Raw genomic sequence first — 70,559 nt, forward strand, 5'->3', positions numbered from 1 at the left:
TTGTACCAACCTCTGTGAAGTTTATCTGGTTTGGCTTTTGGAGGGGTCCCCTGAACAACAAATAAAAAAAATTTTCCCCTGTCTATGCACAGTGGTCTATAATCAACTGCATGATTTCATAAAGGTTAAATTAAATGCCATGCTTTTTTTTGAAAGGATGAAATAGACTTCCAACTATTTTTCTTTTTTTCATATTTTCCACATGATCATCTCACAGGCTCTCCAACAAAATTGTTGGTTTGTTTATATAGTTGGGCTGGGCATCATCCAGGTCTGAGACTCTTATGGGGCAGCATAAAACAGTAGACAAAAAGACACAAACATGTCATCCACGGTGAACAGGAATGTGTGTGTGCTCAGTCATTTCCATCACGTCTGACTCTGTGTGATACCATGGACTGTAGCCCACCAGGCTCCTCGGTCCATGGGATCCTCCAAGTCAAGAATACTGGAGTGGGTTGCCATGTCCTCCTCCAGGGGATCTTCCCGACCCAGGGGTCAGATCCATGGCATCTCCTGTGTCTTCTGCATCTCAGGTAGATTCTTGACCACTGAGCCACCCGGGAAGCTCGAATAGGAATGCAGAATGCACTAAAATGGGAGCACAAGGTCAGAACTGCAGTGAATTTGAAGATAAAATACATACTCTGTCTCGTTGGTTGCCTCCTTCTAATGGATCTTCCTCTTCCTCAATCCAACACCTCCTTAATTTGCATTTGGGAATGCATATGGCTCTAAGAAAGATGAAACTACTCCCAGTTCAAGGACCTGATCCAATTAGTGCATCTCATCTCCAGCCTCACTAATAGGGACCCATGACCTAAGTAAGCCCACCCCATCAGAATGATGGGAAGGACTTCCATGGGGAACACAGAAGCCCTCTCTTGTGCTGGATGGTGTTAAATCCAGAGCTGAGTTTGAAATTGCTGGAGCCATCTGTCACCATGGGCAAGGCCAGTGTGAGGGCAAAAGTCAACATAAAGTGGAGATATGAGAAAATTACAGAAAATTTACAGAAAATTATAGAAAATCCTAACCAGACTGTGCCCAAAGCCTTCATTTCCCCCTGGGTTGTTTTAGTTAATGAGCCAATAAATTTCTTTTATTAAGTCCTTTAGAGATAGGCTTCCTGTTCCCCTCAACCAAAAATATCCTTAATGATACCACTGGAGAAATAATTTCCTGAAGGAAGTGGACCTTGGAGTGGAATTAGATAAAAACAATGTGATGTGGTAAAGTGGGATCACACCTTTCACCAAGAATTTTTATATTTATACGATTTTGTGTTTACGGGGAAAATATACTATGCTTATGTCAGCTCACTAGTTACTTGCAAGTTCTTATAACTTGACCTCTCAAAGGGCATTCAGTGAGATTTCATTCCATTTAATCCCCATCCCTGACTCTTGTCATGGAAGCTCCTAAGAGGGCCTGTCATGTTAGACGTGAGGTCAGGACTGGCTCCAAGGGTATTTCCTAAGGAGCAAAACCACTGTCTTCCTGTTGACACCCAGACACAGGTACATGAGATCCAAGGACATCTTCCCTGACCACTTAGCTCCTGCCTGATCCAACTTCATCACTCTCTGGGGAGCTGGTCTGAGTGTTTGCCAGGGAGATGTGTTCTTGGATGGGAATTGTGTAGGCTCCATTTTAAGCTGGTCTGGTGGGAAAGAACCTCAAGTATTAAGGATATTTTGTGCCCAGTCCCTTAAATCTAAACTGTTCAGGCTCACAGCAATTAATCACTTTCTGTGCAAAGCCTATGTAGTTGAACCAGGAGGGAAGGGATCAGCACCATAGCCTGTGTTCAAGTCAGTGAGTGGGGAAGAGATATGCATGTTTCACCAACCTTGGTGGAGATGGGAGAACAGCAAACTGGAGTCCCAACATTCTAGACACTTTTGCTTTCATTGTCCTATGTCCAATTTCCCCCAAGATTAGCAAATCAGGTCAGATGAATGTCTTCCTGTGAAATGGAAATTATTTAAAACTGATGTAGAATGAATCTGGTTTACTGTCTCCAGGAATGGCTTTCTCTTGGATTTGTGGCTTATGGTCTCAGTGAAGTGAAAGAGTCCTGTCTGACTGTGACTCCATGGACTGTAACCCTCTAGGCTCCTCTGTCCATGGAATTCTCCAGGCAAGAATACTGGAGTGGGTAGCCATGCCCTTCTCGAGGGGATCTTCCCAACCCAGAGATTGAACCTGGGCCTCCAGCACTGCATGCAGATTCTTTATAGTCTGAGCCAGGGAAGCCCTGAATGGTTTGTACTAAATCAAATCGAGGTTACCAGAGCTTTCCTGGTTGATTGGAACACATTGATTCTTTTTTTTTCCCTACTGTGTCTTGTGTGATGTGTGATCTAGTTCCCCAATCAGGGGTTGAACCTGTGCCCCCTGCATTGGAAGTGCAGGATCTTAACCACTGCATCACCAGGGAAGTCCAGAACACATCTGTTCTAAATGAAAGTATAATCAGCTTTGCTGCATTATGACTTACCTGGTGTGACATAATTATCACAAGATTTAAGTATTTAAAAAAAATAATATAGAGGGGAAACATTTGTAAATGGTCACCTGACTTCATATAATGGCAGGTGGCTCTGATTCTCAGAAATGATTCTGATTGTCTGGACCTCAACCAGAGCGGAAATGTCAACTCACCCTTCAATTAAAGTTAGAGTTCTTCTCTTGGCGAAATTGAAACCAATTTTAGCTCACTCATGAAAAAAAAGGTAGGGGGCGGATCTGTGAGAAGGCAGCTGAACGAGCTCACAAAATCAGTAGGGCAGCAGCTTACCCAGGCCTTGGGAAGAAGAGAGGTCAGTCCACCCCAGGCCCTCATTCAGTGGCCCCAGCTGAAGGGCCTTCTCTCCAAGGCCCTCCCAGAAGATGGCGAGCTCCCATGCTGTCTCTTTGTGCCTCTGCTCATGTTTCAAATGTTAGAGGAGAGCTTTGCATGGGGTCAGGTATGCCCCTTGGACCAAGGGGGACCCAGGGGGTGCAGAGCTCTGATTGGCTGAGGTGGGGTCATGTGCTCACTCACAGGACCTGCAGGGGCACTACGTCTATGAAGAAAATGCCAATAAACGAGCCATTGCTCAAATATCACCCTCTGATATTTCTTGACCCCAAAGGCGGACTTGTTTGCTCCTCAAGGGCTGCCATAGCGCTTGGTAAACACTTGGATGGGGCAAAGAGAAAACTTTATGCAACGGAATTTCTCCAAGGAGGGAACTGTGTTTGTTTACCAAGTATTTGGTACAGGAAGTGAGACCTCAGAGCCTCCTGAGTATGGGTGGGACTATTCTACAGGAGACAAAGAGAAGAATTTGCTTCTCAAGAGAGTTGGGAGGAGGAAAAGACAGCGGAGAGATTTAGGGATCTCCCTGGATGGCAGGACAGACTGAGAAAATGTCTCCAGCGATCAGCCCACCATCATGCCCACCAGTCTGATCTACAATGATAGGAAACTTATGAGACAAATGCTTGAAGTGAGTGGTCTGGGAGACGGTGAAGGGATTTGGTGATGGGTTGAGTCTGAGGCAAGCAGAATTGAGGCAGCAGGCAGACATGGATGCTGGGGACAGAAGCACTTTAATTCCAGTTTAGCTCTAGCTGAAACATTAAGAAGTAGCAAATGGACTTGTGGACGCAGAGGAGTAAGGGGACGGTGGTGCAAATTGAGAGAGTAGCATAGACATATATATTATATATACGCTACCATGCGAGAAGTAGATCGTTAGCCTGAAGCAGCTCTATGGCACAGGGAGCCTGCTCAGTGCTCTGTGATGCCGTAGAGGGGTGGGATAGGGGATGGGGGAGGGAGGCGTATGAGGGAGAGGCTATGTGCATGTGTATATAGCTGATTCATATTGTTGTACAGCAGAAATTAACACATCGTAAAGCAATTATCCTCCAATTAAAAATAGTAAGATTTTTTTTTTCACTAAAAAAAAAGAAGAAACAAAAGTCATGGGGAAGCTGGTATCAAATTTAACCAAATCCCTGTAGAGTGGGTGCAGGGAAGCAAGAGGGTGGAGTGAGTGCCCTCGGGGGTTGGGGGGGGGGACTTGAAAACAGTCCATTTGTAGAACGTGTATCATGTAAGACTTCAAATATCGGTCCCCAGTCTGTGTCCCTTAGTGTGGCCCATGAAAACATGACTTTAAGAACAAGGACAGCATCTTATGAATTTTGACATCACCCACTCCTTGCAGAACAGACAAGAAATATTTGCTGAATGAGTGAATGCTTCACACATGAGTGTGTCAGATTAGTTATTTACAATGAGTGCTCTTCCCTTTGGGACAGTAGATGCAATTTTTTCTAGGCACTTTATTTTGGTGGAAATGTCCAGTCCTCAAAATATAATGAGCATGGAATTTCTACAAGGAGGCTAGTTGTCCCTTAAGGCCTGTGTTCAATAAGCAAAAGGAGTTGGGCTATTATTGTTTATAATATCCACGTTGATAAAGTACACTTATCTTTCTAATCTCATTTTAGTCCTTAGAACAACCATGGGAGGTGGGTTATCCTCCTGGTCTTTGCCCTGATGGCACCCTTTCCACCCATACTCCAAACTCATTGGTCTGTCTTCAAACCAGCTCAGACATCCTTTCCTTCAGAAAGCCTTCTCCCTTTGCCCAGTATCATACTGATCTGCTACCAAAAAAAATAGCAACACTTATTTAAAAACAGCAGCTAAGATAAAAGACCTGGTATACACCAGGCACTCATGTTCTACATGTATTATTTCGTTTTCCTTGTTACCATCCTCTGCATCCCAGGTCCTATACCACCTCTATGTTAACACCCAAAAATGAAGCTGGAGATAAACCACACAGTCATTTGAACAGAGGCAGTTTCTATAAAGAATGATTAAATGATGATAAGGAAGAAACTATAAAAACGCAGAGAGAAGACTAAAGTATATCTTAGAGGTGAGGGAGAGTGCCCAGGGAAGAGCAAACTTGGAAGGGGGGTCACTTCCCCAAGGCTGGGGTGCAGATCTTGTTATAGAAGATGTAGCTGCAGCCACTGGGTGGTGGAGAGGTTCACAGGGTTGACTGGTCCACAGTCTCTGAGTAGCAGGTAACAGTTTCTCTGGCCCAGGAGAGTCAAGGCTGAAGGACGGATGGGTATGGAGAATCGGAGTGTAGGGAGCCCACTCTCGGGCAGGTTCACACGCAGTCTGGTGTGCACTGCGCCCAAGACGGGAAGACTACAGAAAGCAGCTGTCCAGGACAGAGGCCAGCAGAGGCTAGTGGGCGGCTGGGAGGAAGTGGGTCATTGGTACTGTGCATGGACTGAAAGCTTGTGCCACCTCCACCAAATTCCTGTGTTGAAGTCCTAATCCCCAATATGGTGATATTAGAATGCAGGGCTCTGGGGATAATGGTTTTTGGATGTAGGGCTTTGGGGTGATATGCCTTCCCAGGTGACACAGTGGTGAAGGACCCACCTGTCAATGCATGAGGATACTGGTTCAATCCCTGGGTTGGGAAGATCCCCTGAGGAAGGACATGGCAACCCAGTCTAGTGTTCTTGCCTGGATAATCCCAAGGACAAAGGATCCTGGCAGGCTACAGTCCTTGGGATAGCAAAGAGTTGGACACAACGGAGCATGCACACACACAAGGTTTAGATGACTCATGAGGGTGGGACCCTCATGGGATTAGTGTCCTCATAGGAAGAAAGTCACAGGCTACGCACTCTTTGTAAGAGAAGCACATATAAAGTGTCAGTGATTCGGGACAATGTGTTACAACAGAACTGAAAAGTGGCTCAGTGAACCTCAGGTCAGAGCAGAAAAGGGAATTTATGTCATCCACCATCAGCATTAGCAGTGTAATTCGACACACTGGCAAATTTAATGAAATGAAACCAACCAGCAGGCTGATGTTGATGAGCCTCCAATAAAAGCCGTAAATGTCAAATTAAGCCACATCATTTCCATGACATGGATTTTCTGCTCTTATGTGTGCACAAATCCTGAAGTTCTTCAGAGAGTATTGTAATTATTATTTGCCAGGGACGTGCTGAGCTATCTGCCCCCAAGTTGTGTTCCTCCTGGGTTGTTTGAAACCCTGACTGCCAGAGTCCACACAAGCGCTTTCATGCATACGTGTCTTCATTAGCAGGAAGTACAGAGGGGAGTCCCTCTAGGCCAGGGAGGGTCCTTTATCCACACCCCCTGCCTTGCAAACCCACTTAGCATGAGTTGTATTAGAAATTTTAATTAGCAAAAAACTAGTAAGTGCGGGGCGGGGGCCAGGGGCAGGGGGGCGGCTCCCGGCTGGATCCCAGGCTGTGTCCCCTGATGGGTTGGATGTGTCTGAGCAAGTGTCAGCGAGGATCTTTGCACAAAAGACAGAGAACAGATCTCCTCCTGGGGAAAGAGAGATGCAGGGAAGTAAGTGTAGGACTCTCTTGGGTCCTGAGGGCCCAGAAGCCCTAGCAAGAACCCTGAGATTTACTGGGGGCTACTAACATCACACCTGGAGAATAAAATGACAACCCACTCCAGTATTCTTGCCTGGAGAATCCCATGGATAGAGGAGCCTGGTGGGCTACAGTCCATGGGGTCCCAAGAGTAGTTCACGACTTGGCGACTAAACTACCACCACCACCACTAACATCACAAGCGTTTCCTGAACCACACGGTGGCTGGGGGCGTGGGGTGTGCAGATTGGCTTCCGTCTGGAGCGGGAGTTGACACAGCCTCTTCCGAAAGAGCCTGCGCTTCATGGGAGACAGGTGAACAGTTCAGCCGAACTCCGGGCACTCAGCGGAGGGGGTTTGGAAAGATGGAAAGCGGGAGGCGACCACGTGTCCGTTAAAGGTGCCATAGGAAGAGAAGAAAACGAGCATTGAATGAACACCAGCAAACACTGGGCACTTTGATGTACACTAGCCCAGGTGGTCTTTTCACAAGCATCCTGAGGTGGGTGCTATTAGGGAGCTGAGGCGCAAAGAGGCTAAGAAACCTCGTATGTTGTCAAACAGCAGGCAAGAGACTCAAAGCTAAGTTCATGTGATGTTTTCCCAAATTATTTATCCAAAACATGCCTTAATTTTCATCCAAGGTGAGGAATGGGAAGACTACTGCTTCAGGCCAGGTTCATTTCTCTCTCGGGTCCTGAGCACACAGTGGGTTGGCTCCGTGTCCAACTGGCCTCACTCTTGAGACGTGGGTTTCAGAAGCAGTCGCTGTCTCTCTTGATGACTAAATGCTCCAGCCCAGGAGAGACACACGTCACATGAGCCCACCAGTCACAAGCTGAAGAAGCCCTTGGTCCTCCCAACCCCAAGGGGGCGGGCAAGTGCCCTCTGGGAGTTGGTGCTGGACAGGGAGGCCTGGCGTGCTGCAGTCCACAGGGTCGCAAAGACTTGAACACGACTTAGCAACTGAACAACAACAATTCCCAGTGCTGAGTGCTCAGAAACATTACCATCATCCCCAGTGGCCCCCAGAGCAGGGGCTTCGTGGCCTCATATGGGAGATGTGTCTCATTGGGGGTGACACCTCAACAGTGGGTTGGGGGTGACCCCCCAACAGTGGGCTGGGGGAGGGTGAAAAGTGAGACACGTGCATGTGTACGCATGCACACGCGCACACACACACACACACACACACACACACACACACACACACATACACACAGTGGTGCATCAGTTGCTGGGCAGTGAAGTTAGGTTTCTTCCTAATAGTGTTTCCTTCCTGCCATTTGTAGGGGATGCCAGACTCATGGCCCTGGAGGAGTATAAAGATGCCAGGCCATAAACCTGAGGGCAGGCCCTCTTCCTGTGAAGTCCAGGCTGAGCTGCTTTCCTGCAGAGGGAGGCAGAGGACAGGGCCGACTAAAGGAGAGCATGCGGGCAGAGGCATTCCCATGCCCGGGCCCAGAAAGACCCTCTTTCATTGGGGGAACAGAGGGCCCTTGGCCGATTCACTCTTGGACCCCTCGAGGTGGCTGGGGCCTCCTGGGGCGGTGGCCTTGGGGCACACACCTCTGTGGGCTGGATCCTGGCCTTGAGGTTGCTAGCCCCAGCAGGACTCCCAGCAGGATTCCAGTGCCCGGGAGCTGGAGCCACAGGGTCAGATGTGGGCACACCCATAGGTCCGCACAGTTAGCATAGGAGAGCGGTGGCCTCAGCGTCGCCAACACTCTGGCCTTGGAGGTGGGGTAAGGAGCCCCCAACAATGCCAGAGTCCAGTGTGATTGATTTAAAGCAATAAGCCTAATGTTTCCTGCACAACCAACTTTGTGGAATAAGACTCAAGATAGCACATGTAAGGACACATCTATTTATATATATATGTGACAACTGTTTTAGTTTAGGGGATCTTTCTGGAGGGGGGGTGTTGTGGTTGGTAAAACCAGTTACCAAAGGTTTCCCCTTTTTCTGGTGACAAGCATGATTTGCTTCAGGTGTGAACCACACTAATACTTACAAACTGAATTCAGATTTCTGCTACTATCCATCTTTGAACTGACTAGCTTGATCTCCCAATTATACAAAATTAGTTTCATTGAGTTAAGCGTGACAGCCAAAAATAAAAGTACATAAGTATTTTCTAGAAAAGCAGAGGGTCGTAACTCTTAGGGCCCAGGGAGCAGGCTGAGACTGGGAAGTGGGTGTAGGACTGTGAGGCTTCTGAGAAAGCAAGGTTCTACCTCCAGTTCTGGGAAGTACAAACAGGATGAGGCCTAGTAAGTCATCACGGAGACATACATATACTGCCCCCTGGTGGTCCTTCTGCCACCCCGCAAAAATCCTCAAAGGGTCAGCAACTCTAGCAAAGCCTTGTTCTTTCTCCCAAGCCCTTAGTGTCCCCCAGTGGAACTTGAAGTAAAGAAGAGGACATCCACAAGGCTTCCACCAGAAGGAGCAAAGGGAAGAGTTCTCTGAGTTTCTCCACCCATCCATGATGCAATACTTTGCCTCAGTCCAAGCTTGGACTGCAAGGAGGTCCAACCAGTCCATGCTAAAGGAAATCAGTCCTGAATATTCATTGGAAGGACTGATGCTGAATCTGAAGCTCCAATACTTTCGCCACCTGATGCGAAGAACTGACTCATTGGAAAAGACCCTGATGCTGGGAAAGATTGAAAGTGGGAGGAGAAGGGGACAACAGGATGAGATGGTTGGATGGTGTCACTGACTCAATGGACATGAGTTTGGGTAAACTCCCAGAGTTGGTGATGGACAGGGAGGCCTGGCGTGCTGCAGCCCATGGGGTCGCAAAGAGTCGGACACAACTGAGTGACTGAACTGAACTGAACTGAAGCTCCACATTGCTGCCTGGCAGGCTAACTCTTGGTCCTGCCTGGATGCAGGCTTGGCCCCTCCCTGGGCCAGTGAGGGTGGATCCTCGTGGTCCTTGTTGGCTTCCTGTTGTCAGGCTGAACAAGCTGTCCCAAGCTCCTCTTGTAATTTCCTTTCCCAGACCTAGAATCAAAGGGTCCCTGATTCTTCCAGTAGGAAATACTATGTGAAAGTCACTCAGGCATGTCCGACTCTGCGACCCCACAGACTATACAGTCCATGGGATTCTCCAGGCCAGAATACTGGAGTGGGTAGCCTTTCCCTTCTCCAGGGGATCTTCCCAACCCAGGGATTGAACCAGGGTCTCCCACACTGCAGGCAGATCCTTTACCAGCTGAGTTAACAGGGAAGCCCAGGAAATCCTATAAATAGACTGTAATCTGGAGGGTAGAAGTATACATTGCTACTGGATTTGTTTCTTTTCTTTACTGACATGATAAACAATTAGGTTCATTAGTTTCATTTTTCCAGCATATTGTAGAGATCACTGTGTTTTAGTTTGCTTTTTTTTTACTTTTTTAAAAATGTAAAATGTTTACATTTTCTAGTCAAAGCTATAAAACAAGGTACATTCAGAAAAGATTTCTTACTTTTTTCCTCCCTCCTGTTATATCCCTTCCCCTATAGGTAAGCATTTTTATTTAGTGTTAGGTTTATTCTTCTGTTGTTTATATTTGAAGATACAAGCAAATATGCATATTATTTATCATTTACACACATGTATTTACACAAAGGTCACATTATACAGTCTCTTCTATATTTCTGAGCATGTTTCTCATATCCATACATAAATGAAGATTGGATGAGAGAAGAAAATAATTATTGTCTTAGAATTGACTTCATTGTATTAAATCATGTTTTCACATTGCTCCAGGCCACAGGGTCCTGTGGGGTAGGGGGGAGAAAGGGGTGGTTGAACAGTGGGGAGGCTCTAGGATTACCATTACCACTTCACCCGAGCAAACAGATTTCTCTTCTCCATATTAAGCAACCATATCAATTTTGATCTGAAAATGGTTCCCATTACTAAAAGAAAAATTCTAAGAGAAAATGGCCACAATTGTCAACCCAAATCCACTGATTCTATCCTCTGAGAAAGGTGCTTGGAGAGCACAGGATTAAATCCTATTGTCTGGTGTTGCCTAAACTTGAGTCTCAAGAAAACCTTCTTGGGTTTTCTTCTTGGGAAGAAAATCCCCATCCATTCAACAGTCAAGTAAAGGACCTGCTAAATCATTTTGTCCATATCTTCATTTGACAGAATCCATTATGCACATTTATGAAACATCTTTAGCTCTAAGGAGATAAGAAAATACAAAGGAAATTCAAGAGGCTGCTGGAGTTTGAAGTGAACTGTCATTTTGCCTCGAGTGTACAAAATTCAAGTCTTTGCAGGCAGGGTATTGAATTAGCTCAAGAACTGGCAGCCCCAGTGAAAGACAGGCACACAGGCTGACTTTCTTTTGCTGTTCACCACCTGGAAAAAACACTCTTGATTGTTAAAGTGGGCAGGCAGTGGGCACAAAGTCCATATGTTCAGTTCAGTACAGTTCAGTCGCTCAGTCGTGTCTGACTCTTTGCGACCCCATGGAGTGCAGCACGCCAGGCCTCCCTGTCCATCACCAACTCCCAGAGTTTGCTCAAACTCATGTCCATTGAATCAGTGATGCCATCCAACCATCTCATCCTGTCGTCCCCTTCTCCTCCCGCCTTCAATCTTTCCCAGCATCAGGGTCTTTTCCAATGAGTCAGTTCTTCTCCTCAGTTCTTCCAATGAATATTCAGGACTGATTTCCTTTAGGATTGACTGGTTTGATCCCCTTGCAGTCCAGGGACTTCAAAGAGTCTTCTTCAATGCCACAATTCAAAAGCATAAATTCTTCATTGCTCAGCCTTCTTCATGATCCAACTCTCATACCCATATATGATTACTGGGAAAACCATACATTTGACTATACAGACCTTTGTCAGCAAAGTGATGTCTTCACTTTTTAATACGCTGTCTAGGTTTGTCATGGCTTTCCTCCCAAGGAGCACGTGTCTTTTAATTTCATGGCTGCAGTCGCTGTCCACAGTGATTTTGGAGCCCAAGAAAATAAAACCTGTCACTGCATTTTTGCCCCTATTTGCCATGAAATGATGGGATCAGATGCCATGACCTTCATTTTTTGAATGTTGAGTTTTAAGCCAGCTTTTTCACTCTCCTCTTTCACCCTTATCAAGAAGCTCTTTAGTTCCTCTTAGCTTTCTGCCATTAGAGTGGTATCATCTGCGTATCTGAGGTGGCTGATATTTCTTCTGGCAATCTTGATTCCAGCTTGTGGTTCACACAGCCCAGCATTTTGCATGATGTACTCTGCATAGAAATTAAATAAGCAGGGTGACAATATATAGCCTTGTTGTACTCCTTTCCCAATTTTGAACCAGTCAGTTGTTCCATGCAAGGTTCTAACTGTTGCTTACTGACCCATATACAGGTTTCTCAGGAGACAGGAAAGGTGGTCTGGTATTCCCATCTCTTGAAGAATTTTCCAGTTTGTAGTGATCCACACAGTCAAAGGCTTTAGTGTAGTCAATGAAGCAGAAGTAAATGTTTTTCTGAAATTCCCTTGCTTTCTCTGTGATCCAACAAATGTCAGCAATTTGATCTCTGGTTCCTCTGTCTTTTCTAAACCCAGCTTGTACATCTGGAAGCTTTCAGTTCATGTACTGCTGAAGCCCAACTTGAAGGATTTTGAGCATAACCTTATAAACATGCAAAAATGAGTGCAACTGTATGGTAGTTTGTGCAATTAATCACTTGTTGGAGTTATTGATACTATTCCAATCCATATACATGAAGTCAATAGATTTGTAGTTTGACTTTAAATAATTGGTTGGACGTGAATGCACAGAGATGTCAGTGGATGGAGTGACTGGTGAAGCCCACACTCAGGACTCCTTCTGATTGCATCTATCCAGCCACTCTCTGGACCATAATGGAGAATGAATCTATAAGAAGAACACCATTCCTGGGCAGTTGGAAGATGTTTCAAAGAGTGTGAACTGAAATCTGTGTCCCCCACACACAGGAGAGCCTTAGGATCTTGTGTAATCTTATTAGACGAGTTCCTAACACATTTGGGAGGAGGGATTGGGTTTCAAGCTTAGGTCATACTAGAAGCAGAAATGAAGAAAGGCTGTTAGCAGCAGACATACCTCAGAGCAAGAGAGACAGCCTGTGAGCAGCAGGCCAGGTTTGGGACCTCGTCTGTATGATCACCGATCCCAAATCAGGAATACCACTTGTTTTTAACCTGCTCAGGATGAATCTAGTGGTTAAGAAAAGGTGAAAGTTTGCTTAACAAGGCAGAGACGTCCATAATGTATTTCAGCAGCTAAATATTTCAAACAAAAAGTCTGGAGTGCTTGTTAAAAGGTCACCTCTCGACAGTCTGTCTCCGAAATTCTCATCCCAAGAGAGCGCACCTGCTTGAGGATGTCTTCCCAACCACCTCAGGGGCCCGGGGTGCGCGGAGATCGTGTGGGTCTCCTCCGTCCCGGAGGGAAGTCAGGGGTGATGGGGCGTCTGCAGGGAAGAGAGGGTCGAGGTTCTCGCACACAAGAGGTGGTTTAAAATGCAGGTTCCTGGGTTGGGCTCCATATCCAATGCATCAGAACCCTTGCAGGGAGACTGGTAATCTGTGTACAAATTTGAAACGCCCCTCAGGGGATTCCGAGGAGATGGTCCTTGAACTTCCTTTGGGACTTTAAACATGGGCAGTGGGAGGTGAAGCGGAAGCCAGGCTGGGAAGGAGCATCCGGAGAGGTAGAATGAGGAGGGGGAGAGAGAAGGGAGCCGCGAATGCTCGTTCAGCCCTTCACTCGAACACCCGCTTGACATCGATGACCCCCAACAGTTGTCATCTTCCCCATGTCACAAGTAAGGAAGCAAAGGCCCAGAAAGGCTGCCCTCTCTGTCAAAGGCAGACAGGATGCAGACCTCTAGAGCAGCTCTGGGGCTGCACTTTATCACCCCCGAGCAAGGACCGGGCAGGCAGTTCTTGGTCTTCGAAGTCGTGGGTCGTCAAGTCTTCAAGAGGACACGCTGAGAACAGAGGCCAGGCTACGAAGAGTGGGGAGGGTGTGAGGAAATAGAAATCACCCATCTGGGGGACTTCCCTGGTGGTCCAGTAGTTAAGAACCCACTTTCCAAGGCAGGGGACGTGGGTCCCATCTCCAAGCAGGGAGCCTAGATCCCACATGTTGTGGGACAACTAAGCCCGGGGCAGAAGACAAGATCCTGACACAGACAAAAATAAAATGAACAATTAAAAAAAAAAGAAACAGTGCCATTTGCATTCTTATTTCAAGTGTGTGTGTGTGTGTATGTGAAGGGTGGTGTGTGTCTGTGTGGGTATGTGAAGGTGTGCGTGTGTGTATGTGAAGGTGTGTGTGAGTGTGAAGGTGTGTGTGTGTGAAGGTGTGTGTTTGTGAAGGTGTGTGTGAGTGTGAAGGTATGTGTGTGTGTGAAGGTGTCTGTGTGTGAAGGTGTGTGTGTGTGAAGGGGTGTGTGTGTGAAGGGGTGTGTGTGTGTGAAGGTGTGTGTATGTGAAGGTGTGTGTGTGTGTGAAGGGGTGTGTGTGTGTGAAGGTGTATGTGTATGTGAGGGTGTGTGTGAGTGTGAAGGGGTGTGTGTGTGAAGGGGTGTGTGTGTGAAAGTGTGTATGTGTATGTGAAGGTGTGTGTGAGTGTGAAGGTATGTGTGTGTGTGAAGGGGTGTGTGTGTGTGAAGGTGTGTGTGTCAGTGTGAAGGGGTGTGTGTGTGTGAAGGTGTGTGTGTGTGAAGGTGTGTGTGAGTGTGAAGGGGGTGTGTGTGTGTGTGAAGGTGTGTGTGAGTGTGAAGGGGTGTGTGTGTGTGGTCTGCAAAGTCAGGAAACCAATTATGCCTGAGCAATAGGTTCATTGTTGTTTAGTGGCTAAGTCGTGCCCAACTCTTTAGTGGCTCCATGGATTGTAGCCAGCCAGGCTCCTCTGTCCACTGAGCAATGTTAGTTACAAATAACTAGTTAGTTTTCAAATAATTGGCCCAATATTTTCCTTGGCCCTGCTAGCTCAGTTGGTTAAGAATCTGCCTGCAGTGCAGGAGACCTGGGTTCGATCCCTGGGTTAGGAAGATCCCCTGGAGAAAGGAAAGGCTACCCCACTCCAGTATTCTGGTCTGGAGAATTCCATGGACTGTACAGTCCATGGGGTCCCAAAGAGTTGGACACGACTGAGCTACTTTCACTAGTCACTTTCCTTGGCTCAATCCTTTTCAGATATGTTGAACACTAATATATTGATTTTTTTTTTGTACTGTACATTTTTTTTCCAGATTCTCAGTTAGGCCCACTGAATTAAATTTGGAGGGACTTCACCTGAAAACACAGCAAGCTGGTTATTTGAAAATTGTAAAGAAGGTCTCCCAGCTTTGTCGCCTGCTGCAGACCTCGCGGGAGGGGACAGAGCCAATGGGAGCTGGAGGGGAAGGCAGGGGCAGGGGGAGGCTTCTCCAGAAGTAAGCTGGCGTTGGGTCACAGATGAGGGAGACGCAAAAGGAAGGGCGGCGGAGGGAAGCTGGCTGGGCGGGGGTGGGTGGCATCCAGGTGCCTGGGCACTACAGGCCTTGGTAACTGTGGGCCAAGGGGGTGTCCAGGGGAGCTATGCTGGCGGCCTCAGTTTCCCTTTTGGCTTGAGGCAACACCTTTGGCTCCAAGCACAGGTGGGGTGCCAGCCCCAGTGGGCAGAGGCTGGGGGCCTGAGGTCTGCAGTGCCCCCCCGCAGCCCAGGGGGGCCCTGAGTCCTCAAGGACTGTGCCCTGCAGAGACTGCAGGGCGCTGGCTGCCTCCCAGTCTGCTGGGGGAGGCAGCCTTTTTCCCCACGAGCCCTGCCGGGCGACACCGCTGTAGCTGGCGCCGTTGGGCCTGGAAAACCACACAAGGGTGTTTAACCAGGAGCTGGACTCCTCACTGGGAAAAGTTATGTGTCCCCACCCTAACCTGAAAACCGTAACCCACCGCCCTGCTCAGCACCCTCCCGCTGTCTTTGCTTTCCTTCCAGAATAGCCCAGGCTCCTTCTCACACAACGCGTGGCTTCCTTCTTCCACACTGTCCTTTCCATATTTACATTCCTTTCATTCCACTCACACTGCTCCCCACTTTCCATATGCCCCCTCACACACACACACACAGGTTCATGCTCACAGAACCCACGACTAAGGAAGCTGCTAGCCTGGGCACACTTGACTTTCTGCCTGGGCGGGCGGTCCCTCCCCTCTCCCTCTGTGATAAGCTGCACCTCTTCCTCTGGGCTCGGCTCCAGCTTCATTTCTTCCTGCCACTCTGCCCACAACTCCCCGCACCAGCCCTGGACTCTGACCCCTCACTTCCCTCACCTCCAGTGTCTCACTGACCGAGACGTGCTCCTTACCACCAGCCTGACTGCCTCCAGGGCCCGAGCTTGCTTTCTTTGGACCCCTGTCCAGGGCACAGACTATAGGCACATAGAGGGTGCTCGCATTTTTGCTGAGTGGGCAAGTGGTCACACCCAAAGGAAGGAAGGATGTTCAGCTGGCCGCCTCACCACCCAAAGTAAAGACTACCTTTCCCAGCTTCCCTTGAGCCTAAGTCTGGTCGGTGAGACTTCCTGGAAAGTCCCTTAAAAGAAAAGGGATGGGTCCTTCTTTCCACTTTTGCTCTTTCTCTTCTGCTGGGAACGCTAATGCAATGACTTGGTCAGCAGCCATTCTGGACTAGGAGTTCAAGGATGGAGCCAAGTCTAGGACAGTGGAAGAAAAAGATAAGACGCTGAGCTCTTTATGACGATGGATCCATCCTATTAACCATGAACTGTCACCTTAGCACCTTAGGACTTCTTGTGTTGGTTGCAGGGTTAGGGGGTTAACTCCTACTTTATTTAAACCTCTGTGGTTAGGGCTCCACCACTCGTAGCCTGGCCTGATCCTGGCTGACCCATAGAGCCAGCTAGAGAGGGATGTGAACGCTTCCTAATAGGAAGACGTGGATTCTAGCTTTGACCCTCCTGTCCCTACAGGTGAGTGTGCATGCCCCTAGGTGAGTCAGTTACCGCCTGACCTCGTCTTCATTTGTAAAATGAGCTTCAAGATCACTGCCCTGCCTATATACAGGGTGGTTGTCTGAACTGAATGAGGTCAAGTATGTAAAAATGTTCTGTAAAACAGTCACAGATGGAAGGAGTTTATACTGCCTGGGGTGGGGGTGCCGCTTGGTCCCCTGATTGGCCAGGTGTGGGCTCCATCAACCCAGCTGAGCCTGGACCTTCCTTGAGCGGTCAAGGGCAGAGCCAGGACGCATCTGGCTCCGTGTTCCTCTTTACTTCTGTGCTCATCCCAGGGCAGGGCCATTTTCCAACATCCCGCCTCCTAGAGTTGGAGGGCGTGTGGGCGGAAGCACTCTGGCCTGTGGAAAGGAAGTGGCGACGTGGTTGTCAGTGCTGGTGAGGACCAAAGAGGACAAGAGGGTCCATCAGCCAAGCTCTCGGAAGGAGTCAGTGCCACCGACATCAGAGAGTCTCCTCCAGGGGACGTGTCCACGCACCCAGGGCCGCTGTGTCTTGACACCCACTGTTTATTTCATGCAGGCGCTGTCCTCCCCAAAAGATTCCAGGCTATCCTCACCATCCCTTCTGGTCCACTCCACCAGAAGAAACTTTATTATCCTTATTTCCCTAACCTAACACAGATGGTCTGAAAAGAAATGCCAGTGAACATCATTTCCTTTGATCAAAGCATCTTAAGATGGCTGTGTCTGCCTTTATTACAACCGAATGATAAAGAGCAGCAAGAGCTTCCTAAAAGAGTGAAAAGGAGATGAGGTCAGCGACAGGAGGTCTCACTGTGGATGTGTTTCTGGAACCCCAGCCTGACTGTGATAACGGGAATTCTCGAGGTAGTGGCATGCCTTGTGCTAAGCATTCAAAGCCCTTAACTCTAGTTTACAAACGAGTTAGCTGAGCCTCAGGGAAGTAAAGTAACTTGTCCAAAGTCTCCTAGTTAACAAGCTGGAAACTTAAGCTTCTCCCGAGGCCCATCTGATTCCTGAAACCCAGTGCACTTTCCACTCTCTTCTGCTGGAAGTCTCCACGCTTGGTATAAAGCAGCATTTCTTAATGACGAGCATGATGTTATGTACCCCAACAGCACATTGACAGTGGCCCTCTGATCTCTGGTTATACCAGCGTTCTCTTTCCCCTTCTTGTTTTCCTAATGATTGAACAAATCCTCAAAGGAATACAATCCTAATCTCACTTTATTTGATCACTTTGGCTTTCAAAGAAAAATAACTCCTGTTAGTCTATCTCGTTCATTTGATAACCTGAAAACCTCTTTTTTTTTTTTTTCTCCTCACTGAAAAATCATGTGTCTTGAAAAGGCATCTGCCTCTGGCTCGACTGCGTGCTGAAATACATTTTACTGTGGTGTCCAGTTGGAGGCAGTTCTTTTGTTGGCTGATGCCTGTCTGATGTCAGAGACGAGCCTTACACCTTGTGAACTGTGCAGTTAGAAAGAAAAGGTGGGCTTCATTAACCAAGCCAAGCATGTAGCTGGACACGCGGGCTTTAGAATCTGACTGGTCCAAGTGTCTGCTCAAGGTCTCAGTTTCCCCATCTGTAAAATGGAGGGATTGTTATGAGAATGAATGAATGCTCATTGGTGGATGGGCTGTGTGAATAACAACTCTTAACCAGGAACTCTGGATTTGAAACTCAGCTCCTCCACTCTGGAGCGAGTTATATTTCTGTGCTTTGGTTTACCCTTCTGAGAAATGGAGACAATGGCAATTCCTACGTCACCCCCTGTTGTGAGGATGAAATGAGGCAAGTGTGTGAGCTCTTAGTGCTTGTCACTGCAGAACTCTGGACAGGTGTGAGAGAAATGCAATGTGGGGGCGTTCAACATCCCCACACTCAGGCCCCTGACGCTGAAGTCACCAAGCAGGTCTGAGTCCTATTACTTGTCCTCAAGAAAAAGGAAAAAAAAAGAGGGAAACAAAGGGAGACTTGACACAGAAGAGGAGAAATTCATGTGACCACCGAAGCTGAGTTTGGAGTGACGTGGCCACAAGCCAAGGAATGCTGGCAGCCATCAGCAGCTGAAAGAGGCCAGAAATGCATTCTGCCCTAGAGCTCAGGGAGGGATGGTGGCCTGGCTGGCAATGCGATGCTGACTCAGTGGAACTGATTTCAGACGTCAGGCCTCCAGAACGGGAGAGCATAAGCTTTTGTTTGTTTAATCTAACAAGTGTGTAGTCATTTGTTGCAGCTGCCATAAGAAACTCACACAGCACAGCAGGCTGTAAAGTTGGAGGCGCAGCTGAGACTGTCTGGTTCCAAGTGACTGGCAGTGTTGGGTGAAATTCATCCCCGGATAAAACGCATGAAAACAAAATGCTGTGGGGAGTCCACTCCTTAGTTGCTGAAAATCACTGAACATCTCTTTTCTGACAGAATGTTTCTGCATAATCCAAGGACCTTTAGGAAGTGAGTAGGGCAGGGCAACAAGCAAATATTCAAGTTTGGGGCTGCTGTTGATGGTAGTTGTAAGGATTAGTGGTGGCATTTTTCACTTTTATACTGGTTAGCAGAAACCTAGTCTCATCATCTGACGTATAGGCAAGTCTGTTGGGAATTGGGTAGCAATTTTCAGATGTTGTTTTCAACACATCCCAGCATAATTGCCTCAACTGTAAAATTAATGCTTGAGCATACATAAACAAGAGTGAGTTTTGTGATATGTTTAATAAGAGGCAGGTGTTTTTCTATAAAAGTGAAAAATGCCACCACTAATCCTTACAACTACCATCAACAGCAGCTCCAAACTAGAATAGGATGCTATTGTATCAACCACAGGTGGCTCAGCAACCAGGGTCCCAAGATGCAAATGCACGATGTTCTAATGACCTCCTGTTGGGCTTCTGCAGATGGTGAGTGCAGCCATGAAATTAAAAGATGCTTACTCCTTGGAAGGAAAGTTATGACCAGCCTAGACAGCATATTAAAAAGCAGAGAAATTACTTTGCCAACAAAGGTCCGTCTTGTCAAAGCTATGGTTTGCCCAGTAGTCATGCACGGATGTGAGAGTTGGACTATAAAGAAAGCTGAGCACCAAACAATTGATGCTTTTGAACTGTGGTGTTGGAGAAGACTCTTGAGAGACCCTTGGACAGCAAGGAGATCCAACCAGTCCATCCTAGAGGAAATCAGTGCTGAATATTCATTGGAAGGACTGATGCAGAAGCTGAAACTCCAATACTTTGGCCATCTGATGCAAAGAACTGACTCATTGGAAAAGACCCTGATGCAGGGAAAGAATGAAGACAGGAGGAGAAGGGGAGGACAGAGGATGAAATGGTTGGATAGCATCATTGACTCAATGGACATGAGTTTGAGTAAATTCATGCAGTCCATGGGGTGGCAAAGAGTTGGACATGACTGAGCAACTGAAATGAACTGAACTGAACTGTTGGGATTCTTGGAGTTGGAATGGGAGATGAATTGGGTAAGTAGATGCTTTAGACATCTTGTTTACGTCACCTGGTCGCCCACCAAATCCTACTTGAACCAACTACTGTCACAGCTTCCCAGATTCCTTATGGGGACCACCAACTTGCCTTTGCCCACCAAGTCCTACTTAAACCAACTAGTGTCACAGCTTCCCAGGTTCCTTATGGGGACCACCAACCTGCCTTTGCCCACCAAGTCCTACTTGAACCAACTAGTGTCACAGCTTCCCAGGTTCCTTATGGGGACCACCGAGTTGCCTTGGAGGATCTGCATGGGATTTCACTTCCTTGGATGTCTCTTGCTGATCCCTCTGCCTCCTTGCTTTCAAGCAATGGAAGGAAAGAGCCAGTTCAGCCACCACCCAGACCACATCTGCCTCCCCGTGGGTTACTCCGGTGGACCGAAACCGGTAGGAACACTAGTCAATTTCAACTTTTTGTGACCACACACTTGGTTCTCTTTTTATCCCAGACCTAAATTTTGACCATACAACCTTTAGCTCTCTTCACCTCTGCTCACCGCCAGGCTCCTTTGGACTGGGTTAACCTGAATCCTCCCATGGACATAATAGCCCTCAAAGTGGCCTTGATGAGAATGAGAGTCAAGATTACTAATTTACCAACAAGATTTAATGAAACCCCTCAGCAAACCATAAGCACTTTACCAAAGCCCTTAGGAACCTCAGTTCTCACAGGATCCCTGCGAGGTCATTATTAGAGTGTCTTTGGCCACAGTGGTCCAGAATCAAGGTCAACAGAATCAGTAAAGATCATGCCCACAGCACCGTCCTACCACTGGTTGGAGGGATCACCACCCTTAAGAAAATTTACCGAGATAGTAGTTTTCCCATCTTCGTACTTTGTTAGTTATTGTCCTCCATTTGCTGAGGTTTATTCTTTCAATTCCTTTGCTGATTAAATTACTGAAGAGTATATACTGGTAAGAATAGACACCATCCACGGACTGCAGACAAAACTCCTTCCTGTTATTGATGATGAACCATTTCAGAGAAGACCAGGCTGAGTCTAAAGGGTTCAGGTAATTGTAAGGAGAAGGCAGAGTGAGTAATTTATGGCCGTAGGACTTGGCTACCTCAGGACAACACGTGACGCTTGTTAAGTTAACCACTGAGGGGACATGGACCTGGGCCTCAGTCTCTTTGCCTTCCTTCGGCCTCATCTCATCCTGCCGCCTTCTCTCTTTGACCACGACGGCGCACTTGCCATAGGTCTTCTTCACCACATCACAGAACTCAAAGAAGAGGTTGTCTTCCTGTTTGACGCATAACTCATCCCTTAGAAACATTCGATATTTCCACGGCACCCATCCTTGACTACCACCAGCGTGCACAACACACCAGGTTGGAGTTGGCATGTAATAACCATCACTAAAATCTTCCCCGGTTACAAGACTCTCAGGGATGTCGGTTTCCCCAAAATATACTGTTGTAAACCCATCGTATTGCAGTGTTCTCAGTGTTTGCAAATACTGGAGACATTGCTTCCTCTTGATGCTATCGAATAGATTTCTGGTAATGATGTTGCTCAAAAGAGGTTTTGCAAAGTGAGGCATGGTTAGGTCTTCAAGTATTTTTCAAAACTTGCCTGTCTCCCTCTGGCCAGAGTAGGATGATGACCTCACAAAGGACTTTCTTACAGCTGAGCTGGTCCCATGGATACACTTTGGATTTCAAACCATCATGGAACACACTGATCACAGTTCCTGTCTGGCTTCTGTGATAAGGAAACAGGAATTGCTAGCTATCCACGATGGTACATCACATCTGCAGTAGGTCTGGAAAGAGACTGACAGTTGTGTTAGTTTGCTAAGGTTGTATAACAAAATAGCTGAAATAAATTTTTTTGCAGTTCTGAAGGCTGGAAGTTCAAGATCAAGGTATCAGCAGGCCTGGTTTCATCTGAGTCCTTTCTAGTTGGCTTCACACGGTCACCTTCTTGCTGTGTTCTTATGTGGACTTTCCCCCTGTCTCTGTCCTAATCTCCTCTCCTTATAAAGTCACCAGTTCTTTGGGATTAGGGTCCATCCTTTGAACCTCATTTTGCCTTGAAGTGAAGTGAAGTCGCTCAGTCGTGTCCAACTCTTCATGACCCCATGGACTGTAGCCTACCAGGCTCCTCTGTCCGTGGAATTTTCCAGGCAAGAGTACTGGAGTGGGTTGCCATTTCCTTCTCCAGGGGATCTTCCCAACCCAGGGATTGAACCCGGGTCTACCGCATTGCAGGCAGACGCTTTACCATCTGAGCCACCAGGTTCACCCCTTTAAAGACCTTATCTCCAAATATAGTCACATTCTGAGGTGCTGGGAGTCAAGGCTTCAACATGAGATTTGGGGGAGACACAGTTCAGTCCCTGACAGCAACCTGTTAACAGTGATGAGCCAAGTTCCTGACTCATTTCCACATGGGTCACGAGGGTCATATTTATATTTATCCGTTCATCCATTCTGAGAACCTACTATGTACCAGGCATTGTGCCAGCTCCCAGTGGTACAGTCATGACACATCTAGTGAGGCCTGAACACGTACATGGTTTATGTCCATGTAAGCAGCAGAGACATTACTTTGCCCACAAAGGTCCCTATAGTCAAAGCTATTGTTTTTCCAGTGGTCATGTATGGATGTGAGAGTTGAACCAAAAAGAAAGCTGAGCGCCGAAGCATTGATGCTTTTGAACTGTGGCATTGGAGAAGACTCTTGAGAGTCCCTTGGATTGCAAGGAGATCAAACCAGTCAATCCTAAAGGAAATCAACCGTGAATATTCATTGGAAGGATGGATGCTGAGGCTGAAACTCAAATACTCTGGCCCCCTGATGCAAAGAGCCAACTCACTGGAAAATACTTTGATGCTGTGAAATATTGAGGGCAGCAGGAGGAGATGACAGAGGATGAGATGGTTAGATGGCATCACCGACTCAATGGACATGAATCTGAGCAATCTCCAGGAAATAGTGAAGGACAGGGAGGCTTGGAGGGCTGCAATTCATGGGGTTGCAGTGTCAGACACCACTTAGTGACAGAACAGTGATTAATTATCTCCCCCTAGTGGTATAAGAGAGTATCAGACAGATGATGTTAAACCCCCAACAGTTTACAGAAAATCCATGGGAATGGTCAGTGGTTTATTCCCATGCTTAGGTCATCTGCTACCCAATTTTTCAAGATGGCAAGATGTTCCACAATTTCCAAAACTGAGGTTTAAACCCCAAAGTCTAGGCAATCACCTATGTTTAAAATAAACCTGAACTAGGTAGCATAGATTCTCCATGAAATGTCAGGGGAAAATCCCCCTCTGATTATTTTGGGATTTATAGCTTATAGAGTCAAAATCTCCCGTATTTAAAACTTCGTGTGTGTGTGGTGTGTTCAGTCGCTCAGTCGTGTCTGACTCTTTGTGACCCCACGGACTGTTGCCCACTGGGCTCCTCTGTCCATTGCAAGAATACTGGAGTGGGTTGCCATTTCCTTCTCCTGACCAGGGATCGAACTAGTGTCTCCTGCATAGGTAGGTGGATTCTTTACCACTGAGCCACCTGGGAGGCCATTGAAAACTTTGATTCTCTATAAATTCTGTTTTCTAAGTTGTGATAAGGAGCATCTAGCAATCATAGCAAAATGTAAGAAAACTGTAATTCCTTTTATCCCTCATGCTTAAAAATCCAAGTTCCACCAATCTGGGCCAGCGTGGCATGGGGGTCAGCGTGGGTATCTACTAATAGGCACTCTTGCAAATTGTCCATGTGGCTGCCAGCAATGAGACCAAATATGCCACCGTATTTGTGGCTTTGGTTACTGTTTCCTCATTCCCCATCCTCTCCGGCATCTTGAGAGAAGTGAAGAAACAGGAACTTTTTAATAGAGACCTCAATCTGTTAGAAGCAGAGAAAAATACTTATGGACCCTTGTTCTCTCAATCTGAAAGTCTTCATGGTAGCCTGTCCTTCATCTCTTATCAGCAAATCCCAACAAGCAAACTGGTGGGAAGAGGACGAAGCACACCTGGGCCCCTCAGCCTGACTTCTTCCTAGACTTGGTACCCACCCTGGTCTCACCCTGGCTCCTCCCTGCAAGGACCTCACAGGTTCAGCAGAGGCGCCAATGCTGCTGGAGGGGTGAACAGCCTCCTTCCACCCCAAGGATGCAAACACGAGAAAGGGCCAGTGTTTGCAGGGGGAGCCAAAGAGGTGATGAGGAGTGGATGCGCCAGGGAGCAGATAAGAAGGACGGAGGGCTGGGTGATGGGGACTGTCTATGGCCCAGTCCTTTCAGAGGGGCACCTCTGATCTGGCGCCCACGGCGAGAAAATGCTGTAAATGCAAAACTCCCTCCTCCTCTGACTACTCAGAGGAGAGCGAGGGGGAGGGAGAGAGACATGCACACACGTACTCTGGATTATTCTACAAAGGTTATTTTATTTTAGCAAACAAAATACTGGTTCTTCTAAAAGCATATAAAAATTCACATCATTTTCAGTTAGGTTAGAGGCTGCGAGTTTGTCTTCTGACATATTGTTCAATAATTAAGACTTTCTTCTCAGCTGGAGTTCACTCGAGCTGACATTTACACCACGAAATCTAGAAAGGAAGACCAAAGGGATGAGGATGAACTGTCTGGCAGAATAACTGTGAATGTTTTACTTGCTCAGCATCTACCTTTATGCTCAGCCATTTAAACTGAAACAGAAACCGTGGAAGCTTGTCTATTGATGAATGTATTTTTAGAATCACAATTTCCTTTCATCTAAAAATCTCTTCGGTTTAAAATAAGGCTCCAGGCTAAGCATCGATAAGCCCCCAGCCTGGGGGGGAACCGGAGCCCCCTGGTCAGTTCTGGGCTCAGGTGGGCAAGCCAGGCACCTCTCCGTCACACTGGACTGCCATGGACGTTTGGGGAAGGGAAGAACTATCTGTGATCTCACACCTAATCTCTGCTTCCTCTCCACAATTAACACACAAAATGATGACTCTGTCTGGATTAGAAATGTAGGCAATATTTCAATGGAAACTGCCTTCCATCACCTGTTTTAATTTCCAAGAACTCCCAATTTCCCTGCTCTAGTGTGTGCTAAACTGCTTCAGTGCTGTCCGACTCTTTGCGACCCCATGGACTGTAGCCCGCCAGGCTCCTCTGTCCATGGGGATTCTCCAAGCAAGAGCACTGGAGTGGGTTGCCATGCCCTCCTCCAGGCGATATTCCTGACCCAGGGATGGAACCCACGATGATGTCTCCTGCATTGGCAGGTGGATTCTTTAGCACCTGCACCACCTGGGAAGCATCCTGCCCCCGCTCCCCCCACCAGCTCTAGTGCCTGCTCCTAAATTTCAGTCAATAAAAATTTTTTTTTTCAGAAGGCAAGGTTTAATAACAATAACTTCTTTGCCTGCGACGTGTACAGCTTGCCAAGGCCCAGGGAACAGAGGGCGATGAGGGAACCGTCCCCTATCCTGGGGGAAGGACCAGGAGCCCAATGTTTCCAGCAGCTCCATCCTGAGCTTAGGACACAGTGAGGGGTGAGGCCCTGCGGTTGGATGTCTGACCTGGGTTCAATTCTGCTTCTGTCCTTGACCGTGTACAGGGTGGGCCATGTTCTCAGTCTGAATGGACAACACAGGGCTGTCAGGAGTGGTCAGTAACGTGGCCGTCTGTGAAACGCTTAGGAAAATGCTAGCACAGAACAATCATTCAAGACAAATTGCAATTATTATTAATGAAACATCTATGAGTCCTGTAAAGGACATCATCTCTACAGAAGCCTATCTTAGGGTTAACAGGGCTTTTGGAGGTCACCAAACCCAGCTGCTGAGAAGACAGTGGAAGAATCACCTGAGAGGTTTCTGAAAGAACAGGTGCCCAGATCCAGCCACAGACCTAACAGGGCTGCTGAGGCTGGGCCCCGGGAATCTGCACTGTAACAACGGCCCCAGCAAGTCCTGATCGTTGGCAGACTGTGGAGGCCACTGAGCTAGGACTCCCCGCTAACAGGTGTTAGTTCTCTCACGTTTTAGAGAAAAGCACAGAACTCAGCCCGGGCAGTGATGAACTGGGGGAGCCCTGGAGAATGAAGGGACCTGTTGACCGTCATTAGTCCAACCTGTGAGCTGAGGGGGGAGTCACCTCCTGGTGCCTTAAAAACAAACACGTTCTGGGCAGCCCCGTGCTATGGGACAGCTCCCAGACGGCTCAGTGGTAAAGAATCCGCCTGCCAGTGCAGGAGACCTGGGTTTCATCCTTGGGTCGGGAAGATTCCCTGGAGCAGGAAATAGCAACCCCTACAGGATTCTTGCCTAGACAATCCCAGAGACAGAGGAGCCTGGCAGGGGTTGCAAAGAGTTGGACATGACTGAATGCATGCGCGCACACACACACACATACACACACCAGCTCTGAGACAGGCACCAGACTGTAGCAATGAGGAAGATTTTTTGCTGAGGGAGTGGTCATAAGGAAGGCTTTCTGGGCCAGGGGACTAACAAGCAAAGGCCAAGAGAATCTACCGTGGTCAAGGTGGTCTGCAGGAGTGTGGGGAGCGGCAGCAGAGGGGGACACGTGACCTGGGTGAGGACGAATGAGAAGGACGTACATGCCGAATCTAGGAGTCGGACTTCATTTTGAGGTCAGCAGTGTTTCTTAATCTTAGGTACAGGTAGGGGTTTTAAGTGACCTGCGATCCCACGTCCTCCCCATCCCTGTCTGCAATGCTAGGTCTAATTTAGGTGTTTCTAGTACGTAAGCTTCTCCAGGGAGAAGGTCCACAACTTCCTGAAAGGCTCAAGAGTCCTGTGACTCAAATCCTGTCAAACACCCCTGCTCCTGTGACGGGAGAACCGTTGCAGGCTCGGAGCAGAGACGAGGACTTGTCCACCCGCCGTGGCCCCCAAGCAGACGGGGCTCAAAGGTCAGGACGTGCACTTGGACCTGACACCGAGCTGCTCGACCTCCCGGGGAAGGCGGGGCCCTGCGCCCTCCGTAGCCTCAGGCCCGAGGCGGGCAGAGTTCTCATCACCTCCAGGGGCAGGCCTGCCCTGACCCATGTGTAGTTCATGTGGGCAAGGCCCATACCTTTCACTCCCCTTTAGCTCTCCTTCTTCTCCGCCTGCTTCCTCTTCTCAGCTTCCAGCTTTTGCTGCTTTGCTTCCAATCGTTTCCTCTGGTAGACTTTGACTCCAGCAAACGCCAGGCAGAGGATTAGTGTTTTCGCCGCCAAGATATACAGCAGCAGGGGGAAGTGTTCAAGCACCTTAAAGAAGAAAGAAAACTCCTGGAGACGTTCGATCATGGGAAGGAATTTCCTTCGAGTCCCTTCACTCAGCACACATTTCCTGGGCACTGGCTGGGTGGGGGCCTCCCGGGCGCAGGAGAGATGAGGGCCTGGTTCCAGGTTGCGGGCAGCCTGGTTTCAGGTGCCCTTCACCACCCGCTGGCTGCTGGCTTCACAGACGCCATGGCTGTGCTCTCTCACAATCTGACCGTGCACCTTGCCCCTCACCCCGAGCTTGGGGCAGCAGCACGGTCTGCAGTGAGCAGCGGGAGCCGGGGACTGGGCGCAGCCCCGCTCGGGCCACTCGCTGACCCACGCACAGCACGTGCGACCCGCATCGGTCACTTGACTTTCCCCAGCTTCCTCCTCTTCACCTGCAAAGGGAGGCCGGACCAATCTTCCTTCTGAATCTCCACCCTCATGGGACGCTATGATTGGCTCCAGCTACGCATTAGCACTGGTATTTGAAGGCAAAATAAACATACAAGTAAACTGCAGCAAAACTTAAAATGTTAAAGCTTAGCTACTTAATACACTGTTTCTGTAATTCTTTTGTTGGAGCGAAGTTTTAACCCATTGGCTAATATGAGATCTGGGGAATAACTAGGGATTGGAATTACTTACCTTTTGCATGAGCAGTCTTTATTATGAAATTCTATACATCACAAGTATCTCGAGGCAAATAGTATACTAGTTTGGGAAACACGATTAGTAGGACCTGAATAATAATTATGAGCTTTTGTGTGTGATTAAAAATTCCTTCCCAGATAAAGTGAAAAGGTACGCTTTCGTTGAGAGAGATCATTATTCCGGAGGACCAAGCAGGATTAGTCCAGTAAACTCCTCAGGTGAAATGCCAACCATCACTTAATTACACAGAGCACTGGGACAAGGAGATTCTTCCATGGAGACTACACGCGTCCCTCCCTCTGGGTTTAACTGAAGCTGATCTGAAACGGGTTAATGAAAACTTCAGCTGCAAAAGGATCTGAACGAAGACTCGGTCTTCACCTCGTTCTACAAAGGAGGAGAGTAAAAAGCTCAGGGCAGTGGTGAGCCCACCACGTCACACGGCTCATTCAGGAGAAGCGAGAGTTGGAACCAAACACTGACTCCTACATCAGCTGTCTTTCCACTGACTCTTGATTTCAATAAAGTGGAATTAACTGAAATCAACAAATTATGTCCCAAGAACACTCTGAATAACTAGATAACAGTTTTCAACCACAGAATCAGGTTAAACAGTAAAGAATAAGCACAATCTATACACTTCAGAAAGCTCACTCTGGCAAACAGTATAAAAGACTAAAAAGGTTACAAAAGCAAAAACCTTTTACCCTGACAAATACAAGCTGCTTAGAACATTGACTTGGTGTCCAGGTCCTTCCTGCCTCAGACCTATGGCTAATCTCCCCGACTTCCACCCAACAACCCTTTAACTCATCTAATTCATCTACTTTCTTGAAGGGTCACATCTTAGAGGTGAGGCTTGGCTCTACATTCATAAGCCAGATAAGAAAGAAAAGATGCTAACGTTTACCTCCTTGGAGACAAAAATCACCAGTTTGGAGATATAAACTTCATTTTGTGTTCACTGGGCCTTTTCCAGGTTGAGCCCTAGTTAGCCCTAGACGCTGGCAAGTCTCTCCCTCCCAATTCTCTCCGTCCCTATGGATGAGCCCCTGGAGTCCTGTCATAATCAAACCCCTATCACAGCCCACAGTTCATGCATGAGTGCCAAGTTGCTTCAGTAGTGTCCAACTCTTTGAGACCCCATGGACTGTAGCCCACCAGGCTTCTCTGGTCATGGGATTCTCCAGGCAAGAACACTGGAGTGGGTTGCCATACCCTCCTTCAGGGGAATCTTCCAGACCCGGGGATCAAACCTGCATCTTTGTGTCTCCTGCCCTGGCAGGCAGGTTCTTGACCACTAGTGCCACCTGGGGAAGCCCAGCCCACTATTTTCCAAGATCTACACCCAAAACGAAGCTCTAGCAGTGACAGGATGTACATGGAAACCAGAAGCTAGAAACCCAGGAATGGAAGCACGTCAACAAACCAACCCAGGGAAGTGGTTTCGGTATTCACTTTCCTTTTAAAGGCTGTGGGGAGGAGGCAGCAAGAGGCGGACGTTCCGGGACTGAGAGTGGGCAGCGCAGGGGGAGTCAAGGACGCTACTCGGGCTACAGCGGAAACTTTCAGGGCCGCCGTTCCCACAGCTTTCTCAGGCCGGCGTGCTAGATCTTTCAGGTCAGTTCAGCTCAGTTGCTCAGTCATGTCTGACTCTGCGACCCCATGAACTGCAGCACTCCAGGCCTCCCTGTCCATCACCAACTCACGGAGTCCACCCAAACTCATGTCCATTGAGTCAGTGATGCCATCCAACCATCTCATCCTCTGTCGTCCCCTTCTCCTCCCACCTTCAATCTTTCCCAGCATCAGGGTCTTTTCCAATGAGTCAACTCTTCACATCAGGTGGCCAAAGTACTGGAGTGTCAGCTTCTGCATCAGTCCTTCCAATGAATATTCAGGACTGATTTCCTTTAGGAAGGACTCATTGGATCTCCTTGCAGTCCAAGGGACTCTCAAGAGTCTTCTCCAGCACCACAGTTCAAAAGCATCAATTCTTCAGTGCTCAGCTTTCTTTATAGTCCAACTCTCACATCCATACATGACCACTGGAAAAACCATAGCCTTGTCTAGACGGACCTTTGTTTACAAAGTAATGTCTCTGCTTTTTAATATGCTGTCTAGGTTGGTCATAACTTTCCCTCCAAGGAGTAAGCATCTTTTAATTTCATGGCTGCAATCACCATCTGCAGTGATTTTGGAGCCCAGAAAAATAAAATCAGCCACTGTTTCCCCATCCGTTGCTGCCATGAAGTGATGGGACCAGATGCCACGATCTTAGTTTTTAGTCATATGAAATCTCTTCCTTTGATTTCCCTTCTAACAAAACCCTCAGATTAACTCCCAAACCTTCAGGGAAGTAAATCAAGAAAACATAGTTGGGTGGTCTAGCTCTATATCAGTTTTTTAAACAAATGCCGATACTCGTGTAATGAGAATGACTGACTTTTAAAATTTATTGTTGGCCACACCCTGCAGCATATGGGATCTTAGTTCCCTGACCAGCGATCAAACCCCTGCCCCCTGTTAAGCTCGGAGTCTTAACCACTGGACCACCAGGGAAGTCCCGCGAATGACTGACGTTTTCAATGCCCCCAGTTGCTGAGGTACTAAGGTACCAGGTGCTTGCTGTCGCTGACTGCTGCTCATGGCCACAGGCTGACGGAGGCAGACAGGGAAGCACAGGATGTCTTGGGGGTCCCACGGTCCTTTAACCTCCTGTGGGGGGCAGGGGGGGTCACTGCAGTTTGGGCAGAAGGCCATTCCTTTCAGACACTACCTGGAAGGGCTCCCTGGTAGCCCTGGAGCTGTGTGTCTGCCCGAAGGTCGCGAAGGTACAGGTGGCTTCTGTACAGTTTTCTGTACAAAACTGTTCCTGACACAGGAGAGGACTCCTGCGACAAGTCGAGCGGGCTGGGCAGTCAAGCGGGTTGCTGTCACTCCACAACTAAAAAGCAAGCTTTCTCTGTGCAGTGGCTCGCTGGGATATATCAGCACCGCCTGGGAGCTCTCTCACCCCCAGGCCAACGCGATCAAACTCCAGTGGGTGCGGCCACAGTTCACATTTAACTCCTCACGGAAGCTGTGAGGCTCGCTCTGGCCTCGGAGCACCCAGCACACACGCTGGCCCTGCGGCCGTGGCCTCTGGTACCAGCCACCGCCCCGCCACCAACTGCTCACTCCAGGCTCTGCCGATGCTGGGCCTCTGGTACCAGCCACCGCCCCGCCGTCAGCCACTCACTCTAGGCTCTGCCGATGCTGGGCCTCTGGTACCAGCCACCGCCCCGCCGTCAGCTGCTCACTCCAGGCTCTGCCGATGCTGGGCCTCTGGTACCAGCCACCGCCCCGCCGTCAGCTGCTCACTCCAGGCTCTGCCGATGCTGGGCCTCTGGTACCAGCCACCGCCCTGCCATCAGCCACTCACTCTAGGCTCTGCCGATGCTGGGCCTCTGGTACCAGCCACCGCCCCGCCACCAACTGCTCACTCCAGGCTCTGCCAATGTTGGGCCTCTGGTACCAACCACTGCCCCGCCGTCAGCCACTCACTCCAGGCTCTGCCGATGCTGGGCCTCTGGTACCAGCCACCGCCCCGCCGTCAGCCGCTCACTCCAGGCTCTGCCGATGCTGGGCCTCTGGTACCAGCCACCGCCCCGCCACCAACTGCTCACTCCAGGCTCTGCCAATGTTGGGCCTCTGGTACCAACCACCGCCCCGCCGTCAGCCACTCACTCCAGCCTCTGCCGATGCTGGGCCTCTGGTACCAGCCACCGCCCCGCCACCAACTGCTCGCTCCAGGCTCTGCCGAAGCTGGGCCTCTGGTACCAGCCACCACCCCGCCGTCAGCCGCTCACTCTAGGCTCTGCCGATGCTGCAAACCCTTCACCACGTCTCAGGGCATGCTGTGCCCAGACCCCATCCCCACGACCTCTCATCCCCCCATCTTTCCTTCCTGGCCTTTCTACAGGCAGCTCTGGAAAGCCCCACACGTGTGACACGCACGTTCCTACATCTCTAAGCCCTCAGAGAGTCTTCACTCCACCTCCTGACCCTTGGCCAGGCTCCTCCTGGAGAAGAGTCCCCAGAGCCCCCCTGGGCGGCCCCCAGGCCCCACAGGGCTAGGGAAGGAGGGGGTCCGAAGCTAAGCACTGAAGAATTGATGCTTTTGAACTATGGTGTTGGAGAAGACTCTTGAGAGTCCCTTGGACTGCAAAGAGATCCAACCAGTCCATCCTAAAGGAGATCAGTCCTGGGTGTTCATTGGAAGGACTGATGCTGAAGCTGAAACTCCAATACTTTGGCTACCTGATGCGAAGAACTGACTCATTTGAAAAGACCCTGATGCTGGAAAGATTGAAGGTGGGAGGAGAAGGGGATAATAGAAGATGAGACGGTTGGATGGCCTCATGGACTCAATGGACATGAGTTTGAGTAAGCTCCAGGAGCTGGTGATGGACAGGGAGGCCTGGTGTGCTGTGGTCCATGGGGTCACAAAGAGTCGGACACGACTGAGCGACTGAACTTAACTGTACTCTCCCGGCTCCCTGATCCTGCTTCCAGATCTTTCCACTTCCTGTGAGGAAAGCCAGTGGCTGTTTCAAACCAGAAAATTCTTATAACTGAAAAAAATACATATAATGAGATCCTAAGCTTGGCGATATACACATTACAAACATATATAGAAAAAACATGGGAATAAAATACACCAAATTGTTAATATTAATAGCAGCCATCTCTGGATAGTGAAAAGATATATGATTTTGACTTGATTCGATCCTTTTCAAAGCATCTATTTTCATGACCGCCCTAGTAGCCACCCTGCACCTACCCCACTCCACTTTCTTAAAGGGGGTAACATGACACCCCCCTGCCCCCGTGAGGCCCGCTGACGGTAGCCCACAGCCTTCTGCAGGCTTGCAGCTCACAGGACACTCTTTGGTTGCCCTTGAACTTCTGCTTCCACTAGCTGTATCAAAGGTTTTACAGGAGTCAGCTGTGTTTATTCCACAGTCAGTATATTTAAGTAGCACTTGATGTCATAATGGATAATCTACTTAAACATGGCACTCGTGAAATATGACCACAGAAAGGAAAGGCTGTTTGCATGAAAACTAAGCTGTCTGTTTTGAAAGACTCAATTTGAATTAGAAAACAAAATACTGTTGGCAACACAAATGGGAAAGATTAAGGAAGAAGAGCATAAAAATCAGGAAGGATTTTGTATGTCGATTGCCTCTTAAGATCTTTTTCATCCACTTTGAAGAAACCAAAATGTGAGACTATAGGTGAAGCTTCAAAGGGGTGGTTTTTGCGAGCAAAGTGAGGCGCGTCTGAGGGCAGTCGATGTCCTCCCAAAGAAAAAGCCTTCCTCCGAAAGTCTGGTTAAAAAATGTACATTTATGTGTTCCCTTAAAGTATTATAGATCATGATTCCTACGTTAATCTACTTTTTTTATTCTTAGTCCACCTATCTCTACAGAACTATTATTCTGAAGTTTTACAATCAGGAGAAAGAAAACCCGCAAGCCATAAATGTCTGATGATATTCTTACCTTCCAGTTCATGCTGGACCAACTGGGAGTTCACTCCTGGTCGTGTGGGCCACGCAGACAAGGAGGAGAGGGAACCCCGTTGGGGCAGGTCCCACTGTTCTGATGGGGAAGAGAAGAAACAGGTCAATTTGAGTTTTCCAGATAGACCGCCTTAGGAAGATTTCTCTGTAATGGGGAGAAAGGGCCCACAAGCCAAGACAGCAAGCTCTGCAGAGATGAGGGTTAGGCCTCCCCAGCGAGCAAGACAGCCTCGGCTCTTGCTGAGCAGAACAATCTCCTTGGCTGCTCTTGACCGGGGAAGGAAGCACAGCCAAGCAGAGGTGTTGGCCCCACTCCTAAGGGAAAGCGTGCTCCCACTCCATTCATCTGTGGCCAAAGGTGCCCAGGCCCTAATCTGACCCTCTCCCCACCTCCTGCCCTGAACAAGAGTCTGTGGTGGGGGTATCATTTTATGTCTCAGGTCCTGAGTATTAATCAAAGGAATACTGTCTTGCTTTAGTATTCATTTATTAATTTATTTATAAATTGGGCTGTGTTAGGTTTTAGATGCGGCATGTGGGATCTTCTATTGTGGCTCTCAGGCTCAGCAGCAGAGGTACATGGGCTTAGCTGCCACATAGCGCGTGCAATCTTAGTTCCCTGACAGGGACTGAACCTGTGTCCCCTGTGTTGGAAGATGGATTCTTAACCGCCGGAACACCAGTGAAGCCTCAAGGTAATATTGGTTTTCAAAAGTATCTGGTGGGAAGGGAATCAAGGATAGGGGGTAAATGGTATTAAGAAAGTCATTCCAATCTTAGAATTCCCTCTAAAACGTCAGGGGGATGGAGGGGAAGGTGAAGCGGAAGAGACAAGGCAGGGACCCAGCCGGGGCACAGGATTTGCTCTGAGGCCTCCCATGTCACTATCTTTAGACCAGGACACATACCCCACGAGTCAGAAGACTTGAGCTCTGGATGAAGGGCCTACTCGCTCTGGTAAGTGACTCCCCTCTGGGGACCTCCGTCCCATCTGTAAATGAAGACAGGGAGTGTCAACTACGTGGGCTCCGGGGGCCTCTACTTCTGCAATTCGGAGACTTTCAGTGTTAAGAATCACAGCTTCACTTTACTGTGCCCAGCCATTCTGAAGTGCACTGCATGCCAATAGCTCAGCTAGTCTTTACACCTGTCCCAAGAGGTGTAGTTTATCGTCTATACTTTGGAACGTGTGTGTGCGCGCGTGTGCACTCAGTCGTGTCCAACTCTTTTTGCAGCCCCATGGACTCCTCTGTCCACGGGCTTCTCCAGGCAAGAATACTGGAGTGGGTTGCCATGTACTCCTCCAGGGGACCTTCCCGACACAGGGACTGAATGGGCATCTCTTAGGTCTCCTGCACTGGCAGGCGGGTTCTTCACCACTAGTGCCAGTTTACGTGACAGTGACACGCCCACAGTCACAGTATGGACTGGGATTGTAACTCATCCAGTCTGGCCCCAGGGTCTCATCCTGATGCAGAGAGCTCTGCATTAAAAAAAATCATGGGGATGCCTTTCTTTAAATGGACTTACAATTAGGATTAAGAAAAACTCACAGGCCTTTAGAATGGGGAAAATGAGATAAACTTCAGACATGTTTTTCTGAAAACTTTCACTTAACAAAGCATCTAAACATAAAGAGTTCAGACCTCCTTCACATCCAAGGTCATAGTATCTTGAACACAAGCCGGCAGTTGGCACAAGATAGCCAAGCTTTCCCCATGACTTTTTCAAAGTCAGATAAGCTCATGACAGGAATTTACACCATAAGTCTGTTTAAACGAGATGACCATGATTAAAGGCACTCATTGTGCTAAGTTGCTCAGTCGTGTCCGACTCTTTTCGACCCCATGGACTGTAGCCCATCAGTCTCCTCTGTCCATGGGATTCTCCAGGCAAGAACACTAGAGTGGGTTGTCATGCGCTCCTCCAGGAGATTTTCCCAATCCAAGGTTCAAACCCAGGTCTGCCACATTGCAGGTGGATTCTTTACCTTCTAAGCCACCAGGGAAGCCCGAAGGTGCTCATTACCTTCGTGTATAAAAGATTTCTTTGTCTATAAGGAGCAGTAGATTCTGACCTGCCCAGGAGAAATATGTTCCTAACAGGTTACAACCTGTTGCTGGAATTTTCACTTTGAATAATCTCTGATAATCTCAGGAATGAGCCATGTTGTAAATTAAAATGTCTATGCTGGGAAAGACTGAAGGCGGGAGGAGGGGATGACAGAGGATGAGATGGTTGAACGGCATCACCGACTCAATGGACATGAGTTTGAGTAAACTCAGGGAGCTGGTGAAGGACAGGGAAGCCTGGCGTGCTGTGGTCCGTGGAATCTGAAAGAGTTGGACACGACTGAGCAACTGAACTGAAGTTTCTATCAATTTTATTTTTCTCACCTCTATTTTTATTGAGTTGTCTACATATATAAGTAGACAGGTCTGGCTGTTTCCCACACATTTTCTGAGACCAAATGACTCACAGTGAAGTCGGTTAGATATTAATTTCCAAGGTCAAGGACCACAAAAAGGTCCAAAAAAACTTATAGGAGGAAGTAAAAAGAACGCCTGGTGGTCTGGCCCTCTGGCAATCATGTGCTAAGTTTACCAGTGGTATGACCTTGGATGAGTCACTGGGCCTCTCTAAACCTCAGCTCCCTTCTCTGTAAATTCTCCTTCAAAGACTAGATTATAAAAACATTACGCACCAGGCTCAGCACATGAAAAGCACTACACAAATACCGACCATAATTGTTACGATAAATGTCTTTCCAGTAACGGACATGGTGAGCTGAAGAACATAAGCAAGTGGTGGCCAGGGCAAGTGAGACAGCAGGGCATGGCATAAAGAACCAACCCCGGATGACCAGAACTGGAGATCTGGACTCTATGCTTGGGGGCGCCAATGACAAGGCATCTGACCCGGGGGCACTCCATTAGCCTCTCTCAGCCAAAGTGTTACCATTTTAAAAATCCAAAGAACAATGCTGCAACTCTGAAATTCCTAAGTCACATTCTCTCTGATATCACAGCATCTAACTGTAAAAACATTACTGGCAGCTGCCTTATCGTATCTAGAGTGACAAAATTCCATCTCTTCAGGAAAGAAACACATTTAAAAGTCCATCTGCAAAGGAGTGTGTTGAGGGTGGGAGAGAGGGCAAATTAATCAAACTCGTTTCCACCCACTGCCTCCAAATGATAACTCTTCCCCAATCGCCCTTAAATTACAGGCTGCAACTCAGCTATTTTTGCAGCTCCCTGCAGGACTTCAGCAAGTGAGAACAACTGAGACAGCTAAAAATATCACCAGGCTAGTTGCTCTGCTGCCATATGTACACCTGTTGCAGTCTTGGAACCAGGAGGCAGCTGGTGTCTGAGGGCTGAACTACAAAAGCCAACCAGATGGGGACAGTTTTGAGAGACATAAAATCTACAAAGTGCAGGAAGTTTTAAACTTCCTCTGGAACTATCCAGTCTTAGCTTTAAACTCAAAGATAACAATGGCTTAGAAAGAGATGGTTCTATTTCCTTTACTGCAAAAATATCCTGATTTTTCCTTTGCTACATTTCTCCTAAAGAAAATAGAAAAGCTACCGGCTTATCTTGATTAGGCTAATTACAGCAATATGGACAAGGTATAGTCCACAATTTTATTCTTGGTCCACCTAACAGACCCAAGGGTCGGTCCCTCTCTTGGTGTCTCACTCCAGCCATTCGCTAGGCTGTGTCCTTAATCTGAACTTCCCAAAATTGCTCTCATTCCCAGCCTCTTTCCACCCCAACCCTTCACCCCATCATTTGAAGTAGCGATGGGTGCGTGGAGGAAGTGGGGGGGGGGTCCAGATGAAGTGGGGGTTATCAGTTGGGCTGACTTCTGAGCCCCCGCCGGGGTCGGCCAGGGTTCCCAGGGCGAGGGGCTGGGCCTCTGCCCCTCCGTGACTTGGAGGGCCAGGTAAAGGTCCTCTCCAGACCCCACACTGGTGTGGGGGGGCAAAACCTGCCCCGCTCAGACCCGAAGATGACGGTCAAGGGCGACCACCGCTTACCCCACCTACACAACAGAGCGTCGGAGACATTCGCTGGCCCCCAAACCTCTCTCGCTTGGAACCACATCTGGGTACCCCCCTTCGGCCTGCGTGCCAGCCTCCACACGCCGCGCCCCGCAACCCCCGCCACTGGATCCGTGCATTTTGGGATGCCTGGACAACCCAGCCAGGCCGGACGCTCCGCGGGGGTGGGCCGTGGTGGCTGTCACCCCCAAGGTCCCGCTGGAAAGCGTCATGAAGAGAAAGCGCGAACACGATGCCTGGGCGCCCCCCAAAGAGCAGCGGGGATTCGGGTCAGGATCCGGCGGACACCGACGCCGCCCACTTACAGCTCCAGGCCGCGGAGGATCCAGCTCCGGGGCCGTGCACAAACCACGACTCCCACAGTGCCGCGGGGAAACTATACGTCCCGAAATGCACCGCTCCGCGCGCCGGCGCAGGAAGCCTGCGCAGGGAGCCTGCGCAGGGAGCCTGCACCGCCATAGTGGCTAGGCTGCTCCGCGCCTTGGTGGGTAGGCGGGGCCGCACACAAACCTCTACTCCCACAGTGCCGCGGGGAAACTAGCCGTCCCGAAATGCACCGCTCCGCGCGCCGGCGCAGGGAGCCTGTGCTGCTATGGCGGGTAGGCGGCTCCCTCGGCGCAGTGGGCCCGGGCCGTGGAGAAGATTTCCAGCTTCTGGAACCCGCGGTATTGGCCCGGGCGGCCTTCGTGCGGCCGCGACATGGGTCACCGGACAGACTTGGCTGGGCCAGGGGCGAACTTCTGGGGCGTGGGCCAGGCGTTTTCGTCCACGCCGTGGGGGGGTGGGGGGTGGGACGGCCTTGTTCTCCCCTGACCGGAGCTGGAGGAGGAGGACGGCGGCGGGAGAGCGGGGCGTCGCGGGGCCCCTACCACTCAGCAGTCTCTCATGGTGTTCCTCACTGTGTGCCGCTGAGGGCAAGAGGGTCCCCAGTTGAGTCGCTCAGTCGTGTCCGACTCTTTGCGACCCCATGGACTGCAGCACGCCAAGCCTCCCTGTCCATCACCAGCTCCCGGAGCTTACTCAAACTAGTCCATCGAGTCGGTGATGCCATCCAGCCATCTCATCCTCTGTCATCCTCTGCTCTTCCCACCTTCAATCTTTCCAAGCTTCAGGGTCTTTTCCAGTGAATCAGCTCTTCGCATCAGGTGGCCAAAGTATTGGAGTGTCAGCTTCTCCATCAGTCTTCCCAGTGAATGTTCAGGACTGATCTCCTTTAGGATGGACTGGTTGGATCTCCTTGCAGTCCAAGGGTCTCTCAAGAGTCTTCTCCAACACCACAGTTCAAAAGCATCAATTCTTCAGCGCTCAGTTTTTTTAATACTCCCAACTCTCACATCCATACATGACTACTGGAAAAACCATAGCTTTGACTAGAAGGACCTTTGTTGACAAAGTGATGTCTCTGCTTTTTAATATCCTGTCTAGGTTTGTCATAGCTTTTCTTCCAAGGAGCAAACGTCTTTTAATTTCATGGCTGCAGTCACCATCTGCAGTGATTTTGGAGCCCCCCAAAAATAAAGTCTGTTACTGTTTCCATTGCTTCCCCATATATTTGCCATGAAGTGATGGAACTGGATGCCATGATCTTAGTTTTCTGAAAGTGAAGTCGCTCAATTGTGTCCAACTCTTTGCGACCACATGGACTGTAGCCTGCCAGGATCCTCTGTCCATGGGATTTTGCAGGCAAGAATACTGGAGTGGGTTGCCATTTCCTTCTCCAGGATCTTCCCAACCCAGGGATTGAACCCAGGTCTCCCTCATTGTAGCCAGATGCTTTTAGTATCTGAGCCACCAGGGAATGTTGAGCTTTAAGCCAACTTTTTCACTCTTTCACGTTCATCAAGAGGCTCTTTAGTTCTTCTTTACTTTATGCCGTAAGTGTGGTGTCATCTGCATATCTGAAATTATTGATATTTCTCCCTGCAATCTTGATTCCAGCTTTTGCTTCATCCAGTCCAGCATTTCTCATGATGTACTCTGCATGTAAGCTAAATAAGCAGGGTGACAATATACAGCCTTGACGTACTTTCCTGATTTGGAACCAGTCTGTTTTTGGAACCAGTGTGATGTGGGTCCTCAGAAGTTTCCAAATTTAGCCTTTATCTTCTCTGCCAAAAATGCATTCCTTTTGCTTTGGGGTAGCTGTAGGGTGACCGTTACTAGGTTCCCATATTCCTTCGTTCAAACAAGCGCTTAGTAAACCGGAGTGGAATTTGAGCCCACTCCCAAGCGAGGGTGCAAAGTGGACACCCAAATTCCAGGGTAACAAGAGGGAAGTTCACCCTTTTTTGGTTGAGGAAACTGAGGCAGGGGGTGATTAAGTGGTTGATGCAAGAAAACGTGTGAGTTAGAGTGGCAAAATTGAGATTTGAACCCAGGCTGTCTCGTGGAATCCCATTGGGAGTGCAGAGGAAAGGACGGATTGAGGGACTGGGGAGAGGAGGGTTAGTTCTGTGTACAAGTTCTGCCAAGTTTTCCTGGAGAGAGTAACAAAAATAGCTTTGCTCTAAGCACTTTGCAGCTATTGTCTAATAAAAGTCTTACAAGCCTATTAAAGACATGATGTGACTATAACCATTTCACAGATGAAGAAACGGAGACACAGACTGATTAAACTGTCCAAAGTTTTAAAGCCAGCAAGTGCCAGAGCTGGGACCTGACTCTGGGTAATCTGAACCTCGACTATCAGGGCAGCTACTGCCATGGGTTCCTTTTCAAATGGCTTCTGAGCTCTGCTGTAAAAAGTGAGTGGGACTCGGTTTATATGGATCAACTCTATGGAAAGAACTCTATATATGGGAAGAACTCTAAAAGCAGACAGGTGGGAAAGAAAACCAGCAACTTGTTGGAACTGGCGTTTTTTTAGTTGCCAGGTTGAATGTGGCAAGGCTGGGTTCGGTCGGAATTGATGCTGGAGTGACAAAGTGGAGCAGGTACCAGCGACTGTAGACCTGAAATGCTGGTAAATATTGGGCATTTCTCCTGTTCCCCCAAAGTAAGGTTGGCTGCCAACCATCTGTGTTGGCCCCAATATACTTCAAGTGATGATAATAAAACATACTTAATTAGGGGAACCTAGATATTTTCCCCCTTAATTTGTTTTCCTGTGTGAAAGATAAACAGAACTGGACACCAGTAGAAGTGTAAAGGACGGACTTTATTCAGTAACTACCACAAGAGGGAAGAGAACCCAGCATGAACCAGGCTCGGTTTGTACCGAGGTAACTGGGCATTTTAAAAGGAAAAGGAGGGGGACTTCCCTGATTTGATCCCTGGACCAGAAAGTAAGATCCCACCTGCCTTGGGGGAACTGAGCCCATGTGTTGCAGTAAGGAGTCTGTGTGCCTCAACAAAGACCCAGTGCAGCCAAAACTTTTTTTAAAAAAGAAGGGATTGGGACAGCAGGTACTTGAGCAGAGTCAGTGGAAATTTATAAAAAGTGGAGGGGACTGGGTCAACCGTCTCTGGGTCTGTCAATAGATGCTTACCTGGAGGAGAAAAAAGTCTTTATGACTGGAGGCAGTGGTACAAGTTAAAGCCCCTCCTTGAATGCTAGCATATCAAAGAGACAAGGCAGTTTTGGGTGGTAAATTATTTATACCTCAAAGGAGGAGAAAAAGGATTTATAATTGAAAGGTTTCTAAAGTAAATGCTCTAGCCGGGATTCAAGGGGCTGATTTGCCTACCACCAGGTTTTGGCCTGAACAAATAGTACATTGTCCTGGCTCCTTGTTTTCCTAGGCCAGGATCTCCTTAGGCATGTAGGTAGTGTTTGTTCAAGTCTCTTAGTGTGGGGAGGTGGATGGTATCTTTTTGTGCCAAGAGTCTGCAGGGTTTTTAGGCCAAGGTTGAATTCAATTCAAGAAGAGGGTTCAAAGGAGCCTGACCAGGGTTTGGTCAAGGAGATAAATTTGGTCAGTTAGTAGAAACCTTGGATTCCTGTCTGGATCCAGACCCAAAGCTGACATTTCATGGCCCGAGTTGCTGCTCTGGTTGTTATTCAGTCACTCAGTTGTGTCCAACTCTTTGCGACCCTGTGGATTGCAGCACACCAGGCTTCCCTGTCCTTCACTATTTCCTGGAGTTTGCTCAAACTTATGTCCATTAAATTGGTGACGCTATCCATCTGCTGCTCTGGGCACGTTGATTAAAATGTTCTGGAGACTTCCCTGGCAGTCGAATGGTTAAGAATCTGCCTTCCAAACTATTCTCTTCTTTTGTAAATGTTTAACACAATTTTTCATAATAAAATTAAAAGAAAAAAAAAAAGAATCTACCTTCCAGTGAGGGGACACAGATTTGATTCCTGGTCGGGGAACTATGATTCCACATGCCTCAGGGCAACTAAGCTTGCGTGCTGCAACTAAGACTGAATGCAGCCAAAATAAATAAATAAATTAAAAAAAATTTATGTGTGGTTCAGCATTTCTGGGTTTCTCATCTAAGGAGAGAAACTACTCTTACCATATATGCTCTTGGAATATGGGTGGCTTTCCTTAACAGTGTATTTAATGCTTCTGTTAGCACAATCACATGCTTGTTGTTAGGAAACAGACCTAATGTATTTCACTCTAAAGAGACAAATCTTGTAATCCATATAAGACGCTGAAGAAGGACTCTTGTTTTCAATTTTGTCTCAGTGCTCTGAGACTTGAGGCTTTGTTCACAATGCCCTGTCTTTGCTGAGTAGACAGGGAGCTGGGGAAGGAGCAGAGTATAAACAAGGGGGCATGAAGCTTCGTGAGGCTACACCCCATATATCTGTCTTGCTATTGACTTTCCCCTCTCGGCTGCTCTCTGGACCTAAACCGGAGTTAGGCCGGCCCTCTGTCCTGGCTCCTCCCACTTTGTGTTGGTCCCCATTATAACCCTGTCACATTGTATCATCAGGATGTTCTGACTGCCTCCTTGTGTCTGCCTCCCTCTCTGCTGAGTGAGTTCCTCCAGCTCAGGGAATCATGTTCATATGTATACTCCTGGTCTAGGCCATTGACCCAGACAGTGAAAGTGAAAGTCGCTCAGTCTTGTCCAACTCTTTGCGGCCCCATGTACTGTATAACCCATGGTATTCTCCAGGCAAGAATACTGGACTGGGTAGCCTTTCCCTTTTCCAGGGGATCTTCCCAACCCAGGGATCGAACCCAGTTCTCCCACATGGCAGGCAGATTCTTTACCAGCTGAGCCACAAGGGAAGCCATTGGCCCAAGTAGACAGATAATAAATGGTGCTTGATTGAATTAAGGAATGAAGTCACCTAAACTGTGAACTGGAGTTGCCTATCCATAAATGAAATGGTGTGACAAGGATACTATGATCTCCAAGGTGCCCTTTGGCCCTGACATTCTATATCATCGTGACCCCCAGGGTGAAAATATTAAGCAGCTACCGTCTAGCTGTTCAATAGACCTCAGCAATTCAGCCTCTTTCCATACATTCGTGAAAATACATTTCTTGAAACATAAAATAAGTAATTGTAAACCAAGAAAATAAATTGAATGAAAAGAATGGTTTATCAGGCAGCATTTTCATGTTTTATTATTTTTTCTATAATAACAAGAACTTTTAAGTTAGTCTTTTGTAAAACTTAAAATGTTAATTAAAAATATGTTTTTGTTACACCAGGTAGTTCCTAAAGATCTATTTATCTGGTGTGGACTCTACCCTTATGAAATGTTGGTCTATCTTCCAACTTCCAAATGAGCTCAATGCCAAGGAAGCAATACACATAAAGGAAACCTGTGGTTTTGTTCATTTGTCACTTTAGACTCTATATTCATGAATTAATAAATAAATGCTCCTACTTCAATCTAGTGAGCAAGTGATAGATTTTTGAACCTCCATTTCTGAATAATACACCTAGATTACTTACAAATCAAATCAGTCAAACATACAAAATAATATTTCACAAGGGAGAATATTCAATGATTTGTTAATTTCTCCTTCCTATATCTACTGCCACTGCCCAGGCACATTACTTCAAATATGTTTTTATTTTCACTGTTGACGTTGATTAAAATGACATTGACATTGCACAGAAAGGAAGAGAGGTCTTTGGCATAAATTGCTCCACAGAGCAAACGTGAAGCATGAGATTGAAATGTCCTCTTAGCTGATCAGCTACGTGATCTTGTTGAAAATTCTCAGCACAGAGTGAGGAACTTAGTGTCTTTGAAGCATGACAACTTGGATTGACTCCATGGAACCAGCGTCTCTTCATATTTGCATGTCAGATGTTGGCTCCCTGCCTCCAGCTCTGATCAAGGAGACATTGTGAGCGCTGCTGCACCTGTGTTCTCATGGATGGTGGCCCTTGATTCTTCCAGGTTCACAATTTGACTTCTGTACTTCCCTTGCCAGTCCTCCACGATGTACTGGTGGTACGGGTCATTGGAGTGCTCTCGTCTCTTGGATTTCACTGTGCTCACCAGGATGGCTACAATGATGAAAGAGAACATTCCGATCATCACCATAAGGTACAAGATGACGTAGTAGAAGTTCTCGGCATCAACCTTGGCTTGCAGGGCCTCTTGCTCAACTGTTGTGTTCCTGCGCCAGTTGTCCATGTAAGTGATAAAAATCCTTTTGAAGACATTTTCCAGCGTCTGTGTCAGATTGGATAGAGTTAGCATATTTCCGTCCTGCTGCAATTTAAATAATAAAATAGGTGAACACGTTTAAGAAAATGAATTCTTTCTCTGTTTGGCTGCCTTAAGGAATGGAGGGAGGGGCAGACAAGGTTGGGGGGGAAGTAATATTATTTCTTCTTCACCTGGCATGTGATTAAGTGCATATTTTATTTTTCTTTAAATTTCATGTTTTATGCAGCAGTTTTGCATGCACAGTATCTTACAATAAAAGTAGCATAAACACAATAGTTACAGAGCACATAAAACTATATGTAGTATGATCCCAATTTGCATATGTAAATAAATAATATATGTAGAAGAAAATGAAAAAAGACTGGAAATAAATAAGTTTAAAGTGCTAACATGGCTGGTATACTCAGATTTTTTTCTTCCTTATATTTTTCTTACCTTCAAAATTTTCATTGATAGTCTTTCATCCATTACTTTGTTTCTAAATAGACAGATCACCTCACAATAGCTAGCACAATGCCTTATTCATAATAGATATTCCACAGACATCAGCTGAAGGAAGCGATGACTGATGTATGTTCTGTGTCCTTAGAGAATTGTGGGGCAGAAGTTTGCAAGGGCCATGGACAGACGTGATCCACCCCATTTCCTATGTGCGGGCTGTGATTTATTCCAAGTATCCCTAAGGTATGAGTACGTCCTTCCGTATTTGAAAGAAGCACTTTCGGTAAGTGATACAAAGGAACAATGTGAGAGATCACTCATATTTCTCAACTCCATTCTTGTTCCCACTGCCCGGCCACCTGGGCACTGTCTCACCTGGCGGACACAGTGCAGTGCAATACAACCCTCCCCAAAGCCGCCTCCCCAGGGTCACATCTGCCCATCTCTGGCCAGCCAATGTGCTCTTTTTAAGAGGGAAATGGGAGCATATCGTTCCCTTGTTTTGAAAACATGCAGTACCTTCCTGTTGTTCTCAAAGCAAAATCCTCCTTCCTAGCCTGGCCCTGCCAGCCCCTAACCACATCCCCAATTATTCTTCCCTTATGACAACTGGCGGAGAAGGCAATGGCACCCCACTCCAGTACTTTTGCCTGGAAAATCCCATGGACAGAGGGGCCTGGTAGGCTGCAGTCCATGGGGTCGCGAAGAGTCGGACCTGACTGAGCGACTTCACTTTCACTTTTCACTTTTATGCATTGGAGAAGGAAATGGCAACCCACTCCAGTGTTCTTGCCTGGAGAATCCCAGGGAAGGGGGGAGCCTGGTGGGCTGCCGTCTATGGGGTCACACAGAGTCAGACATGACTGAAGTGACTTAGCAGCAGCAGCAGTGGGGGACGTATCTTCAGAGGCCTTTGCCTTTAAGATAAACTTTCTTCACCCCCCAGTGTTCTCACCCTCTGGTCCTTCCAACCTTTTCTCACAGCTCCAGCCAATAAAAAAAATGTTTTCCCAGAGTATGCATCCCCCTGCCACACCCTCTAGAGAGAATTCAGTTTCCTTCAGTCAAGTCAAATAGAAAAATGGTTGGAACATAGAGACAATGGGGGGCAGGAGGGGGACAGCAAAACAAATAAAAATCCCAGAAGAGCTAAGTTTATGAAATAAAAAGGCTGGTTGGTGGGTGATGAGGAAAGTTTAGTCTGGGGGAAGACCCTGAGCAACTGTGGAGTAGGATGCAACTGAGAAGGGGGAGAAGGGACCTCTTCTGGGCAGAGAACATCCCCTTCATGTTTTGTTGTTGTTGTTGTTTTCTGTCGACATGAGAACTATTCTAGTTGTTTCTGCTCATTGAAGAGCTGTTCTGTGAAGCAGCTCCTGCATGCCCTGGGCCACCTGAGGCCCACCTTGGAGGCCCACCTTGGATCTGGGTTCCCCCAGAGAGGTGGTCACATTATAAGCTCCTCCATGTGTGGAGCTCCTTGGCCTGCCTGCCTTCCACGAGTCTCCTTCGTGGACTGTCTCTGTGCCTGTAATTCCTGTCTCCTCCAGGCGGAGGCAGTAAAGTCCCAGTGTTACATGGGAGGGACGGTAGAGTCGGTCACGCTCACTGCCAACACTGTTCTGTGAATATTTTCATCAAACCAACTCCTAGGCTCTTCACCACCTGTGAACACTCTGGGCCAGAGCCTGACTCATAAGAAGAGTTCAGTTATTAGCACCCTGTTCCTTCAGGGCTCCAAGGGAACATAGTGTACACAGGAGAGGTGTGGTTTGATGTTTAGCAAGGCCATCCAGGATGGGGTGCCTCAAGGGAAGCCCCAGTTGTTCACGTTGGAATGAGGATGGGGCGCTTTGAATCTTGAGGGGAGGGTCACTGCAGAGGAAGGAAGAAGTACAGCTCCACTAGAGGAGAGAGCTGGGTGTCTCCACATTCACACATTTTATTTTATTTTTTAAAGATGTATTTAGTTTGGGGCTGTGGTGGGTCTTTGTGGCTACATGCAGACTTTCTCTAGTTGTGGTGAGTGGGGGCTACTCTTCGGTGCGATGCTCAGGCTTCTCATTGCAGCGGCTTCTCTTGTCACAGAGCATGGGCTCGAGGTGAATAAGCTTCAGTCGCTGCAGCATGTGGGCTCAGTGCTTTCGCCTTGTGGGCTCTAGAGCGCTGGCTCAGTAAGTTATGGCGCATGGGCTTTAGTTGCTCCACAGTGTGTGGGATCTTCCCGGACCAGGGATCGAACCAGTGTCCCTTGCATTGCAAGGTGGATTCTTAACCACTGGGCCACCAGGAAAGCCCAACATTCACACATGGTAGAAAGGTGGTTTGCTCTTGTAGTTTCAGGAACCTAGGTTAGTGGTCACTGCAACACAAGTTTTTTCCTAAGCTCCTGGTCATGTTTGCTTGCTTGCTTGCTTAGTTTCAATTTCCCATTTATTGTGTGCTATTCATGGGATGATCAAAACCTCTCTAAAATGTAGACAATTACCTCCTTCTCCAGGAGGCAGTGATCAAGACCATCCCCAAGAAAAGAAATGCAAAAAGGCAAAATGGTTGTCTGAGGAGGCCTTACAAAAAGCTATGAAAAGAAGAGACATGAAAGGCAAAGGAGAAAAGGAAAGATATACCCATTTAAATGCAGAGTTCCAAAGAATAGCAAGGAGAGATAAGAAAGCCTTCCTCAGTGATCAATGCAAAGAAATAGAGGGAAACAATAGAATGGGAAAGACTAGAGATCTCTTCAAGAAAATTAGAGATACCAAGGGAACATTTCATGCAAAGACAGGCACAATAAAGGACAGAAATGGTATGGACCTAACAGAAGCATGTCCTATGGCCATGACATGGGCTTCCCTGGTGGCTCATATGGTAAAGCATCTGTCTAAATGCCGGAGACCTGGGTTTGATCCCTGGGTTGGGAAGATCCCCTGGAGAAGGAAATGGCAACCCACTCCAGTACTCTTGCTGGAAAATCCCATGGACAGAAGAGCCTGGTAGGCTACAGTCCGTGGGGTCACAGAGTCGGACACGACTGAGTGACTTGACTTGAACAGAAGCAGAAGATATAAAGAAGAGGTGGCAAGAATACACAGAAGAACTGTAAAAAAAGATCTTCACGACCCAGATAATCATGATGGTGTGATCACTCACCTAGAGTCAGACATCCTGGAATTCTAAGTCAAGTGGTCTTAGGAAGCATCACTACAAACAAAGCTAGTGGAAGTGATGGAATTCCAGTTGAACTATTTCAAATCCTAAAAGATGGTGCTGTGAAAGTGCTGCACTGAATATGTTTGCAAATTTGGAAAACTCAGCAATGGCCACAGGACTGGAAAGTCAGCTTTCATTCCAATCCCAAAGAAAGGCAATGCCAAAGAATGCTCAAACTATCGCACAATTGCACTCATCTCACATGCTAGTAAAGTAATGCTCAAAATTCTCCAAGCCAGGCTTTCACAGTACATGAACTGAGAACTTCCAGATATTCAAGCTGAATTTAGAAAAGGCAGAGGAACCAGAGATCAAATTGCCAGCATCTGGTGGAACATGGAAAAAGCAAGAAAGTTTCAGAAAAACATCTACTTCTGCTTTATTGACTATGCCAAAGCCTTTGACTGTGTGGATCACAACAAACTGTGGAAAATTCTTCAAGAGGTGGGAATCCTAGACCACCTTACCTGCCTCCTGAGAAATCTGTATGCAGGTCAAGAAGCAACAGTTAGAACTGGACATGGATCAACAGACTGGTTCCAAATCAGGAAAGGACTATGTCAAGGCTATATGTTGTCACCCTACTTATTTAACTTATATGCAGAGTACATCATGCAAAATGCTGGACTGGATGAAACACAAGCTGGAATCAAGATTGCCGGGAGAAATATCAATAACCTCAGATACACAGGTGACACTACCCTTATGGCAGAAAGTGAAGAGGAACTAAAGAGCCTCTTGATGAAAGTGAAAGAGAGTGAAAAAGTTGGCTTAAAGCTCAACATTCATAAAACTAAGATCATGGCATCTGGTCCCATCACTTCATGGCAAACAGATGGGGAAACAGTGGAAACAATGTCAGACTTTATTTTGGGGGGCTCCAAAATCACTGCAGATGATGACTGCAGCCATGAAATTAAAAGACGCTTGCTCCTTGGAAGAAAAGTTATGACCAATCTAGACAGCGTATTAAAAAATGGAGACGTTACTTGGCCAACAAAGGTCCGTCTAGTCAAGGCTATGGTTTTTCCAGTGGTCATGTATGGATGTGAGAGTTGGACTATAAAGAAAGCTGAGTGCTGAAGAGTTGATGCTTTTGAACTGTGGTGTTGGAGAAGACTCTTGAGAGTCCCTTTGACTGCAAGGAGATCCAACCAGTCCATCCTAAAGGAAATCAGTCCTGAATAATCATTGGAAGGACTGATGTTGAAGCTGAAATTCCAATACTTTAGCCACCTGATGGGAAGAACTGACTCCTTGGAAAAGACCCAGATGCTGGGAAAGATTGAAGGCAGGAGAAGAAAGGGATGACAGAGGATGAGATGGCTGGATGGCATCACTGACTCGATGGAGATGAGTTTGGGTAAACTCCGGGAGTTGGTGGTGGACGGGGAGGCCTGGTGTGCTGCAGTCCATGGGGTTGCAAAGAGTCGGACACGACTGAGCGACTGAACTGAACTGAACCTGTTTTACAAATGAGGAAACTGATGTTTAGAGCATAAATCCTTTGATTCCAAAAGACATGAGAACAGAGCTGCTGGAGGGCAGGGATCATTTTATGCATCTTTGAATCCCGGGACCTGCCAGGGGTTGTTGGGTGAAGTGAAAGTCAATCATGTCCAACTCTTTGCGACCCCATGGACAGTAGCCCGCTAGGCTCCACTGCCTGTGGGATTCTCCAGACAAGAATACTGCAGTGGGTTGCCATGCCCTTCTCAAGGGAATCTTCCCAACCAAGGATTGAATGCAGGTCTCCTGCATTGCAGGCAGACTCTTTTATCATTTGAGCCCCCAGGGAAGCCTGGGGTTGGTGGGGAGCAGACTTTTATTACTGGTTTGGTGAATGAATGAACATTCCTACCCTGTGTTCTGCAGATTTCAACTGGAAACTACAATAGTGATTCTTAACTTATTTGTGGGAGGGGAAAGGTAGGGAGGGTCCCCAGATTCCTTGAAAAACAAAATTCAAAAATATGACTATCTTTCCCCAGAAAAGTATATATAGTATATATAAAGTATGTATACAGATACGAAGCTCTACATTCACTTTTGGGGGACTCCTGGGCCCCCGAAACCCAACCAAAAATCTCTGCCACAAAGTATCTTTGAGATGAAGGAGTTCAGAGTTCCCCCGGAGTTGGGTTTGTTTCTGGGTGTGGAGGAAGCTGCATTGACCCGTCTCTTAGAGCTAATACTGCTGATTGTTTCTTCAGCTCTTTTATATGGACAGAGGCCACTGATAAGCAAATCAGGATATGCTTTTTAAGCACAGAGCTGAAAAGGGCCTCTGGGGATAAAATGCCTCAGTGCTGACCCCGGGCCAGACTGAAGAAGTCAAGTCAAAGGAGGATTCACTATTCAGACACCATGAGACAGGGCTGGGCAACCCATTGTCTGGCCCACACCCACAGGCAAAAACCAAACCATGGTGTGTGAAAGCTGTTTCATTGATGGACATTATCCTGAAACAGATTAACATTTCTGATATCCAGAATAACTACTTAACTGATAGATGTTGACCGCATTTAGTATAAACAGTTTTTTGTCCTCTAAGTTGATACCATAATGGGCATTCACCTTAGGAAGGAATGCAGAGGACACTGTTATTTACGTCCTGTTGAACCATTTGAAGTTGCCGTTTATAGAGGTTAAAAATGGTCAAATATTGGTAAGGTCACATGATTTAATACAAATGGGTCTACATTTTCAGGCATTTTTAATAGATGGTTCTTGCTCAGTCAAATAAAAGGATGGGTCCCTAGAGATTCTTGGGGCTTGTCTGCTCCCTTGGGGAGTAGAGTAACTATAGCCCAAGACAAGCTTGAGTGCCCCGCCCAAGGTCACGGTGCTGAGTCTCAAAACCCAACTCACCCAGGCTGGCACCAGCCCCTACTTTGTCCTAGCAGAGGTCACGAAGTCCAGAAACTCCCTGTTTCCATCACCTGCAACTGGTCAGCTCACTGGGCAAAAATAAATGAGACTAAGGTCCAAGCTTGACTCCACACACATCAGTGAGTTGAGCCCTATCTTCAGGACACATAATAACCCCTAAACTGTCACACAATGACAGTGTCAGTGGCTTAGTAGTGTCTGACTCTTTATGACCCCATAGGCTGTAGCCCACTAGGCTCCTCTGTCCATGGGATTTTCCAGGCAAGAGTACTGGAGTGGGTTGCCATTCCCTTCTCCAGGGATCTTCCTGACCCAGAGATTAAACCCGGGTCTCCTGCACCGCAGGCAGATTCTGTACTGAGTCGCCAGGGAGGCCCCTGTCATACATGTGCATAGTTCATGACAAGGACAAAGCAACACTATGAGGAAAGCAACATGCCCTTGATTCTCAACCCAAAGCTCTCTTTCCTACAAGACCGTGGCTCAGACGCATCATCCGGACCTACGAAAAGCAGCAGTCTTTCCCTTTTGTAACAGGAGTAGAAAAAGACAAGTATCTGCATTTACCATGAAACTTCCATTTAGAAAATTAAATATTCAGGGACTTCCCTGGTGGTCCAGTGGCTAAGACTCCACCCTCTCAGTGCAGAGGGCCCATGTTCATTTCCTGGTCAGGGAACTAGATCCCACATACTGCAACTAAGACCTGATGCAATTAATTAAATTAATATTTTAAAAAATAAAGAAATATACATTCAAAGTGCTCGGGCAAAGGCAACTACTGAAGAAACAAGTACAGAAAGCCCTACAAAAAGAAGAAGGAGGAGAAAGAGGGAAAGGAGAAGAAGAAAATAGAGGAGGAAGGGGAGGAAGAGAAACAGAAACTGAGACAGAGCAAAAGGGCGCAGAAAAGGAAGGAGGGAAGAAAGGGAGGAAGGAAAGCAGAAAGGAAGGACAGGCCAGGTCTTGTACCAAGAAAATCCTTCCTTTTATCATTTTCTGGGGGGGAAATAGCTTTGTTACTTAATTCCTCTAACAATGAAGAATTCGTGGTGGAAACTTGCCTGTGTGGTGTGAGCGGTAGGGACTCTTCGCTGCGCCTTCCTGCTGGCTCGGGGAGCTTCCAGGGTGCTGCATAGACCTGGCCTGTATGCAGCCGCAGCCTGCAGCCCGCCGAGCCCTCGCTGACCGCTGTCTGCAGTCCTGGATGTTTATGAACCCAAATATTTAATCTAATCTCATGTGGAAAGTCAAACACCGACCAGCAGCTGGGCATTCACCTTGGTGTCTGGAGGGGTGTGCCTGGGCGGAGTCTAGCCTTGGGCACAAGTCCCCCCTCCAGCCCCGTGCTGCCAGCTCCAGTCAGGGCACAAGAGCTGCCCTCCCCGGGACGTCTCGGTGGACAGCACCCTGCCCTGCAGACCTCGTGGGGAGGGAATGTGTCCCAGAGAGCTGACATGAATATGGCCGTGGGTGGTTGGTGTGGCTTGAGTCCTGAATATTCATCGGAAGGACTGATGCTGAAGCTGAAACTCCACTAATTTGGCCACCTGCTGTGAAGACCTGACTCCTTGGGAAAGACCCTGATGCTGGGAAAGATAGAAGGCAGGAGGAGAAGGGGACGACAGAGGAACAGAGGATGAGATAGATAGACGGCATCACCAAGTCGATGGACATGAGTTTGAGCAAACTCTGGGAGTTGGTGATGGACAGGGAGGCCTGGCGTGTTGCAGTCCATGGGGTCGCAAAGAGTCGGACACGACTGAGCGACTGAACTGAACTGAAGTGAGAGGACAGTCAGTATATTTCAAGGCAGGACTTCCTATTCCACCTCCTCATAAGCCAAATTTTGTTTAAGTATTGTGGGCTTCCCTGGTGGCTCAGCTGGTAAAGAATCCGCCTGCAATGAGGGAGACCTGGGTTCAATCCCTGGGTTGGGAAGATCCCCTGGAGAAGGGAAAGGCTACCCACTCCAGTATTCTGGCCTGCAGAATTCCATGGACTGTATAGTCCACAGGGTTGCAAAGAGTCGGACGCAACTGAGCAACTCTCACTTCACTTCATTTCACCTGTCTCTGGGAACAATTTCCAAATGAATTATAACAACACTGTTGTCTGGTAAAATAGAAACTGGTCACAAAAGGTGTTATATGGAGGAAATGGAAGCAAGTCTGCAAAGAATACGAAAAACTGGACAAACTCTACTTACTGAATGATCCTTTCTATGATAGTTGGAGACATTGGAACTGAGCAGAGGGGGACTTAATAGAAGCTGACGCACTTGAGTTCTTACCACGTTCCAGGTTCTTCTCAAATGCTTTTCCTGTATCAGCATCATGTGACTGTTTCCACAACCCAGTGTGAGAAGTACTGTGAACTTGACAACTAGGGAACCCAGGCACAGTAAGGTCAACAGGCTGGAATGAAATAGAAGTAGGGCCTGGGAAGTCCCCCTGGTGGTCCAGGGGTTAAGAACCCACCTTGTAATGGAGGGGACATGAGCTCTATTCCCAATGGCGAAAATTGATTCCATATGCCACAGAGCAGCTAAGCCCTCAAGCCACAACCAGAGAGTCTTTGCTGTTGGTTAGTTGCTAGGTCGTGTCCAACTCTTTGCGACCCCATGGACTGTAGCCCGCCAGGCTCCTCTGTCCATGGGATTTTCCAGGCAAGAATACTGGATTGAATTACCATTTCCTTCTCCAGGGGATCTTCCCAACCCAGGAATCGAACTCACGTCTCCTGAGTCTCCTGCATTGGCAGGCAGAATCTTTACCACTGAGTCACCTGGGAAACTCTGTGGGCCACAAAAAAAAGTCTCCCAAGACACAGGAAGATTCTTCGTCCCACAGCCGAGACCCGACACAGCCAAATGAATAAATTTAAAAGTAAGTTTTTGTTGTTGTTGTTTTTAAAGAAGTAGAGTCAGGGTTTGAGTCTGGTTCCTGAATGGTGGCTGCAGAAGTTACCCTCCACCAAAGTCACTTGAGAGTCACAGGGCTGGTCATTATTCAATGATCTAGTGTAAAGGAACGTTAACTTTGTTTCATCTTGGATTTTCTAATTAAGCAGTGCTCTGAACAATAAGTTTTGCAGTACTCTGGCTGGCAAGCGGAAGAGGGCTGGGGTTTAAAATGACCTACAAAGTACCATGGCCACCTGATGTGAAGAGCCGACTCATTAGAAAATACCCTGATGCTGGGAAAGATTGAAGGCAGGAGGAGAAGGGGACCACAGAGGATGAGATGGTTGGATGGCATCATTGACTCATGGACCTGCGGTTGAGCAAGCTCCAGGAGATGGTGAGGACAGAAGAACCTGGCGCGCTGCAGTCCACGGGGTCACAAGAGCTGGACACTGAACAACAGCAACAACCAAGTGCCGTAGCCAATGTATTAGATGTGATCTGAAGAAATGCAAGGATTTCTAAAACTCTGCACCAGCTTCTTATGACAGCATTAGTTCTCTAAAATTGCCTTCACTGAACAAGACAAGACAAACTCCACCAGAAAGGATGGATTTGATGGTCCCATTGGACTGAAAGTGCTTTCATAGAAACAGAAGCAGAACATTTAAATGTCTCCCTGGGAAATTCCACTGAGAGGACTGTGCCCCCTGCTGGTGAAACAAGGAACAGACGCTGATCTCTCTCCTCAGGCAGCCCTGGTGGTTTAACCTTCAGTTCGGTTCAGTTCAGTGTCCGACTCTGTTCAGTTCAGTTAGTCCCCATGGACTGCAGCACACCAGGCCTCCCTGTCCATCACCAACTCCCGGAATTTGCTCAAACTCATGTCCATTGAGTCGATGATGCCATTCAACCATCTCATCCTCTGTCGTCCCCTTCTCCTCCTGCCTTCAATCTTTCCCAGCATCAGGGTCTTTTCCAATGAGTCAGTTCTTTGCATCAGGTGGCCAAATTATTGGAGCTTCAGCTTCAGCATCAGTTTAACCTTACAACTTGAGTTTTCCTGGTGCAGAGCTAAGAAGAACCAAAGGAGAGAGTCTACACGTTGGTAATTAGAGCAAGACTGGAAGGTGATCTATCCTGGAGGCTAAGAGCTTGGCTTTGGAGGCTGACAAGCCTGGAGAGCAAATTACACAGTATTCCTGATCTGTGGATTCTTCAGCTGCAAGATGGAAAGGAGTTTCTATCTCCTTGGGTTGTCATAAAAATGAGATGAGATAAAGAACATAAAGCACTCAGTAGAGCTGGCACACAATAAGACAGTAAGTGCCTTACACATATTAACTTTTGCTATTACTTTTCAGAGAAATAAGAGGACGTGGCAGTGAGAAGCACAACTTGGCCAGCCTTATTATGAGAAGGGCAGCACTTTTTTAAAATTGAGGTATAGCCAATTAACAATATTGCGATAGTTTCCGGTGGACAGCAAAGGGACTCCACCATACATATACGTGCGTCCACTCTCCCCCAGACTCCCCTCCCATCCAGGCTGCCACATAACATGAAGCAGACTTCCTTGTGCTGTAGAGTACATCCCTGTTGGATATCCATTTTAAATATACTCATAGCAGTGTGTATATGCTTATCCCAAACTCCCAAACTCCCATCCGCCCCCCTGGCAACCATAAATTCATTCTCTATGTCTGTGATTCTGTTTTGTAAGGGGCTTCCCTGGTGGCTCAGATGGTAAAGAATCTGCCTGCAGTGCAGGAGACCCGGGATCAATCCCTGACTTGGGAAGATCCCCTGGAAAAAGGAATGGCTACCCACTCCTTTATTCTTGCCTGGAGAATTCCATGGATAGAAGAGCCTGGCGGGCTACAGCCCGTGGGGTCATAAAGAGTCTGACACGACTGAGCGACTCACACTTTGACTTTCTTTGCAAGTAGCTGTCACAAGTTGGAGAAGAGAGTGGAAGGGGACACTGTCTCCTGTGTCCCCTGATGGACACCGGCCTTCCTGACCTCTGCAGAAGGCTCTCGATGGACTTACTCTGCCTTGTCCCCAACAATAAAATGCTACCTGCCCAGAAAGCAAGGGACATGAAAGTAAATATCATCTTTCAAAACTTCACTGCAGTCTACATCTTCACATACAGCTTTACTTACCTCTGCCTACACAGGGCATGTTTTTAAAATCTAGAGAGCTGAATCTGCTTTTGGATTTAAAATGAAGTGTTATTCAGTCTGACATCCAGCACTGACAAAACCCAAAATTCCTTTGAAAGAGAAGAGCATAGAAGACTTTGTTTAGAATTGAGTCTGCCTTTCAACTATAGAAACTCAGATGATAAGTTGGTTAAAACAGAGTTATGGAATATTTGGAAAACTTGAACATCAAATCTAGTGAATTTCATATATGCAAAATAGCACTGCATGTGTGTGTTTAGTTGCTAAATTGTATCTGACTCTTTGTGACCCCATGGACTATAGCCTGCCAGGCTCCTCTGTCCATGGAATTTCCCAGGCAAGAATACTGAAGTGAGTTGCCATTTTGCTTCTCCAGGGGATCTTCCCAACCCAGGGATCGAACCCAGAGCTCTTGCCATGTCTCCGCCTTGCAGGTGAATTCTTTACCACTGAGCCACCAGGCAAAGCCTATAAAATAGCAGTATGATAGCTTAAATACTTATAAGAACTTCACACTGACCCTTCTTTCAAGTCTATCAGATTTGATTTTTATCCAAAATATCAATGAGATGAAACAAATTTAATACCTGGAGTAAACGCATAGGCTTAAAACCATTTTGTCCTGAAATATCTAAATAACTTATGCAAAGAAAAGTACGTTGGCTTGTTTGTTTAGCTTGAACTGGATAGCTGCCTCAGTTTTCCTTCTCAGCATTTAGATATATGTTGTCCCATGAGACAGTTACTGAACTCAGAATATGGCTGATCTGAATTGAAATGTGCTGTAAGTATATGATACAAATCAGATTTTGAAGACTTATGACAAATAATACAGAATGTCTTATTAGCAATTTTTATATTAATGTGTTATCAAAATGATAATATTTTGGATATATTAGTTTGCATTAAATGTATTGCTAAAATTTTTAATAATTTTATTTATCTTTTTATTTCATTTTTTGGCTGTGCTGGGTCTTTATTGTTGCTCGGGCTTTTTTCCGGTTGCAGTGAGCGGGGGCTACTCTCTAGCTGCAGTGGCTTCTCATTGCTGTGGCTTCTCTTGTTGTGGAACACAGGCTCTAGGGCACATGGTGGTGCTTTAGTCGCTCAGTCGTGTCCAGCTCTTGTGACCCCATGGACTGCAGCCCACCAGGCTCCTCTGTCCATGGGATTTTCCAAGCAAAAATACTGGAGTGAGTTGCCATTTCCTCCTCCAGGGGATCTTCCCAACCCAGGAACCGAACCCGGGTCTCCTGCATGGCAGGCAGATTCTTTACTGACTGAGCCAGCAGGGAAGCCCTCTTTTTCGTGGCATGTGGGGCTTCATTGCTCCATGGCATGTGGCATCTTCTCAGACCAGGAATCAAACCCTGATTTGTCTCCTGCATTGGCAGGCATATTCTTTTCCACTGAGCCACCAGGGAAGCCCCAAATGTATTGATAAAATTAAAAAAAATAAAGAATTGTCTGCCTTTCAAGCTCTCTGCAGTGTTCTTCAGGCACCGCTATGGATACAAACCAAGAGGCTACCGCCACTTCTTCAGAAGAACATAGCTCTGATGACAGATGATGGAGAAGGTAGAGGGCTGCTGACTGTCTTTGGAGAACCTCAGATCAGTCAGTCTCCGCCTCAGTCCCATGAGGAGAGACACCCCGCACAGGCTGCCTCTGCTGTCCTCCTGTGACGGCCGGTGGCTGTACCTCTGCACCTTCCTCCACACCCTCCAAACGCAGTTACACCACGTGCGTGCTAAGTCCAACTGTCTGCAACCCTATGGACTGTAGCCCCCCAGACTCCTCTGTCCATGGGATTCTCCAGGGAAGAATACTGGAGTGGGTTGCCATTTCCTCCTCCAGGGAATCTTCCCAACCTAAGGATCAAACCCGTGCGTCTTACATATCCTGAATTGGCAGGTGGGTTCTTTACCACTAGCGCCACCTGGGAAGTTAGTTACATCACAATTGAGGGTTAAAGCCAATCTCAGAGTTTGCATTTCTATGGGGATAGAAACCTTGTCCCTTGATGACTCACACTGGGAGCGGTAATTACATCTTTCCTGTACAAGTTTTCCCCCCTCCCCTTGGAGTTAATCATTATTTCTTTTCTTTTCTTTTCTTTTCTTTGTTAGCTACCTTGAACTTCTTCCTATACCCCTCAGTGGCTCAACGTCATTAGTCAGCCGGGAAATGAACTTATGAGCACAGTGAGATGCCACCACTCACATACTAGAATGGCTAAGCTTTAAATAAGGCTGAGAACACCGACTGTGAGGCTGAGGAGTGACTGGAACTTTCCTCATCGCTGGTGGGAATGGAAAATGATACAACCACTTGGAGACAGTTTGGTAGTTTCTGAATAACTTAGCAAAAGGGCCCCAACGAGAACTTCCCTGGTGGTCCAGTGGCTAAGACTCCATGCAATGCAGGGGGCCCAGTTTCAATCCCTGGTCAGGGAACTAGATGCCATATACTGCAATAAAAAAAGATCCCACATGCTGCAACTAAGACTAGCACAACCAAATCAATTACTTTTTAAAAAGGGCCTCAACAATTTCCACTTCTATGTATTCACCCAAGATAAATGAAAAAGTAGATCCACACAAAGACTTACACATGAATGTTCATAGCGATTGTATTGATAATATAAACACTGGGAATAACCCACATATCCCTCAATAGACAAACAAGTAAACAAACTGTGGTCTAACTATACAATAGAATATTGCTCAAAAGTAAAAAGGAACAACATAATGATACATGCAACCACATGGATGAATCTCAAAAACATTATCTGAGCAAAACATGTCAGACCAAAAAAGGGTTTTACTGTGTAAGTCCATTTCTAGAAATTCCAGAAAGGGCAAAAGTAATCTATAGTGATAGAAAGCAGATCAGTTGTTTCCTAGGGTCAAGTGAAGAGAAGCATGAACGCAAAGGATGAGGAGAGAACTTTTGCAGGTAACTGAATTGTTCTATATCTTGATTGCGGTGGTGGTTACCCAAGTGTATACATTTGTCATACAACTTACACTTGAAATAGGTGCATGTAACTTGATGTAAACTGTACCACAATATTTAATTGTGATATCTTAAAAATCCATATTTATAAATTTATGTCTCCAGCCCAGTTCTTTCCTCTGAACTTCAGTCTCGTCCAAATGCTTTCTTAACATTTCTACTTGCTTGTCTGTTGACATCTCGGCTTCAAAGTTCCAAACAGAGTGCTTAATTCTCCACCAGATCTGTTCCTCCACCATCACAGTAAATGTACACTCACCATCCTCTCGGTTCCTTAAGCCAAAAACCCAAGAATAAGCTTTGATTCCTTTCTTTTCCTTACCTCCCATATTCAATCCATCAGCAGATACTGTAGATTCACTCCTGTCAAGAAAAATCTCTCCAAGTCTTGATCTTGGATGAGTAAGTGTGACCTCTGAGTGACATTGAACCCACCGGAACTATGGCAACCCAACTCAACTTCATTGGAAACTGTGTCTGGGCTTTTGTGTTTTAACTGGTGTGATGGCCAACTGCAAAGAAGAGTGATGCATGATCCATCTCATGCACCAACTGGACACCTATTCCCAGAAACTTGTCCTCTTCTGTTGTACTTTTTTTTTTTTTTTTAATTGTTGCCCTAAGCTTCGTTCTTCCTATTTCTGCACAGGCAGACCTTTTGATCGTGTCCTTTTGTCTGACAAGCAATAGATTCAGCTTTATTTCTTACTGCTTTTGTGGTTTTGTGTTTTAATCTGACACTTCAAAACACATCTCAACTCAGTCTACTTTGAACCACCTGCCTTGTGGTTTTGTCATGGCTTGCTCCCTGCCTTCAGCCTTCTTCTGCTCTTTGTCCTCATTCATACAGGTCTAAGAGCAACCAGCATAACCTTTTAGAAACATAGGTCAGAACACACTATTGCCCTGCTTAAAACTCTCCACTGGTTTCCCATCACCTTTAGAGTAAAATTCAGACCTCAGTGCAGCCTGCAAGCCAACAGAGGACCCCTGGTCCCCTCTCTGATCTCATCTGCCCCTTGTAACCTGATCGTGCTTCCCTGTTCTTCTGGTTTCTGCCTTAGCATCTGTATTGGTTTCTCATTGTTGCTGCAAAAGGCTGTCACAAACCTAGTGACTTAAAGCAACACATATTTATTATCTCAAAGTTCTGGGGGTCAGAAATCCAAAATGGGTCTCGCTGGGTTAAAATCAAGGTGTCAGTAGGCCTGATTCCTTCTGGAGATTCTGCAGGTTTGGACCTGTTTCCTTGTCTTTTCCAGCTTCTAGAGACTGCCTATATTCCTGAGCACTCATGGCATCTTCTTCATGTGACTCCAACCTCTGCTTTCATCATCACCTTTCTTACCACTCACCCTGACCTTCTTGCCTGTCTCTTACAAGGACCTTTGTGGTTGCACTTAGCCTGCACAAATAATCCAGAATAATCTCACCTCAAGGCTTTTTACTTACAGCTTCAACATCCCTTCTGCCATGTAAGTTAACTTTCTTCATAGGTTCCAAGGATCAGGGGCTGGGTGTCTTCGAGGGGCCATCATTTGGCCAGCCACAGCATCTCTGCATCAGCTGTTCTCTATGCCTGGAACAATATTCCTGCAGATCTTAGCATGGCTTGCTTCTTGTTCACTTCAAATGACATCTTGTCAGACAAGTTTTTTCCCCTGCCCACCAGATCTATAACATGGATTCCTGGCCCAGTCATCAGTCACTCAGAACAATTCTAAATTATCTGAACTGTGTAGGGCTACCCCATCCTATTCCATACACTGTCAGTTCACAACTGGGGGACACCCTTCACTTAGAGTGTTAGTGGAATTTGTGCACAGACTGTACCACCTTGCATGATGCATCTCTGATTCTGAAGTGATCCTGTTTCATTGATCCCCATGCCCTGTCTCTAACTAGAACTTGAGTTCCATGACAGCAGGAGTCTTGTCTGTAATTTCTCTTTCTGAGTCTGGTTGAACAAAAGCTCTCAGTGCTTTGCAGATTCGTGGGTGTGCTAAGTCCCTCAGTCGTGTCTGACTCATTGTGACCCTATGGACTGTAGTCCACCAGGCTCCTCTGTCCATGGGATTCTCCAGGCAAGAATACTGGAGTGGGTTGCCACTTCCTCCTCCAGGGGATCTTCCTGACCCAGGGATCAAAGCTGCATCTCCTGCAGTTCCTGAAAGGTAATAAAGCTGTCCTTTCCCACTTCACCCAAATCTCTGTCTCTGAGCTTCCTTTCAGCACCCGTGTACATAGAAGCTAAGCTTTCAGCATCATTTCCTCCCCTGTGCTAATCTGGAATGAACAATTGCCTTATTGTGATACCAGGGCTATTTTACAAAGATGATTTTCAAAGTGGAGGAGAATCAAAACAAAGAAAAAAGAATCCTCAACATGTGGGCCACAGGTGTGGGGGCAACTGAAACTGGATTGAAAATTGAGAAGGGAGAACCAAGGGGACTTTGTCTCCCCTAGAAGTAGTGCGAGGCCTCGGACCCTTGTAGGGAAAAGCAGATCAACCCCAATAGGGGAACAGAAAAGAGGATTCTCACAAGCAAACTTCATCTTGCTTTCCAGTTTTGCCAGGAATCAGACCTGCCTTTTGTTCTCCACTTAGAACCCAGCTTCCTGTGAATGCATCCAGTGAAACACTTCCCAGATGTATCCTTGACAACACCTCTCCTTAGTCCTGAGTGCTTCATTTAGTCAGATTGTTGAATGAGTTTTCTTTGGAATGTTTGTGGCTGATTCAAAGACAGAAGCTTGGGATGGGGAGTGTCCAGGGCCAGAAGAGACCCCCAGACGCCCCAGCAGTCCCACCTCAGCCCCATCACTGTGGACACCCAGCCCTTCTGTCCTGATGCACTCAGATTGGATCTCAAGGAGGGACATCCACCAAACCCAAGTACCCTCTCTCTTAAGAAATGATTTGTAAGAATTCCATCTCCTTGAACATTTAGAACAAGTCCTTGCCTTGTCTGGGAGAAAACTGTCTTTAGGACGTTCCTAGACTCCAAAGTGTGGTAGCTTGAAGAATCTGCTTCACTTCACACATGTCAGGATGGCTATTATTATTTTTTTAAAAGACAACAAGTGTTGGAGAGGATGTGGAGAGATTGGAACCCCTTCACACTGTTGGTGGAAATGCAAAATGGCCATGTCCCTATAGACAACAGTACAGAGGCCCCCAAAAAATTAAATCTAGAACTACCATGTGATCTAGTGACCCCAGCCCTGGGTATTGATCCAGATGAATCCAAATCAGGATCTTGAAGAGATATCTGCACCCACATGTTCATCTTGGCACTGTTCCAAGTGCCAGGACGTGGAAATGACCTAAGAGCGCCTCAGGGGAAGAATGGATGAAGACCGTGTGGTCGACACCTATAACACCCATAACGGAATACTATACAGCCTTTACAGAGAAGGACATTCTGTGATAAGTCAACACAAAGGAACCTTGAGGGCATCATGCTGACAGAAATTCACCAGTCACAGAAAGACAAACACTGGATGGTTCCACTTACATGAGACACCTGAAATAGTTGAATTCATAGAATCGAAAAGTGGAATGGTGGTTGCAGGGGCTTGGGGGGGTTGTAAATGGGAAATTATTAATCACCAGGCATAAGCTTTCAGTCAAGTAAGATGAATAAGCTCTAAAGATCATTGCACCTAGAGTCAACAGGAATGTACACTTAAAATTTTTTTTAAAGGGTAGATCTCCAGTTAAGTATTCTTACAACAATGAAATTAAATTAAAAGCAAAAGAAATTGCTTCAGATGAGCAGCCTCAAGGAGACAGAACAGCTTTATGGGTATCCAGAAGAGGGATGGCCCGGAGGGATGACTCCTGCTGTTTACCTATGGAGAATTCCTGACCACCTCCTTCTTGCTGATGGTCTTTCAGACCTGACTAGGCATGGTGTTTATTGTAGGTTCTCCTCTGCTCAGGCTAGGGAAAGCAAATCTAAACCAGAGGCTGCGGTGCTCAAAATGACCACACTGCGTCCCCACAGCGCTGTCAGGCACGCCTGGCTCGCAGAGCCGCGTGGTCCAGCCGAGGTCATCGCCGGGCATCAGAGATGTGCTGTGTTCTGGGCAGTGACTTCCTTCCTGCTGGATCTCACAGCCAGTAGCCCTGAACGAGGTCTGTGCTTATTTATTAATTAATTTTTATGTTAGACAGTGACGGATAGAGCTGTTTTATATATTTCCTTTTTATCATTTTTACTTTGAAATCACTGTAGAACCAGAAGACGTTGCAAACATGTTGAGTCCCATGTACCCTTCACTCAGCTTTCCTCAGTAAATGAGGAAATATCAAAACCAGGGACTCTATACCGATACAGGGCTGTTACCTGGACCACAGGCCTTACTCCGATCTCACCGTTTTTACCCACATTTGTCTCTCTGTGTTTGTTGCTGCTGTTCAGTCACCAGGTCGTGTCCGACTCTTTGCATCCCCATGGACTGCAGCACGCCAGGCCTCCCTGTCCCTCACCATCCCCCGGAGTTCGTCCAAGTTCATGTCCATTGGATTGATGTGTGTGTATAGTTTGGTGCAATTTTCCTCTAATGTGTAGATTCATGAAACTCCCACCACCAAGCTACAGAACCCCCCCTCCCCCATCTCACCTTTAAGAAAGCCTCTGTGTGCTCAGGTGAGTCCACTCTTTGTGACCCTTGGACTGCAGCCCACCACGCTCCTCTGTCCATGGGATTTCCCAGGCAAGAACACTGGAGCCGGTTGCCATTTCCACCTCCAGGGGATCTTCCTGACCCAGGGATCGAACCTGTGTCTCCTGTGGTTCGCGCATTGGCGGGCAGAGTCTTTACTTCTAGTGCCATCTGGGAAGATGAAGAAAGCCCCTAACACCCCCTTTACATGTGCACCCCTCTCTCCCACCCTCTGTCTTCTGTTTTCAGTCTCTATAAACGTGTCATTTGGAGAATGTTCTGTAAATAGGATCATACGTAAATAACCTTCTGAGACTGGCTTTTTCCCACTTGGCATAATGTCCATGTGATCCATCCAAGTTGCTGTGTATGTCTATAGCTAGTTTCTTTGTGTTTCTGAGTAGTATTCCATTCTAGCAATGTTTCACCTTTCACTTGCTAAAGGACATTTGAATTGTTTTCAGTTTTCTGCTATAGCAAACAGAGTTACTATGGACATTCATGTACAGGTTTGGGTGTGAACATAAGTTTTTAATTTCTCTGAGATTAATGTTCAAGAGTTCAATTGCTGGGTCATACTGTTGCTATTCAGTCGCTAAGCCACGGGTCCCCAGGGACTGCAGCACGCCAGGCTTCCCTGTCCTTCACTATATCCCAGAGTTTGCTCACATTCATGTCCATTGAGTTGGTGATGCTATCTCACCATCTCATCCACTGCTGCCCCCTTCTCCTTTTAACTTCAGCCTTTCCCAGCATCAGAGTCTTTTCCATGAGTCAGCTCTTTGCATCAGGTGTTCAAAGTATTGGAGTTTCAGCTTCAGCATCAGTCCTTCCAATGAATATTCAGGACTGATTTTCTTTAAGATTGACTGGTTGGATCTCCTTGCTCTCCAAGGGACTCTCAAGATTATTCTCCAACACCACAGTTCAAAAGCATCAATTCTTCAGCGCTCAGCTTTCTTAATGGTCCAACTCTCACATCTGTACTTGACTACAGGAAAAGCCATAGCTTTGACTCTACAGACCTTTGTTGGCAAAGTGATGTCTTTGCTTTTTTTAATACCCTGTCTAGGTTGGTCATAGCTTTCTTTCCAAGCTGGGTCATGGGGCAGATGCTTATTTAGTTTTCTAAGAAACTGTTAAATTAATTTCCAGAGTTGTTATACCAGTTTACATTCCAGCCAGGAAGGAGTGAAAAATTCCAGTTCCTCCATATCCTCACCAGGACAGCTTTGTGTTTTGTGTCCATGGTTATGAGCCCTGGGTAGAACGTTAGGACCATATGGGGTCTTAAAGATCTTCCAGTTCAGCACAGAGGGGAACCAAGACACAGAGAAGGGTCCCAACCACCACTTCTACCTTCTCCAATTCTCCTCTTATTACCGTCTTCCTGTTTGCCCCGACGACAGTCTCAGGCAGAGCTGTCTCCTCTCTGAGACAGAGAGACAACTCTGTGAAGCTGTTGAAGTTTGGGCAGACCTACGAGTGGTATTCAAGCCTCGGGGAAAAGTCTTGCTCGGGAAGTTCAACCTGGCACTTAGCTGTCACTGAAGAAACCAGGCTCTGGCTGCTCTTGTGGTTCCCCGCACAGATCTAATGGACCATTGCATCCCTTGCTCTCGAGAAATCACTAACACCACCAAAGTTCAAATGCTGTCGAAAGTTGCAGCCCACCGCCAGCTTTCCCAGGTTCACCCTACGCCTGCCCAACAGTAATGTCAAAGCCATTGCCACTCGCTCAGCTGCTCCTAGTTATTGAGCACCTGCTGTATGCCAGCAATGTTTGAGGGACTTCTGGTCTTTACCTCAACCTGCAAGCCCCATCTGAGACTTGACAGGTGAGGAAGAAACGACGAACGGAAGTCATAATCTTGGACTCAAAAAGTTTAATTCTTCACCTATATTAGCTCATTTGAGGTTCCCAATAATCCTGTGAAATGGGTTTCATCGTTGCCCCAGTTATACAGATAAGAAACCAGATAAGAAACCCAGTTATACAGATAAGAATTCAGGCGCAAGTCATTGAACTCACACGCTCGAGTCGCTTGCATCATAAAGGAAGGATGAGGTCTTCCTGTAGAGCAGAGGGGACTATATTTAGTATCCTGTGATGAACATGTGTGTGTGTGTTCAGTCGTGTCTGACTCGGTGACCCCACGGACTGTAGCCCTCCAGGCTCCTCTGTCCATGAGGTTCTCCAGGCAAGCACACCGGAGTGGGTTGCCATTTCGTACCCCAGGGATCTTCCCAGCCCAGATATCACACCCACATCTCTTGTGTCTCCTGCATTGGCAGGTGGGTTCTTTAGCACTGTGCCACCTAGGAAGCCCAGTGATAAATCATAATGGAAAAGAATATGAAAAAGGATTCACAAATGTATAACTGAATCACCTTGTTGTACACCAGAAACTAACACAATGTTTTAGATCAACTACACTTCATTAAAAGCAAAAACAAACAAACAACAACAAAAAACAATATAAAAGATAAAAAATTGAAGCATGAAGTCTTCAGAGACCATTTTCCATCGGACTGAAAAGTTTTATAATGAAAGAACCAGGTCCAGGTCATTCTGTTGCACAACTGCTCACACTGCAAAAGCTCATGAAATAACGTTTTCGATTACCTTAGGGACCTTTTCTGTCACTTTCTGAGCTTAAATGAGCGATATGCCTCGCTCTTATTTAGGTGAGTGCCACCAGGTGGCGCCAAAGCTGAGCTTTTTCATCCCGTGGACCAGCCGAACTTGTCTCCGTGGATGGTCACTGATTCTGACATCCTGCTGTTTCCCACTCAGCGACGGCATCTCTAACACATCAAACTCTTTATTAAAAGAGCAGACGCCATTGCGTCCTTAAAAATCAAATCACTAAATATTAACACCCACCCACCTTTCTAAAAGGGTTACACTTTACAGAAAAAAAACTAAAGAAGTAAAACATCTAGGTAGAAGACAGAACCTTTACACTAAACATTAGTTGCTTTAAACTTCTGCGTATTGTAGCTTCAGTTTTTCCTTGTATAAATGCTCCTGAAACACAGGTAACTGTTCCAGACACATACAACATTTTGAGTGATTCAAAGTCCTGATTTCTCTGCCATTCTCTGTGGAGATGAAATAAAAGGCTACCTGTAGCTTTGTTTACTGTGGAGCTTGTTTGAGAATATTTTAAGAACTGAAGCCCTCTTGTTTTGCTTGTCAGTGCCCAATTCCCCATAACCTACTAATTTTCCTGTGTCTTTCTATGTGGGTAAATTATTTTCTGCTTCTTTGTTCTCCTAAAACATGAAAGGAGAGACACGACTGCTGTGTGTCCCAATGGCCTCTGATTTTTCCTCCCGTTTCCCTCCAGTTCAGGTATTTCCTCGACGGGAGCTTTTCTTCCTCCTACTTCTCTTTCCTTCTAAGTTTTGAGCAGGAGGAGCAGTTTGTGCTGGTTTGCCTGGGGATTGCTCTCCATCCCGCACCCTGAGTGCCAGGCTGAAAGGGGCGGCTTGTGAGTCTAGCTGTAAGTCTGAGCACAAGCGACCTTGCAGTGAAATCAAGCTCAGGATTCGATTCCCGCCGCTGTAGCAGGCTTCATTCTCAGTCACAGACCTGTTGTTCCCTCATCTATTCACTTATTCATTCAGCAGACACGTACGCGGTAAGTCAAACTCGACTCCCCCTGCCAGTCCAAATCCATCTACGTGACTCTTCATGCTCCCACCTTTCACTGATGTTGTCTGATGCGACGGTGTGTGTTAGACATCTTCTAAGGCCCATAGTGCTGAATGCAGCATCTAATCTGAATAGATGCTTCCTTAATGGTTGTTCAATGAAGAAAAAGGAAGAACGCCCCCCTCCCCCTTGAGGCTACCACTTCTCCGTGGCCCCAAGCCTATCTTCATTCTAGAACCTTCCCAGCCCCTGCTTGAAGCTGAAGAACCTTCTTAGGCAGGGGTAGCAAAGGGAACGTTGTGATGTCACACGGGGTCTTGGCCCTGATAGAGACAGCGGTGTCCAACAGCTTTTAGAACCTCCCTCAAGCTTCATAATCCCTGGTTATCCTTCCGAGAATAACATCTCCCCAAATTTGTTTTGCGTGAGGTTGATATTTATATTTGTGAGAAGCTAGTATTTACGAGGGACTCAGAACTCAGGAGCAGCCTTCATTCCATACAGACCTCAACATTTCAGAAGAGAAGGTGGTGGTTGCGGAAACGGGAGAGAGGAATTTGCCTGAAAGATCGTCTCCTGTTTCCAAATAAGTTCCGTCTCCCTTTCCCAGCCAGACTCTCTATAAAAGGGAAAACTGGACAACAGGCAGTGGGAAAGGAGCATGTCCTGGCAACTTTCTGTGAGACGCGTACGCCACGCTGTTTACAAATTCCTGCAGCCAGCCCCGGAGTCCAAATGTAGACAACTCTGTTTATGTAACTAAAATAGACGCTTATACCGTGTGATTAAGGTGGCCACGGTCTGGAGACATTTGCTGCAGCTGAGACCAGAGGGGAGCACAGGACACAGTGTCCCCTGGGACCCTGGGCAGGTATGGGTCGTTTTTTTTTTTAAAGATAAGTTTTCTGGTCTAGAAATCTCCCAGGGCTGTCACATCTAAAATGCAGGGCAGGAGTCATAAGCTGACATCCTTGGCTTCCTGGCCATCACGAACCATGGACCGCTCATCATAGAAGAGGAGCCAGCCCAGCACTGCCCGCCTCCACCAGCCGACTCCTTTCTCAGCACCGTGCTTGGCATGAAGCCCTCCTCCGGCATCAACAGAAGGCTGGTGCCAACATGTGGTTCCAATCAGCCGCCCACTTTCTGGGTCAGTCAGGAGGCTTGAATGTTCTAGGCTAAGGGGCCGGACAGCCCAGTTAAACATGCCCTGCAATCCCTGGTCTCAAACTCACCATGGCCTTCCTACCTTTGGATCTCCAGCCTCCAGGCGCAAATGGCTTCCTCCACAAGACTCATTCAAGTCTCCTTTCCTCCCCCAGACATCCTCCCACCCTTCCTGCCTCGAACAAGTCATAGCTCCCTCCTCAGGGTGACAAGGGCACCCACCTCCAGGTCCATCCACCCACTCATGGGTGAGCTCCTCGGAGTCAGGCCTGGGTCTTGTCATCTTTATGCCAGCCTTGGCCCTGGCACAGTGTCCACTGTGGGCAGTCACTTTTGGCCAATGGCTTGTCTCGCTGAGTTAGGGGGAGACAATATCCAGTATTCTTGCCTGGAGAATCCCATGGACAGAAGAGCCTAGCAGGCTACAGTCCATGGGGTCGCAAAAGTTGGACATGACTTAGCGATGAAACCACCACCACAAATATCCAGGGACCACAGGACAGGAGTGGGAACAATGATGCTATGAACTGAGCTTCAGTTCACCCCATGGCTCCCTGCGTCCTGAAGAAGGAGGCCCTGGTTCTCCAGACTCATGAGGCCGCGTGTGGCTGCCCTATTGCCTGCTGCAGCTCTCCTTGTTCTGGACTTCCCCCAATTGCCACCCTCGATGCTCCGGTCTCCGCAGACTTCAGCAGTTAGAAGGAACCGTGGGTCTTGGGGGGCCTTGTACACTATTTCCTCTCCTGAGACCTGCTGTCCCACCACCCAGATCCATTCTCTGCTTCATGCAACTCCCCCTTCAGCTCTCTACTTAAAATGACAAGGAAGTTAGGGACCACTCCCTTTCCGAACATTATAGATTGTGAACTGGACGTTCTAGATTATGTCTCCTCCTAACAGGTTTGCACCACATCCTGAGCAGTTGCTCTAGTGTCTTCTGTGCACTCAGTCCCCTGTTGCAGGGCGGAGCTAGGTCTTACCCCTGAGTGTCCCCTACCTAGTGCTGGCCACGCGGTCCTTGGTCGTTCCTACAATTATTTGCTTACTCTCTACTTTCCTGCTTCACTCCCAGAGGGCAGGAAATCCTCCTCCCCTTCACAGTCAACCAGATGTCCCACCTAGTTGGCTTACTAGGAGCAAATGAACACATGAACGGATGAATGGATAAACTCATGAATCAACTGAAGGAGGCCTGAAGGAACTTAGGACAGAGAGCCCTGAGCAACCAGGACTGAGGTCACCTTCAGGCAAGACCAAACTGGAACTCGCCCCGTGGTCCACCACAAAACTCGCTCCTTGCTTCCAGGGAACAAAGAGTGACTGTTCTCTCCCCGAGTTAATGAGATCTTACAAGGCAGTGGGGTCAGAGGAGAAAAGGCAACAGAAAACCCCCAGAGTTTTAACCTCAATGTCTTTCTCTCTTTTCCTTTGGAAAAATAATAATAATAATAAACACAAGTGTTCTTCACTGAGTTCTGAAGAGGAAGCGGGTGGCCGTGGTGTGGAGCAGGAGGAAGAGAAGCTCTTGACCGTCAACATCTCTGATCTCAGAGGCCGACTCAAGGAGAAGGAGGGCCCACTGAAGTCACACTTGGATGCCAGACTCCCAGTGCAGAGGAGGGCACTGTGGCTGCCAGGACCAGCCTGGGCGCACACACACAGGCATTCACAGCCCCTCCCGCCCGCCCTGTGTGCCCCCAGCAGCAAACAGAACTCTCTGTCTCAGTTCCTGAGTCAAGCCTGCACAGAATTAACTGTAATAATTGGCAGGTGGGCCGCTGGCTTCTGGGTTTCAATTCAGCAGGGGCTCATGAAAAAAAAAACAAAAAACTGGATGTTCTGCCGTAGCCAGTATTTAGCTTGGGCTCTGAGAAGTTTCAGCTTTCCATGACAAGAAACAAACTGTGTGACTGCAGCTGCCCTGGGCAAACAAGAGCTCCAGAACAGCCTTGGGGAAAGAGGCCCTTGCTGGCAAGACGTTCGCTCCTTGGGGGAAAGAAGAGGAAATGGCCCTTGACCTGCTGCCCTTCTCAGGAGCTCAGATAATGGAGAAGAAAGGCGTCTTTCTGGAAGCTTTTTTCCTCAGATGGAAGGGCGAGATCATCACCTCCAAAGATTTTTCCACGGCATGAATGCCCTGTGTGTGTGCTGTGTGCTCGGTCGTGTTCGAATTTTTGTGACTGTCCATGGGATTTCCTAGGCAAGAATACTGGAGTGGATGCCCCGGTCACTCTTTATAAGAATATCTGTAATAATAGGGGTTCTCATCCCAGCCCACAACTGAGCCACCATTTATCACATATTCATTTATTTGACTGCACCAAGTCCTAGCTGAGGCATGAGAACTTAAGTTTGTGGCATG

The 70,559-nt window shown here is 47.3% G+C and overlaps 3 protein-coding genes and 1 long non-coding RNA gene across 10 annotated transcripts in view; 1 reads left to right on the forward strand and 3 right to left on the reverse strand.

Annotated features, from left to right (window-relative positions):
- Nucleotides 1–11,998: 11,998 nt before the first annotated feature.
- SMIM11 (small integral membrane protein 11) lies at nt 11,999–37,897 on the reverse strand. Of its 4 annotated transcripts, none has more exons than XM_043892905.1 (5): nt 37,750–37,897; nt 34,284–34,366; nt 33,356–33,454; nt 26,978–27,155; nt 11,999–13,618 (listed from the first exon to the last, which is right to left on the reverse strand). In XM_043892905.1, the coding sequence occupies exons 3-4, from the start codon at nt 33,365–33,367 to the stop codon at nt 26,991–26,993; spliced, it is 177 nt and encodes a 58-aa protein (XP_043748840.1). In that variant the 5' UTR covers nt 33,368–33,454; nt 34,284–34,366; nt 37,750–37,897; the 3' UTR covers nt 11,999–13,618; nt 26,978–26,990. The 4 variants fall into 4 exon arrangements, with proteins under 4 accessions (XP_043748840.1, XP_043748838.1, XP_043748837.1 ...); XM_043892903.1 differs by lacking the exon at nt 11,999–13,618 and adding an exon at nt 24,311–24,492 and having other exon boundaries at nt 37,750–37,894; XM_043892902.1 differs by lacking the exons at nt 11,999–13,618; nt 34,284–34,366 and adding an exon at nt 24,311–24,492 and having other exon boundaries at nt 37,750–37,893.
- On the reverse strand, nt 20,515–22,085 carry C31H21orf140 (chromosome 31 C21orf140 homolog). Its single transcript, XM_043892901.1, has one exon. It carries the CDS (start codon nt 21,470–21,472, stop codon nt 20,717–20,719), a length of 756 nt encoding a protein of 251 aa, XP_043748836.1. The 5' UTR covers nt 21,473–22,085; the 3' UTR covers nt 20,515–20,716.
- Nucleotides 37,898–42,935: 5,038 nt separating the features above from the next.
- KCNE2 (potassium voltage-gated channel subfamily E regulatory subunit 2) lies at nt 42,936–51,826 on the reverse strand. 2 transcript variants are annotated; one of them, XM_043893149.1, is made up of 2 exons: nt 51,651–51,826; nt 42,936–44,082 (listed from the first exon to the last, which is right to left on the reverse strand). In XM_043893149.1, exon 2 carries the CDS (start codon nt 44,071–44,073, stop codon nt 43,702–43,704), a length of 372 nt encoding a protein of 123 aa, XP_043749084.1. In that variant the 5' UTR covers nt 44,074–44,082; nt 51,651–51,826; the 3' UTR covers nt 42,936–43,701. The 2 variants fall into 2 exon arrangements, with proteins under 2 accessions (XP_043749084.1, XP_043749083.1); XM_043893148.1 differs by having other exon boundaries at nt 42,936–44,085.
- A 15,928-nt stretch (nt 51,827–67,754) lies between these two features.
- Nucleotides 67,755–70,559, forward strand: part of LOC122687589 — a 9,984-nt gene continuing 7,179 nt past the window's right edge. Inside the window, exons 1-2 of one of the 3 annotated variants that reach the window (XR_006339180.1) lie at nt 67,755–67,901; nt 69,657–70,559. The exon at nt 69,657–70,559 is cut by the window's right edge and continues 522 nt beyond it. This is a non-coding gene — a long non-coding RNA (uncharacterized LOC122687589). Of the gene's footprint in view, nt 67,902–69,456 lie in introns of those variants that run through there. The other 2 variants (XR_006339179.1, XR_006339181.1) reach the window with 2 other exon arrangements.

Source organism: Cervus elaphus, chromosome 31, assembly GCF_910594005.1.
Source record: "Cervus elaphus chromosome 31, mCerEla1.1, whole genome shotgun sequence".
Taxonomy (NCBI): domain Eukaryota; kingdom Metazoa; phylum Chordata; class Mammalia; order Artiodactyla; family Cervidae; genus Cervus; species Cervus elaphus.

Coding starts and splice junctions, on each gene's coding strand:
- C31H21orf140 (XM_043892901.1), bottom strand. CDS start 21,472: ATGCCTCACTTTGCAAAACCTCTTTTGAGCAACATCATTACCAGAAAT.
- KCNE2 (XM_043893149.1), bottom strand. CDS start 44,073: ATGCTAACTCTATCCAATCTGACACAGACGCTGGAAAATGTCTTCAAA.